This window comes from Mixophyes fleayi, unplaced genomic scaffold (genome assembly GCF_038048845.1).
Source record: "Mixophyes fleayi isolate aMixFle1 unplaced genomic scaffold, aMixFle1.hap1 Scaffold_360, whole genome shotgun sequence".
NCBI classification, from domain to species: Eukaryota; Metazoa; Chordata; class Amphibia; order Anura; family Limnodynastidae; genus Mixophyes; species Mixophyes fleayi.
In genome coordinates, this window is record NW_027447593.1 from 1 (window position 1) to 72089 (window position 72089).

The following is a 72089-nucleotide window of genomic DNA, read 5'->3' on the forward strand; positions in this document are numbered from 1 at the left end:
TTATATTGGCAAGTTAATCACATACCCTTTGAAGGGAAGCCTATCTGTCTGTACAGTATAAAGAAATTACCACCTGGGTTACGTAATGAAATTGTAAAAGGATATTCTGGTGATTATGAAATAAGAAAGCAAAAATGGTTACAGCTGCAACAGAGATTTGCACGATTGTTCTTTATTTTCTGATTATATTTCTTTGTATAGTATGCAAATATTTTTCAGCCAGAATAGAGGGAATTAAGAGGTTTTTGATTGGTGGTATTGAGGTATAATTCTCTGTAAAATACAGATAACTACTTTAAGAGTACATGCGGTAAAGCAACCCAACAGTACAGTATATTCAGAAATTGATCAATTCTGAATACTTGGCTGCACAGGCTAGCAGGGTTGTTGGGTTTATAAAACCCACAAAGGTACTAGAGTACAGAGAAGTAAAGAAATCTCTAAAAAAAACAACAACAAATATTTAAAAACAAATATTTGACAGAGCAGGTTTCTCACTAGAGGGCGCACTAGATCCAGAAAAGTGGAAAAGGTTTCAAAACACAATAAAGCATGGATAAGCAGAAAAGGACATGCAGATATGGTTAACATGTGGTATACAGTATCATTAGAGATGAGAAAAGAGGGGATGCACACATAGTTACAGGTCTATTAGACATGACACCACCTTAAGTGGACCTGACGGCTCCATCACAGCAACCAGACAATAGAGCAGATACACCACCACCACTTCACAGTCAGAGAATGTAGCACCAAGGATGTATCCGCAATTAGAAACTCATTCAGTGACCCCAGTGGACGCAGGTAACACTCCATCAATCACTTTTCTAACCCACATACCTTGCTGAACCAAATTCCTGTTACATCAATGTGGTTTACAGTTATAGATCTAGCAAATGCTTTCTTTTCTGTACCAATAACTAACGATTCACAGAGAATGCTGGCTTTTACGCATGAAGGGACACAATACTGCTGGACCAGATTACCACAGGGAGGGGCCACCAGCCCTTCAGAATTCTCTGAAGCAATGTCAACTGTCTTACAAGGTTGGTTACCGCAATATCCTGAAACTACCCGACTATTGCAGTATGTTGATGACATGTTGATAGCTGCTGATAGTGAACAACAGTGTAAAGAAGAAACTGTTTCTCTACTAACCTTTTTGGCCCAGCAGGACTGCAGAGTGTCCAAATCCAAGCTCCAAGCAGCACCGAAGAAGGTTAATTTTCTTAGGACACTGCACTTCATAGGGCACTAAACATCTGACGCCACAAAGAGTACAAGCGATACAACAGGTAAAAACACCTTTCAGCGGCCAGACTCACTAAGTACGAGGTAACATTAAGTGCTTCACATGTCACAGTCAAACGGTGCACAGTATTAAATCCAGCAACATTGTTACCCCTAATGTATGAATCTCAAGAGGGGGGGGACTTATGCTGTGTCTGGAGGGGCTTCTGATGAGTTTGGAGGGGGGGGGGGGGGGGGGTTATTTAATAGACATAATAAATATATATATATATATATATATATATATATATATAATTAGTATATGCACAATTTTCTTTTAATGAAGGTGGAGATTGTTACTGTAATTGCCAGCAATGTGCGCAGCGCAATGTGCAAATGCCACATCACCGACAATTGAATCTCCCCCATGTTACTTTTTGAATAAATTAAGAAGTGTTGATAGTTTATTTTTATCAATTAACAAAATGCAAAGTGAATAAACAGAAGAGAAATCTGATTTAAATATTTGGTGTGCCCACCACTTACCTTCAAAACAGCATCAATTCTTCTAGGTACACTTGCACAGTTTTGAAGGAACTCGGCAGGGAGGTTGTTCCAAACATCTTGGAGAACTAACCACAGATCTGTGGATGTAGGTTACTCAAATCCTTCTGTCTCTCTTTATGTAATCCCAGACAGACTCGATGCTGATGATATGGCCCCCACAGAGCCCTGATCTCACTTCCAGGACTCTGTTCATCTTTACAATGATGATAGTTCTTCATGACATTGGTTGTACAGTATGTTATACTTGTCCTGCTGCAGAATAAATTTGGAGCCAATCAGACACCTCCCTGATGGTATTGCATGATGGATAAGTTGACAATTCCACATATAGAAGAGCGCAGGTTAAAGTGAAAATTATCTTATTATAATTTAGAATTAAATTAATATCAATAAAATCACCTATATAAACATATACAATAAACCCACTAAATGTGACAAGTACATACATAAAAATACATATTTCCAACATGTATAAATTCATCCAGCTTCATCCTACACATAAAATATTCATATTGTGTTTGTTCAAACACTAAAAATCTAGATCTCAATTCTTGTGGATAAATATAAATGCCGTTCCAAACTTTTTATTTTGATTAATCCGAGTGTTGGCCTCCTTCATGTTGTCGGATCTCGCGGGTTTTGGATTCCATAGGTACCTCCCCCCTCACCCCCCCCCCCCCAGGAGATCCAGCGCCATTGATCACACAGAAACAGGGGTAGCAGTGTTCTTGTCACTCTCCAGTCTCCAGTGATATTGCTCAGTGACATTGCTCACACAGAAACAGGGGTAGCAGTGTTCTTGTCACTCTCCAGTCTCCAGTGACATTGATCACACAGAAACAGGGGTAGCAGTGTTCTTGTCACTCTCCAGTCTCCAGTGATATTGCTCAGTGACATTGCTCACACAGAAACAGTGGTAGCAGTGTTCTTGTCACTCTCCAGTCTCCAGTGACATTGATCACACAGAAACAGGGGTAGCAGTGTTCTTGTCACTCTCCAGTCTCCAGTGACATTGCTCAATACCATTGATCACACAGAAACAGGGGTAGCAGTGTTCTTGTCACTGTCCAGTGACATTGCTCAGTGCCATTGCTCACACAGAAACAGGAGGGGTAGCAGTCTTCTTGTCACTCTCCAGTCTCCAGTGACATTGCTCAGTGCCATTGCTCACACAGAAACAGGAGGGGTAGCAGTGTTCTTGTCACTTGACAAAAATTGACTGGAAATGTCTGGAAATTAATGTCATTGAGGTTAATAATAATGTAGGAACAAAAAAAAGAGCTAAATTATGTGATTTTAGATAAAAATAAATAGGGATTTTAGAAAAAAAATGGGGATCCAAAGCCAGAACACACAAGGGCGGTTTTAACAAAACACGAAGTTAATCCAGATCCAAATCCAAAACACGGGGGTCAGTGAACATCTCTATTTCTAGCTGCATACACAGCCATCATCACTGTCACTCAGCACTTACACCCGACCTGTAAGGTGTAGAATACATATATCCCCCTGACTGTACTGTACTTACACATGAACACCTCTGATCTGTCTTTAGAAGCACAAGGAGCCACAACTGTTAGATACACACAGCTGAAATACTGCTGCAAGTTGTGATATTATAGCAGCGCAAATGCACCTTCTACCATCTCTAAATGACCTCTATGGGCTAGATTTACTAAGCTGCGGGTTTGAAAAAGTGGGGATGTTGCCTATAGCAACCAATCAGATTCTAGCTTTCATTTTGTAGAAGGTACTAAATAAATAAAAGCTAGAATCTGATTGGTTGCTATAGGCAACATCCTCACTTTTTCAAACCCACAGCTTCGTAAATCTAGCCCTAAGTCTTTACTTTTGTATTTAGGAGCTCGTACAGAAGTGTAGAAGAACAACACTAATAAAAAGCTTGAATGAAACCTTGTACTTTATCCTTTTATAGTTTTATTTGATATGTCTCATAGCTTTCCGGCAGCACAGTGTACTATGTACCTAATGAGCTTTTCCAGAAAACGCCATTATATTGTACATTGTACATTATATTGCACTGAGTGTAACGCTTCTGCTGCTGCAGGTAACATCTAATTAGCATAAAGCAAAGGGAACAGTTCAGAAAAAGCGTCCAATCACTTACGATATATATTCTGCTCTATTGGCGCCAAATCACTTCTAATCAGCTTTACAAATATAATTACAAGAAATTAATTACTACTACGGGAGACAAGATAATAATAACAGAACATTATATTTCCCATTTTGCCTAATTTCCCCCAGGTAATGCTTACAGAATAAAAATAGATTTGATTAAATTTCCACTGATATCCATATATGTCCCACACAAAGACTAGTAAGATAGTTTAATTATACTAAGAAATGAAAAAAAATTATTTCTCATTTAAAATGGTTCATTGTCATCATCTAAACACCCCAGCGATGCAGCACAACAAACCCTGGACACAGCAGCACAATGGACCTGTTGGTCACACAGAATTTTCAAACTTAGATTGATTTCAGACATACAAGTATTTAAATATTTTTATAATCAATTTATTTTTCTTTACAGATCATAAAGAAATGAAAGCGTTTTGGAACCAGTTATAAGGAAATGATGGGTGAAGAGAGATATATAGATGGATTAGCCTTAATGTGAATACAGCCACGGTAAGTAAATGTAAGGAACTTTTCTGCAACAAGTTTTTAGTAGTTTAGTTTTTAAATGCAAAATTTGTTCAAAATTTTACGGACAATTCTGCACTATAAGATGTAATATTTTGATGACTACATATTCTATATCTACTTGTTAATGACTAGTGAATGAAAATATTGTTCGGAACGTAATATATTTATTTCTACAGATAACAGATGAAAATATGTCTTTATGACATAACACAGGTTCCATCACCGGAATCCTAAAATAGAACTGGCATATTTTGGAGTGATGCTATAGGGCCTTCCTTTACCAAAAAAGATGTAAGTGTTTATCATTTATAACTTATATGACTGAAATTTAATAAGAAATTCCATTTCTATAATAGTTTATTTTAATAACACTGTTCATTTATTTTGCAAGGTGTATGGAATACTTTACAGATATTGAATATTTTTATACTTTGAACTATTGACTATAAAAAATTAGTGTGTGTTATATTATATGTATATGTCCATATTTTTGTATACGGCATTATTTGTGTGCACAACATTAAGTTGAAGAAAACATATCCGTATTCAGTCGAAGTACATTCACTGTTAAGGACAAGGATATATATGTATATGTGTGTGTTTATGTTTACAAGCAAGAATGTGAGTTTTAACTAATTAATTAAATCAATTATGTATATACCTGTCCATAAGATATTTAATATGAAACAATGGCTGTTTTATTGTTTTTCATTAATATTGATGATAATAAATAGCTTAAAACACTTGTAATACATTTATAAACATTTCACAAAACTACAACATAAAAATATTATGGAATGATAAAGGATAAAGAACACGAAAACACACAACTATAATATTCAGTTTATTGATATTATAAGATATAAACATGAATGAATAAATAACCAAATAATACATTTTTGGATGCTTCACTTGATAATATGTATTTTGTTATTGAAAAAAACATTAAAGAGCCTGTGGTTTGGAATATTTTAAGGCTTTATTAAGCTATAACCTTTTTAATTGCAGAGTTTTATTGTCTGGCAAATAATCCTTGCCGGAATTTATTATGTCAACATTTTAACATTAACATTGTCTCCAAAATATTCCACGTCAATGTTTTCATTGCGTCAGAACTATGTCTGTTTACATTTAGCCCTTGTAGGCTCTATTGTGTCGGGATTTCTTCTGTCTGAGATTTCACGGCTGGAAATTCGTACCCAACCCCTTCCCGTTGGTCCACGCGGTCATACCCTCCCTAGGCTGCATTTCTCTCTTTCTCCAGCATTATATTAGTAACTTTATTGTATTTTTTTTTTATCACTAACATTCAGATTTCATGTACACCCAGCGTGGTCTCCTACAGATGGTTGGAGCTTCCTTTAGGTTCTCCTACGTCTTGATAGAGGTTATTGCTATGAAATACCGCTCATATATACTCATGTATTTCTTTTCTACCAGTAGATTAATAAAATAGATCAATCTTGACCTTCACCCTAAAGGTTGAAGTGAAAAATTTGAACTGGATTTTGGGCAATGAGTAATAATACTAGTTACTATGTTAAGGTTCTTTTACATTTAATGTATCTATTATCATTTTTATTGTATTTTTACAATTAATTTATACTACTTTCTTCACATTGTCATATGGAGTAATCTATGTTAGTATAATAAGTTATATTACATTTTTGTGCCTTGTACTTTATTATAGTTTAACAACCAACCTACAGGAATAGACTTTTTTCTTTTGGTTGTTAGATAGTGGTATTGTACTCTGAGGTGCGCCACCTATAGGTAATGATAAGCATCAGTCAATGTATAACACATATCGGTGTTAGTGGAGTATTAGTGCATAGTAATAATGTACAGTACTATATAGGTATTTACTCACTGTACTGCGCTAGGAACAGCACATGAAGTATATCCTTATACAGAGTGTTTCCTATCTCACAGTACTGGGCTATGTTATGTGTTATTCCAGAGAAGGAGAACACGTGGGATTATTTTTCAACAAGAAATAAAATAAACAATAAAAAGTTTTATACTCTCAGAAACTAAGTGATACTTCTGTTAGTAATAAATATTGAAGAAAATAGCTTATCTGATATGTCAACATTTTGGATAAAAACGTTTTAGAATCCAGCCCCTGTATCTTTGAGCCTGACTATTATTTGTTATATTAAAAAAAGAAAAAAAAACAACAGAAACCAGTGAAACCACATTTTTATTTAATTGTAAACAACTTTTCTAACCACACCACATAACAAACCGTGTCTCACCTAATGTGTCTACTATGATCTACAAACAGCTATGGACGGGACTCAGTCTCTTACAGTGATAAACATTGTGTGCACTTTATCTCATCCATAGTCAGTTTATAATAAAAAAAATGTAACATATATTTGGCTAAAGAAGTCAGAAACTATCAGTAAACATGACATCTTTCATTATACGATAATGAAATTACTATGTACGTTTGCTAGACGCTGCATTGTGTCAGCTTGGAAGTTGGAATAATATCTCCAGGTCCGGTCTGAGTGAGAAGCAACCACACACATGAATGGTCTCAGGATGCTTTACTGTTGGCATGACAGAAGACTGATGGTAGCGCTCACCTTTCCTTCTCCGGACAAGCGTTTTTCCAGATGCCCAAATAATCTAAAAGGGGATTCGTAAGAGAAAATGACTTTACCCCAGTCCTCAGCAGTCCAATCCCTGTCCTTTTTGCAGAATAGCAGTCTGTCCTTGACGTTTTTTCTGGAAAGAAGTGGCTTCTTTGTTGGCTCTCGACACCAGGCCATCCTCCGAAAGTCTTCACAACTATTAAACCTCTCAGCACAACTGTCATGTAAGTGTTAGGGCTCACGACCATCAAGATGAGCTTTTAGAACAGTTTAAAGTAGAGGTCTTCACCTTCAGCAGCTGTCTTTCCAGTAGAGCTTTATATGTGTCCCTTAGATAGGTGCCGGCATTGTGACTTTTCTTTATGAACTGCAGTTGGACTTGTTCCCATTCAGAGACACTACTTTCACACAGGTGTTCTTGGTTACCTGATTTGGACCTCCTCACCGATTCTCATTGGCTCTGGAGTATTATTTAAACTACCAAGGATTCCTGGCTCATTGCCTGTTCTTCGTGTTACTCAGCTTGCCTTGCTCCTGGTTACCATTACTTGTTCCTCTGTTTTGGCCTCCTGAGTCTATTGCTGCTGTTACCTACTGGGTGAACTTTTCTATATTCATCAGTGCACCTGGTACCTGTAGTTCTACGCTGTATGCTGAATCTACCATTGCTGTTACTGTTACCTGCTGGCTGGACTCCCGCTGATTACATCATTGCATCTGGTACCTGTAGTTCTACGCTGTATGCTGAATCTACCATTGCTGTTACCTGCTGGCTGGACTCCCGCTGATTACATCATTGCATCTGGTACCTGTAGTTCCACGCTGTATGCTGAATCTACCATTGTGGTTACCTGCTGGCTGGACTCCCGCTGATTACATCATTGCATCTGGTACCTGTAGTCCTATGTTGGTCCGCTGAACTTCGCTGCTGTCAAGTCTACGGATTGAAACATCTTTCGTGAGTTGATTGCTGCATACTCGGGTTGATTCTGTGCACCTGTTGCTGTATGTTAATGCTGGCTCCTGTTAAAGACTTTGCTGTGATTCCGCTCGCTGTACTGCTGCGGCTGCGCTCCATGGTGAGCTTGCCTTAAAGTTACTACAGTTGAACTTCTTCTTGTGTACTTAAAGATATTTCTTTATTGGATTATTGCTGGAAGATATTGGCCCTATGGGGCGGCACGCGGCTTGGATTCTTAGCTTTCCATTGCTTCTAAGTAACGGACTGTTTTGCTCTCTGCTCCATTTAATCAAGTGGGATTGATATCAGTATATTGTCCTGAGAATTATCATGATACCTGTAACCACCTGCTACGTGGAATATATTATCATTCTTTCGGGACATTTATTGACATCAGTAATCCACCTTCATCTGCCGTGTGTTACATCTCCGGATTCACGTGTCCTCTATTTGTCATTTTTATGTCTGGACTATTACTTGCTCCTCCCATACAGTTGCTAAGAGTTACTAGCAATTGAAATATATATTGTGAATTGATTTCTACCTGTATCCCATTGCCGTGTGTGCTTTACTTATGTTATATATATTCTTCCATTGCCATTATACCATCAGCCTATATATCTATTGTATCATCAAGCAATTTATTCTTTCATTTTATTATCATCTCCAGTGTCTTATTACTACTGTTATTCAATCTGTGTGTTGCCTCCATTATCCTCTGTCACTCCAGGAGTAAGATCTCTACAAGACAGAGGCAAAGGGATCGATAAAAAACTATTCAAATGGTGACACTATACTCACAGGTACTCAGATGCCCCCAGGTCTTAAGCTCAGAGTAGTAAAAGCTCATCAGTGATGACCGTAGCACAGATGGAACCGGAGGCACCAGCCCAGACTGGAACGGGTGATCAGTAGCAGGCCGAGGTCAGAGGTCTGTAGGGAAACAACAAAGTCCCGAAAACAAGCCAAAAGATCAGGGTCACAGGCAAATAGGCAAAGTCCAGAATACAAGCCAAAAGGTCAGGGTCACAGGCAAACAGGCAAAGTCCAGAATACAAGCCAAAAGGTCAGGGTCACAGGCAAACAGGCAAAGTCCAAGGTACTACAGGCAAAAGGTCACAACGAAAGATCAGGCAGGCAGGAATCCAACAGCAGGTCAGCAACAAAAGGACTGGAAACACTATAACCGGCAGGGAGGTCCAGTCCTCCCTACTTTAAATACCCAGAGCAGCCAATAAGAACAGGGTAGCCCAACCTGACCAATCAGCAACAGGAGGCTGATAATAAATAATTTCCTAATGCGCACGTGCCCGGCCAATCTCTCCGGCTGGACGCAGAGTTTTGACAGCTCCGCGTCCGACCGTGCCGGGCTGGAATCCATGAGTGACGTTCTGGTGGTCAAGGAGACAGCCGGGACGCAGAGGAGAGTGAGCCGCAGCGGCTACGGACACAGCCGCGGCTCATAAAATTAAGATGACTATCAGGCATGTACAAAATGAAAGCTTATATACTGATTAAGATACTTTTACTTAACCCCAATAACTGGTGGATATAGTGTTACATTACAGTGTAAATTTAGAAGAAAATGAAAATATGAACACTGGAAATGACATATTAATAACTTCAGCCGAATGAAGTAATTCATTACTCAAAATACACTTTTCTATGAGCTCATGTATTCATAAGCTGACTTAGTTGTTTATTTTATTTTTTTTTCAATATTTCACTAAAACACCACCCGTCATCATCAAGTTGTTGCTGATGGTTGGCATATCTACTGCATCATAATAGACTTAAAGTGTATCATGTGTCTAAAACGTACCTGTAAACCACAGAGGCATATAACACTGTATGCCGAGTTACACATATCACATTAAGATACATGCAGGTTAGCATAAACACATTGTGACATTTATTTCAGACATATTTTACGGCTACATTTTGCCCGCAAATTCATCCAACTTTACCTGGGGCCCAATGTTCATATATATTCTAGCAAAAACATGTAACTCCCTTTGAGTGTTTAGAAAATGATGATACATGATATCACTAGCTATAAAACATGTCAGTCATAATTACTGACATGTTCTGGCTCACGCTATAATGTAAGATGTACAATACAAGCTCTGAGGATGAGTGAATAAAGGAGTAAAATGACAAGTGCAGATTAAATAACAGTTGTCACAGCGCTACTGCGCTTACATGACCTATTTGCCTGCAGCTCCCGGCTTTCTATCTGCACATCCGCCCCTGCTGTACTGCGTAGAGGGTAATAGTGTGACAGTGGTGTCGGAGACTGCACGGAGGTACAGTGTCTTATAAGTGTCTACCCTGCTGAGATTTGATAAATACATGTACTACACAGATGTGTAGATGTGTAGTACATAGCCTCTCTAAGACAGTTTACCTGTATTCCACAATAGTGCCTGCTGCATTCATCTGTTTAAGCCTGAAGGTACATGTAACTGGATCACTTATAAATAACTTATAGTATAAATTTATTTAAAGGAAATAGCCCAGGGCACTTATTTATATCATTGGAATGTACTGATTTTACTATATCGTATGGCACTTTGTATGGAATGGCATGCATTTCTGAGGTATTCATTTCTGATGCAATAACCATTTGTTGAGGAAGTGTTTTGTGTATTTTGGTAGAGGAAATGTCTTGTTTGGAGATTTCCTCTAGCAATGTTACAAAACCCCAATTAGGCATATGTGAGGAGGGAGTCTGTTTTGCGGATAGCAGGAAATTCTAAACAAGTCTATTCAATGTGAGTGACCAACACTTGGATGCACGGCAGGGAACTGTTGCCTGTATCCTGGTTAAAGTGACAGGAAATCTCCGATCAATGGGATTCAGGGTATCGCAGAAAAGTGTAAATTTTGTTAAGTATAAATTGCATTTAAATCAATGTTTGGGTAAACATATTGCATCCTGTTACTAAAAATAACTTAGGGGGCTGGCTACCCTGTGAGGTTGTGTCCAAAACTATATAAAACAGCACTGGTTTGTACTGAATGCATCATTATTGTACCATCTATGCTTCTGGAAAGACTAGTACCACAAACTGGCGTGTGAACTGTCCTTCTTAGGCAGGGCCAGTGCTAGGGTCCTTGGCGCACTAGGCTCAATTTCAAAATACCCCCCCAGCACACTGCCCCCCCCCCCCGGGTCTCAATGCGCCCCCCCGGGTCTAAATGTTCCCCTCCCCTCTCTTTCCTTACCTTAAAGATGACTCCATAAAGATGCTCCTCGCTGCTGGGTCCCGTCCCTCACTGACACTGACGGGCCGTGATGATGATAATATCATGCCCGACAGTCAGTGAGGGGAGGGGGAGTAGAGGAGAGGAGTCGGAGGGACGTTCCACCCCATCAGCTGTTGGAGGGGAGGGTGGCGGTCACGATCCATGGCCCCTCGCCTCTCCCTGTGGATCTATCTGAAGCTGTGCGGCGGCCGCGGAAGGTATGCTCAGCGGTCGCCGCACCGTATTAAAGGACAACAGTATTAAAGTACAATACTTCTGTGGCGCCCACCAGAGCCCGTCGCCCTAGGCAACTGCCTAACCTTGCCTAATGGGAGTGCCGGGCCTGTTATTAGGACTACTGGAGCTGAATAAACATCACTTGCTTCAAAGATCTGCTTGACAACCTCTTCTATGCTGAAGTTCCTGTGACCTACAGATTAGACCCAACTCTAATCCGTTCCCGGGTGTTCTGAGGTTTGGACCCAGCTTTCCAGTACCACCACACTGCCCGCTACCCATCAGCTCTAGCCAGAGTGATAGGCCAGGGGGGAATCCATCCAGAGCAACCCTGATCCATAGCAAGTGGTCAGGGGTACCAGCCATGGTGTACCAGCAAGGGGGTATCCTAGCAGCGACAGTTACCCAGAAGGAACGTGGTTCTGCATGTGGGGCAGGAGTCCAGTGGTGGCAGCAGCTTTAGCCCCTCCTACTGTGGTTAGAGGGGGCAATTGGCATACAGGAATAGAACCGTAGCAAAGTAGGCCCAGCTGGTTCCCAGCAACAACAGACAGAGTGGCATAGGCGGTCCATCCTGTCACAGCATATATATCCTTTATCCTTTATCACAGTTACTTCAGTGTATCCTTTTATAATAAACCATCAACCTGGTTAAGTTATTAATGTGTAGCCTTTTAAAGATATATGCCTGTAGGCTCTGCCAGTAGCTTATGGGCCCAGCATCCCAAGTGTGAGGAACTTGTTGAATGGGATACACAACCTTTAAATCAGAGAAATAAAAATGTATATTCCAAGTGCAAACATGGGCTTTATGAAATTTAAAGGCTTAAAGAATTATTCCATGTGGAAATTTGTTATGGAGATGCAGTTAAAGCGTGAAAAATTGTTAAAGTGACCTAGGTGATGACCCAAACCCTGATGATGTGGATAGGGCCATTGGACCCATTGGCTTGCCTGTAGAAAATCACCTCTAATCTATCATAAAAGTGAAAACGCCAGCAAAAGACATGTGGGTTTGCACTGCATGGAGTGTAACGGGGTGAATGATTGGAAACAACACCACTTAGTGGAGAAAAAAAAGTGATGTTCAAGAAAAGGTAGTAATACTTGACATTCTCAAATGTGTCTGAGGCAGAGACTTTGAATCTCGACAAGCAACAGGAGACAAAAAGTTCTACAAGAAGCAATAAGGGCAAACCTCCAAGGAAATACTGTGATTAAAATGCAAACTTTGCATTCTCAGAGCCACAAAATTTCCAAGCAGCAACATCCAGTGATGGATGGGAATACTATAAACCAGCTGTAGATACAGAAATGACATCTTGAATAAGAACCAAACCTGGACTGTTGTCAATAGGCCAAGCCACCGTAAAACAATTAAAAACAAATGGATTTTCTGTAAATAGTTAAATAGAGATGGAATTGATTGCCTGTTTCAAGGCTTGCTTTGTAAGGGATTTACTCTGATGTCCAGAACTGATTACGGGGAAATCTTCTCACCTGTGGCAAGGTACAGTACACTTTGTTTAGTCATTGCTATGTCTACGTTGCATGATTTGTTGCTCCACCAGTTGACTCTGCTTTCCTAAATGGGGAATTAGTTGAGGAAATCTATATAACTCTCTGAGCATTATACTGAAAGCATGTTTCCGGAGGGAAACGTATATTTATTAAAGAAATCTCTGTATAGCTTGAAACAAACTGGCCAGAGTTGGTGCATCAAATTTTACACTATGTTGATTAACATGGACTTTGTACATTCAGAGACTATTCACTGTATATACCACAAAATGATACGTGGAAAGCTGTTCATCATTGTTGTATATGTGGATGAATTGTTGTTAGCAGGCCAGAAAAATCACATAGTGTAAAAAGTCTGTTGGTAAAAAAATTTAGATGGAAAGACTTGGGGCCTGATTCATTAAGGATCTTAAATGAAGACTTATCTTCTTTCAGTCTCCTGGACAAAACCATGTTACAATGCAAGGGGTGCAAATTAGTTTTCTGTTTTGCACACTAAGATCTGCTGGGAATAAGAATTTCACAGAATTTGAATGCTGGGGCTGTCGCCAACACTCTATGCTCCTAAAGTACAGGATGACAGATGCTAAACCAGTAAGTACCCCCATTGATTAAAATTCAAATTGACCAAAGATATGTCACCAACAAGTGAATCTGAAATAGAGGAGATGAAGGAAATCCCCTATCAGAATGTAATTGGAAGTTTGATGGATGCAAGTGTTGGAACTCATCCAGACATCACATATGTGGTGAGTCAAGTGAGTCAGTTTGTGCAAAATCCCAGAAAACAGCATTGGACTGCTGTTAAGAAAATCCTCAGATACCTAAAAGGTACAATTTTTTTAAAATAACTATTTTCTAAATCCAAGTCTTCAGAACTGGAGATTTCCTGCGATGCAGATTGGGTAGCAGACGAGGATGATCGTTGCTCATATACTGAAGCTAAATATATGATTTTCACTGAAGCAGCCAAAGAAGCCCTTTGGATTAAGGAGACATTGTGTGAACTACACCTTTTAAATGGAGTTGAGATTATTAACCTCAAGTGTGACAATAAAGGTACAATTGACTTGTCAGCAAGTACCAAGCATCACGACAGGTCTAAGCTTATTGCAATTAGACACCGCTTCATATGAGAACCTGTTGAGAAAAAGTCAGTTATCATGAGCTACATAGCAAGTGAAATGAATTCAGCTGATATGCTCACAAAAGGACTTACATCACAAGTATTGATCACAACATGCAAAATATGGTCTTATAAGTTATGGCAATTGATGTTTTTCTTTTGCTCACTTTATTTGGTGTGCTAACCCCATGTTTTTGCTTACAAGGCAACTACATGTATGTTTATAAATAAGGTTAATGCATCTTGTTTTTCTTGTAACCGGAGATGTTGCCAGTCTAGGGAACGGAAGTGGGTTACCGCTAGGTCCTGGTAGCACAGTGCTACGCTCTACCGACTTTCCATCTGAACCTCCTCCCCTACTGTACTGCGTAGTGGGTAATAGTGTGACACTAGTGTCTGACACTGCACGGAGGTGAAGTGTCTTACAAGTGTCTGCCCTGCTTAGACCTGATGGATACATGTACTACACGATGTATAGTACATAGCCTCTCTAAGACAGTTTACCTGTATTCCACAACAGCATACATCTGTTTAATCCTGAAGGTACATATATCCTGTATACTGGCAAATAAATTAATTTGTCATCAAAACAGGAAATTTTGTGTCTTATGTAAAATCACAAAGTAGTGTTCATTCTTTTTAGAGGAATATATTTGAACAGCAATCATTAGTCTTTCAAGAACACTCTTATTATTTATAAAACCCCCAAATGTCATTCACCGTGACAATAATCACACTTTTTCCCAACTAGCTCATTTATAGAGAGCATTTATATAATGTATCAGAACATATAATGTTTTTAACCGATGTTATGCAAAGTGTTTTAGGTATTTGCACAACCTGATTCTTTCCAAGTTATTCTCCTGCAACTATAGTAATATTATGTATTGTCTTCATAAAATATTGCCTCTTTATAACTACATTATAATAATAAAATAATTGATTTAGTAGGAAGTAGTTTAGGAGCCAGGAAGGTAATTATAACTAGTGTATAATAACACAACTGATTTAGTGAGAACATTGTGTCCTCTCTATGTATGTCAGTATATCTTCCTATATATAAGCCATATCCCAGTGTAGGAGCCAGGAAGGACAGTGACCACAGTCAGTTGTCGTTGTGCAGTCACACAGGTGAGGACAGGTGATGGGAGTGACAGCCAGAGAAGCTGTATAACTGCTGGAGATCATAGAGGGTCAGTGTTATAGGACATGAGGATTGTGTGTAATATATATGTGTAGTGGCTCTATAAGATGTTGTCTCATCCTTTCTCCCCATAGACATGTTCTCTCACAGATAATGCAGCATTAATGAGACACAATAACTTCCTTGTACATAGTGGTCACACATGTCAGACACCTCACCAGTACTCTCTGTGTATCTCATACATTGATCTCCCACATGTCTCATCCTGTACAGATCTGTTATACTCACAGTAATTCCTGTATCCGGCATGTTGGACTGGACAGAGCTGTCGCCAACTCACAGAAGTGAGGACCTTCCAGATTGTTATAAGACAGATCGAGTTTCCTCAGGGACCAGTTATTACTTATACCAGGTGCCAGCTGGGTGCAGGATCTGTCTGTCAACTTATTACCCCTCAAACTGTAAAAGAAAATCAGAATAAATAGATTGGGTTTGTTTGTTTGTCTCCACTTGTGACTATTAGAAAAAGAAAATGTTCTGCACAAGAATACATTGGCTTGGTTAGAGTACTATATTGGTGCATAATTAACAATTCCAATTCAATATATTTAGCTCCATAAATTACCTGATTTCGACTGATGAAATATTAGATAATGCTGCCCCACCCACTAGTGTGAGATATAAGGATGTTGGATATCACCAAGAAGACCGGTACCATATAACAGCATGAGTAAATGTCGAAACAATGAACTCATAATATTGCTGCGATGCAGATTGGGAAGTAGACGAGGATGATTGTCGCTCATATACTGAAGCTAAATATATGGCTTTCACTGAAGCAGCCAAAGGAGCCCTTTGGATTACGAAGACTTTGTGTGAACTACACCTTTTAAATTGAGTTGAGACTATTAACATCGAGTGTGACAATAAAGGTGCTTGGTACTTGTCAGCAAGTACCAAGCGTCACGGCAGGTCTAAGCTTATTGCAATTAGACACCGCTTCATATGAGAACCTGTTGAGAAAAAGTCAATCATCATGAGCTACATTGCAAGTGAAATTAATTCATAATATCGCTGGTGACGGACTGTGTTACTTAGTGTCGGTGGGATTACCTCATTAATATATAAGGAAAATTAACCATTTTGCCAGTAAAACTGCCATTTTAACTTGGAAGTTGGCTTTTTGTCCGTTGAGAAATGGTGTGCTCCTCCAAGTGTACAGTTGTGCTCCTCCAAGTGTACAGTTGTGCTCCTCCAAGTGTACAGTTGTGCTCCTCCAAGTGTACAGTTGTGCGCCAACTTTGGGTATATTTTATTATGGCTACATGTTTGATCAAACTTACTGTAATGTAATAATTGATGTCATAGGACATGTGGTATCATGTCACAGATCAGTGATGTAATAATGTCTGGAATTAGTTGTGATGTCATCAAAGACATAACTAATTGGGGGGCGTGGCTTGGAGGCCATCCTGGCGGGTCGCAGTATTCAGTTGCTCCGCACAGAGGGGATCAAAAACGACAGGTATTCGCGGTCTTCAGCCTCTAAAACACCCTATAAGCCCAGCATAACTCAGGGGATGCCCTCTCCTCCCAGTGGCTCGAAGTTTTGAGAATCGGCGGAGCTGTGATCAACACTGAATAGCACGCCCTGCCGCACATCCACTATCACTAGGACGCAGGTGACTTGCCTGTCCGGGGTCGTGCTGACTTCCTTGTGCAGCGGATCGGGTTGGCCCTTGTGCTCGGGGCTTCTTTCTTTCGCGGCCTCCGTCCCCGCGGCGAAACCGGAAGTCAGCGGCTCCGAACTTCCGGTGCTGGATGTCCGGATCTCGACCGCTGATTGTAACCAGCTGTCACAGCGTTCTTCACTGCCGGCAACTCAACAATTCTCCTGCCTGCTCGGTCCACGCCCCTGGAGTTGGCAAGCTCTTTATTTGAAGGAGGTGTTACTGAGCCGAGCTCCTGGTCGGCTACTGAAGAATCCTACACGGAGGGGACGGAGAGAGCTGAGTCCCTGCATTATCCGGAGCGCAGACTACCCGCTACAGGCTCCTATTACCTGCAGGCTCTGCTATACAAGCCTCCTTATCTTCTACAGCAGGTCAGTGTATGGGGTCCCAACACTCCACAGCCCTGGACATAAAGTTGGGGACATCAGGTGCAGCTAACCCCCTCACTCCTTCTACTCAGGGGCGAATCTAGCCCCCCAACATACAAGCTGATACGGGGTGTGCCTTTACCCCCTTAGCTGACCCCTTTTATTCAACCAGCTTTGCGCATATCGGGCCACACATACCCCTCAGTGCCTGCGGCTCTCCCTCCCTGATCCTGAGCCCATAGGGGAGTGGTACCTCCATCTAACCTCCTAACCCTGAGCCTTTTATAGACCCGCACCCATTGAAGTGACACTCCACCGTGGAGTTCTCCCAGCAATAACATCAACAGTCATTTCTATTCCTCTACATTCATCCGTATTGAGGGAGCAGCGTCATAGAGGATATACCTATTTGATTTAATTCTCATCTGATACTCCAATCCGATCTACCCATGTTCTAACCCCTCATGTCTCGTGGGAGCGGGCCTCTTTTTGAAGCATTACCCTGAAAGTAATCTCATTGCCTCTTCTGATTTCTGTTCCTCCTGGTGGTGGATTTGCGTGGACTGGCCATGTCGCATAAATCAAAGAAGAACCCTTCGACTCAAACGCCCAGTATGTTTTCTAGAGGTGGCAAGGCTGCTCCTCCACCCTCCTCTGCCTTGGCATCTTCGAGTTCGGACGATGACTCGCCACAGCCCTCCATGGCTGAGATAGCGAAACAAGTGAAGGCTACTATTCAGTCGGAATTTCGGGCATTAGTCTCAGAGCTACGTACGGAAATTGCTGCCCTAGGTACTCGTACCGATACCCTGGAAAAAGCAACTACGGAACTCTGCTCCTTTCAGACTCAAACTGACCAGGACATAGTTGCTATACGTGCCGACCTGGACTCTCTCAAAGACCAGTTTGAGGATCAAGAAAATCGTTCCCGTAGGAACAACATCAGACTCAAGAAAGTTCCTGAGTCGATTTCGGCAGAAGAACTACCCACATACCTGCAGGGTCTCTTTTCCACCTTGGCTCCAGAGCTTGCCCCCGCTGATTTTTGTTTGGACCGGGCCCTTCGACCCAAGCCTCAACCTTCTCAACCTTGTCATCATTCGTCTTCATTATTATTCCACTAAGGAGAAGATTCTTCTTGCTGCCTGAGACCAACGAGACTTTTCCTACTCCGGGACAAACCCTCTCTTTTTTCAGGACCTTTCTCCTATCACATTAAAGAAACGACGAGACCTAGCTGACATCACCCAACGCCTACGTTCAGCTGGCATCCGTTATCGCTGGGGGTTCCCCTTTCAACTTTCTTTTTCCCACGACAACCATGCATATTCAATCAAGACTCCGGAACAAGGTCGAGACTTATTACAATCTTTGAAATTCCCAGACCTGCCAAGTTCATCTGCCGCCTCGTCAGCTGCTACCCGCAAACGGCCTCCACAAGCTGATTGGTCCACTACATAAATAAGACTAATCGAACTGTTCATATCTCTAAAAAAAAAAAGTCTTTTATTATACTTGCTCTAATTTCACTGACGAGCGTATTTTGTTGTAGTGTTCACACCTGCCCGAGGCCTAGCCGTCTTGGGGGCAACTCAAAGCCTTAGTCCCGGCCCATATGTCTGAGGGCAATACCGGGGCCCTCTGCCCTTTCTCACTGGCTCTCCCCTACTGTGGCTAGGCACCTAACCAAATTTACCTAGGATGCTGTTTTATATGTTACACACACCGTTTTGTCCTAGCCGTTATGTGTTTATTTCTATTGCTCATCTTCCTAGGACTTGCACTGATATTTGATGTTGTGCTATTCCCGTCCATGTTATAGTTATAATATAGTTATTTAAGCTTATCATATTCCCTGTGGTTCCTCCCACGGGGTTTGCTGCCTCGGCGGACACTGGGCGGCGATGTTCTGCTTCTATGTAAAGGGGTCTTCCTTTGAGTCCACGAAGCTGCCGCTGGGTGTCTGTTGTCGCGGTTTGCCCCTCCCCTGGGCTCGCCACAGTTATAACAGAATGCTCAGTTAATTGATTTTCATTGATATGACTTTTTTTTTTTTTTTTTATTATCCCCTTGTTTGGTCTCACATGCGTGGTTTATTTGTAAAAAATTCATTATTACAGTCCCTCTTTGGGTATTCCCATTCCCTGATGTTTGACCCGTGATCCCGCTCCCGCGACCCCTCAAAGGTCGTCTCCTCCGTTCGCCCTTGGCTGTCCAGGCGTTGCCCCCCTTTTTCCAGTACCTATGTTGTACCTCTTATCTCGAACCTGGACTGGCTTCCCTCCGGGGAAGTTGGTCTCCCGCCTTCCCTTTTCTTTCTTCTTCCTGTCCTTAATCGCTAGCGCTGATGCTCCGTCCAGGTACTCGGACCCACCATGACTCTTAAAGTTATCTCCATTAATGCTAATGGCCTCAATTCTCCCACCAAACGCACCATGGCACTTCAACATTTTAAACGTCTCAAGGCTGACCTTGTTTTTCCTACAGGAAACACACTTTAAGATTCCCCACCCTCAAATGACATGTAAAACTTACCCACAGACTTATTATGCATCTTCCGATAGTAAACAAAGGGGCACTGCTATCCTCGTACATCACAACATCCCCTTCTCTCTGGAATCTCTTTACGCCGACCCACTGGGCAGATATCTAATCTTAGTTGGATCTCTAGGACATGCCAAACTCACTCTAGTCTCGCTATACGCTCCTAACGTGGGACAGGGTGCCTTCTTCTCCGCATTTTTTTGAACAACTCTCCACTGTTGCTCAAGGACAAATTATTATAGGTGGCGATTTCAATTCCACCCTGGATCCCGGGATGGATCGCTCCTCTGTCTCCTACTCCCATGCCTCTGCTCGCCGCGAATCTAAAACCTTGGTATCCCTCCTTAAATCTTTATGACTTCCATGACGCTTGGCGCCTTGCCCACCCCTCTGGTAGGCAATACACCCATTTTTCAGCCCCACATAACATCCACACTCGCATTGACCTCATTCTTATTGATCGCCTCACCACCCAACAACTTATTGATTCCGACATACTCCCGGTTAGCTGGTCCGACCACGCACTGGTTCTCCTCGAAATTACCCTCCCTCGCCCGCGCTCTTCTCCCCCAAAATGGCGACTGGACGATACTCTTCTTTTAAAGCCCGATCAGATTACCTCAATTTCCGACTCCATTAAGGAATTTATCTCTCTGAACTCTTCGCCAGATATTTCGCCCTCAATTCTCTGGGAAGCGCATAAAACTACCATACGCGGCACACTGATTGGACTCTCCGCCTCTCGCCGTAAAGCTGAACTCATCCGCATTGCGGAACTCGAATCAAAAATCGCAGCTCTTACATCATTACACGAACGGTTTCCGAAACGCAAGACTCGCCTCAAATTAATTAATCTTCGCTGACAGTTGCAGCAACTCCTTTCTAAAAAGGCAGCCAAAACTCTTGGTTTGCTCCATCAGAAGTTCTACGAGAAGGGAGATAGAGCGGACAGACTCCTAGCCCAGAAATTACGAGCTAAACGTACTCGTAACCGCATCGCCTCTATCAAAAATCACTCAGGAGACCCCACTTATGATCCGAAGTTAATAGCCGACACCTTTAGAGACTTTTATTCTTCCCTTTATAATCTCACACCTCAAATTCCAGATCCAATCTCTTTGCAATCTAAAATTAGTGACTTCTTGTCCTCTATTGCCCTGCCCACACTTACTTCTGCACAATCTGATTTTCTCAACGAGCCGTTCACATCTGATGAAATCGCCCAAACAATTAAGGAACTAAAAAATACTTCAGCTCCTGGCCCCGATGGCTTCACAGCCGTGTATTATAAAACCTTTACCAACTCCCTTATGCCCATGATCCTTGAACTTTTCAATTCCATGCTCCTTGGCTCTAAATTCGATCAGGCAACAACTCGGGCAGATATCGTGGTTATACCCAAACCTGACCGCGACCCCCAACTTTGCGGAAACTATAGACCCATATCTCTACTGAACGTAGATCTCAAATTGTTTGCAAAACTCCTTGCTAATCGACTGAATTCTGTTATCACCTCTCTGGTTCATCCTGACCAGGTCGGATTCATTCCGGGCCGTCAGGCATCGGACAACACCCGGCATTCAATTGACCTGACCTATGTCTCTAACTCACGCAACATCCCTACCCTGCTCATAGCCTTAGATGCTGAGAAGGCTTTTGACAGGGTTGGTTGGCCCTATATGCAACAGACTCTTGCGATCATGGGCATGAGAGGCCCCTTCCTTCGGGGCATTGCATCTCTCTACTTTAATCCGACTGCCTCTGTTTTGGTCAACGGCTTTCAGTCCTCTCCCTTTGAAATTCGAAATGGTACGCGACAGGGGTGCCCACTATCTCCACTTATCTTTGCATTAATGATTGAACCCCTGGCTCGCAAAATCCGTATCAACCCTGATATCTCTGGTGTCCAGGTGGGCTCCTCTGAACACAAAATATCTCTATACGCAGATGATATCCTTTTGACAGTTACAAACCCCCTTATATCACTTCCAAACCTACTTAGGGACATCTCTCTTTTTGGCACTCTTTCCAATTCTAAAATCAATGCCTCCAAATCAGAAATCCTCGACCTTAACATCCCCCCTACTCTGCTCACATCCCTCAAAACCAACTTCGACTTTAGATGGCAGCCCCACAAACTAAAATATCTCGGGGTTTACCTCACTCGCTCCTATGACCAGCTGTACGCTGCAAACTTCCCCTCTTTATTTTCAGCCATTAAAACTGACCTATTAAAGTGGGACAAGCTCATTATCTCCTGGACGGGAAGAATAAACTCCCTTAAAATGAACATTCTTCCTCAACTTTTATACTTGTTTCAGACCTTACCCCTCAAAGTCCCCGCTAACTCCTTTAAACTTCTTCAACAAATGGCTACTAAATTTATTTGGTCAGCTAGGAAACCCAGGATTCGTATGCAGATTCTCCACAAATCAATCCAGGAGGGAGGTCTGGGAGTTCCCCACTTTCTCAAATATTATCGTGCTACCCATCTCACCCAGTGTGTTCTCCTTCACTCTCCCCCGGGACAGAGAGTTTGGGTGGACATTGAAGCCGCTCTCACAGACACTTCCTCGCCCTCTTTGCTTCTTTGGCTTAAACCTCAACACAGGCCTCCTCCCTCACGTCTCCCCCCTCCACTAGCATTCTCACTTGCTTCCTGGTCTCACACAGTCTCCTCATATAACCTAGCTCCTAACTCATGGCGAATGACGCCTCTTTGGAATAATCCCATCTTTCCCCCTGGACTTCGTCCGATCCAATTTCTCTACTGGACGCAATGTGGCATCAACTTTCTCTCCGACATCATGCCGCTACAATTCTTTCCCTCTTTCGCTGATATCCAAGCGCGCTTTCGTATTCCCTCGTCCTGCCTCTTTCAATACCTACAACTTCAACATCTATATAACTCTATCCGCCGTACAGTCACTGATATACACCTTACCTCTCCTTTGGTCTCGTTTTGCCGTCTTCACTCTTCTTCTCAGGGCTTGATCTCCACATTCTACCGCCTTATGGTAAAACACAATTGCCCTTCCAAGGATTCTCACGAGCTTAAATGGGAGGAGGACATGGGGGAGACGCTCCCTCCCGGGGAGTGGATTAAGATTCGCCTGAACCTCTCAAAGACCTCTATTTGCGTTAAGATAAATGAAAACAGCCGCAAAATCTTCTACCGTTGGTATTTGGTGCCTCACCGTCTTCACATGATATATCCAAGCACCTCACCGCTATGTTGGCGCCAATGTGGTCGGGAGGGTACCCTGTCTCATGTATGGTGGCACTGTCCGAAACTACTTCCTTTCTGGAAGTCGGTCCATCAGTTAATCTCCAGTATCACTCAGATCTCTCTTCCTCCATCTCTTTCGTACTCCCTACTTCCGCGCTATATTCCCAAGATATCTAAATCAACGCAGAAACTTATTACACATATACTTAGTGCTGCTAGATGCCAAATTGCCCTCTTTTGGAAAAACCCGACTCCACCCTCCTTGCCCTCGGTTATCAACCGCATCTGGCATATCTTTCATATGGAGTATATGACTAGCATTCTCCGCCGTACTCCTATTCAATTTGATAAGGTCTGGAGTCCTTGGACTGAGTATCACGGAGCCTCCCCTCCTCTAGCATTTTAGGGCCTCTGAGCCCTAACTACTAATCTTTAGCCTTGTCATGGTTCTCCATCCTCTCCTCACTTCTCTACCCATCGCCCTCGCTAGCGATTTCCCCTGTCCTTCTTTCTCCATTTCCTTCCTTCTCTCTTTTCCCTTCCTTCAACTCTCCCTAAATTTTCTTTTGTTTTTTCATATCCGCAACAATACGCTACCTACATTACTTGGAAACCCTATTGCAATTTTGTTTTTCCTGTATTGTCTGTTTCCTTCTCTCGCTGTATTGTAAAACTCAATAAAATATCTTTTCAAAAAAAAAAAAAAAGACATAACTAATTATGTAATCTGATACGTACATTTTGGAATAATGTCATCAGAAAACCATTAAGAGTGGGGACAATGAACCACCCAGTTCCCTGTGTACTGTGTACAATAGAAAGTAGAAGTCCTGGAAGAGAATAGAACATTATGGAGGAAATAGACACTTACCCCATGCGATAGATCCTGCACTCAGGGTGACGTAATGCAGGTACTATGTAATGAATACATGAGTCACTCAGGTTACAGCCTGTGAGACTGGAAAACATATGAACAGGAGATTACATTGTGCTAGTGAAAGTAAAGAGACACATGACAGATATAGGGGACAATTTATTAAAGCCCCTCAGTCCTTAAAACTAACAAAAATGGTATTTAACATTAATGATATATCAGAGGTATCTCACGCATTTACTCCAAAAACGTTCGCAAATGCGATCCACATAGTTCGCCAGGACAGGTGTCACAGTATGACTTAATTAATAAGCAGCTCCAATTGTATTGATATTGATTGATATTGTTTAAAGATCTAAAATCTAAAAAGTATCTAAGTCTGTTGGATGCAGCAGCTTTATCCCATCAGCCGATGTGTTGTTCTTGGTGTTGGAAACAATGGGCCTCATTACGCTAATGAACACAACTGCAAGTAATTCATGTCTTAACGCAAATGACACAGCTGCCTACGACTCTTAGGGCGGCCGGACGTTGGTAATGTACAGTAAGAACGCGCCGACGCAGATGTGGCCGATTCAACCCTTGTGTTTCTCTAAAGTACCTGTTTTTTTAGTCCTATAATTTGCACCAGCTACAGTGCAAGTGTATGCGCTGACTAATAGTGATGACTGACACGGCATAGTCCTTATTTTAAAAACGACACGTATGCGTGCAGGGGCAAACATAGGATTTTTAAGCCCCCTCCCCCCAAGAAATATATAGCTGGTGCGCATGCAGCCGCAGCTCCATTTCTGTGATGCTGAATTCTACAGCAGCCGCGGCACTGTTAACAAATCGTCCGCAGACACTTCTTTGACAGCGCCGCGGCTGCTGTACACTACAGTGCTGCTCTGTAGGGTCAATGTATAGTGCCCGTTCGTTCGTAGAGAAGAGGGGTTTCTGGAGAACCAGAAACCCCCCCCTGCATGCGCCCCTGGCGTGCCGCTAGACAGCACAGAACATGTGTATACAAGGAACATACTGTAAAAACGGATTGTAAGTACAGTACACATTAAGAACATCCTAATTTATATAGTTATTGTAAAAAAAAGTGTTTAACACATATTTGGTACTAATGATTATATATTGAGTTATTTATTTTACCCAGCGTACTTATGATAACTAAACACAAGTTCTGTGCTTGTCTAAGCCACTGCCTGGGAATCACCCTTCATGAATATAGGGCATAATTTTAATGGGTAAAAAGCCTTTTTTTATTTATTATAAAAATACCAGATTACAGTTAATTATTGACATTATAACAGCTGTATGAAATGATATTCGACAGGTAACATTATACTGTGAGGGAGCTAACATATAGGCACGAAGAGGCCTATAAATCGTGGAAACGGGTATTTTAATCCGTGAGAGGCCTTATTCTTGCTTTGCTCTACATATATTAATGGGGACAGTTCCAGCAATAGCCCTGTCAGTATACACAGTTCTGGTAAACCTGCGATCCCTCTGTATTAATGTATAGGTGTAACATTGGCAGAGTGGTAGGAGAAGTCCTGTCCTTCTGAGACAATTACAAGATCGATGTAACGGGAATGTGCACCTATAAACGTATGTAGTGCCCTCAAACACTGTGTATTTTATGATAGCATGATTATAAAGGCAATCCGGTAACATTTACCATAACCCTTATAACAGCATTATTATAGGACAGTATATTAGGGGAACATATCCAGGAAATAGTCTACTTCATGATATTTCTTGAAATAAAGAACTTTTTTTTTTTTTAGAAATAAACCTAATTTAAAAACATGCTATGTACTGTAAGTTATAGGTTATTTCTATGGCTATTCATGTGTTTTTTTTTTAAAATAATTTAGCTCTTATTTTCCAGTTCCCTTGTGTAGTCACAAGCTGGGTCACACAGAGACTGTCCAGGTGATGGGGTGACTCTTACAGCTCCGGGTCACTATCACTGGGGGATAACACTCAGCTGCCTGCGATACTTATTAATAATGTGGGAAAAGGTAATTTTTTTATCACTGTAATAAGTACAATTAATAAATAGCCCCTACATCTATTCCTCATATTACTGTGTTATAATCCTAGCCCCTGTCTCTGCTGATATATATCGGCAATTAGAGCAGACATTGTAGCTTCTCCCCTCTCTCATAGTCACTGAGTCAGTAGACAAGAAATTGAGCAATTAATTGGACCTACCCTACATGACATTGCGCATGATAGGATGTTATTACTTATTTAATTCAGGAATCACCCCTGTGCAGATGCATCTGCTTTCAATACATCTTGTATCACATATTAACTTGTCTTTTCTTTAGTTTGATAGATACTTTCTGTATATTATAGTTAACTGAGTTGTGTATTTAAAATGATATAATAGCATAATTTGTGCAATTTGCTTTTAGATGGAAACATATTTGTACTGTAAAAAATAATTCTCAGTTAATAACAACAAGCACATTGCTTCCTTCACATTTATAACTCATAAAATCTTACTTGATTCACTTAAACGTGTGTAGAACTGGTGCCAATCTCTCCCAGCCCTCAGTCTGAATCTTACACTGTTGTACATCAAGTGTTTCTGTCTCTCTACAGAATTTGAAGACAAAAGCCAACACTGAGCAGTCCACAGGTGTTAGATTATGGAATTTGCTCAATATAAAACTTCTATGTGTTCCCAAACATTCTTCTACTAGAATCCTATTCTGGGACTTAAACAGGTAAACAAATATATTTCGCCATTTCCCTATATCAACATTTAGGTCCTCCTGGACATCAGCAAGAGATTTCTGTAGCCAATTGGTTACATCTTTAAAAGCTTTAATAGAAAAGTCTCCTAAATATTTGGAAATGGATCTGGTAGAACTGTCCAAAAAACCACAGAGAAAGCGTAGAAATATTTCACCTCGTCCATCTGTATAAGATTTAGCTTTATCAAGTGCTCTCCGCAACTTCTCAGGAGAATAGTCCAGATAATGGACCAGAGCAGCCAGAAACTCCTGGAGGGTGAGATGTAAGAAGGAGAAGGTCACATTAGGAGATTGATCAGATTCCATCAGAAAACTTGACCTGAGATGTGAGGAAGTGTCTACATTGAATGATTGCAGATTTCTTTCTTCAAATACAATGAGGTGATTCATTACCCCATGTTCTGCCATCCACCCAATAGATGTCATCAGTTCCCGGGCACCACGGATATCCTGGCTGTGATTGGACAGAATGTTGTTGACAAAAGTCACAAAGAGTTGTGTCCCTGTTTTGGGCAATGATGACATCAGCTGATCAGTGGTTGTTGGTTGGGCTTTGAAGCACATTGATAATACTGTACAGATGATCCAGCAGTACGATGGGATGTAACAGAAGGTGTATAATGTGTCATTCTCTCTCACATGATGAAACGCCTTCTCTGACAAGTCTTTATTTTGAAAAAACATTTCAAAGTATTTCTGTATTTCTTTGGGGGAGAATCCCATGATCTCTAAAACTTGTCGAAAACTATATATGCCAATTGATGCCAGTTTAGTTGGGCGACTGGTCACTAACACAGAACAACCTTTCAGAAGAGACTGTTTGAACAAACTAACCACAATCAACCTGGTGCTTTCTGTCCATTGTGTATTATGATACAACTGACTTGGTGTAAAATCTATTTGGTGATTACTTTCATCTAAACCATCAAATATAAAGAGCAGTTTTTCTGTATCCTGTAAGATGTTTTGAAGCTGACCCTGTAGATGTGGATATTGTTGAAGGATCATCCCCTCCAAGCTGACCTCATCCAGTCTGTTGAGTTCCCGGAATTTGAAGAATAAGACAAAAGCAAATCTCTGGTAGAGTTTTCCAGTCGCCCAGTCATAGACAAACTTCTGCATCAGTGTGTCCTTCCCTATTCCTGGTACCCCGCTCACCATCACTATATTTGGCACACAGTGTTTTTGGCAGGACCAGCGGAATAGCTTGTTAATGGATATATGGTCCAACATAAACCGTTCCCTTCTCATTATATCCTCATGCTTTCTCCCAGTCTCTATGAGCTCATGCTGAGATCGCTGTCTGAAATGCTCGGTGGAGACAACAATCATGTTCACATAACGCTCAGTAATGTAGAAACTTTGCTGTTCCTGGGTAGTTCTCGGGGGTCTGTGCTCCACTAGATTCTGAGTTCTCTCCAGAAGATGTTGCTTGTGCGTTTTCTGAATATCTAAAATGATACAAAGTGGAATATAAATAAAAGAAATAACATAATAATAAAGCTCCTAATTCATGAAGTATATTTCTTTCTTTATTCAAATTTCTCTATCACTTTGAAGGAACATAATTTCCATAATTATTTTAAAAGCTATTCATCATTAAATGGTTTTATTATAAACCAGTTTTATTATGAGACCCATTTTTAGGGTTGTGTAATGAACCTTCTTTCTTCTATCAGCTATAACACAAATGATCCTCTCATGTCCCTCTACCCAGTAATACTTCTATTGTGTTTTCAGGGTTGCTGACCACCTTTGTTTCTATAGAGTATCTTCCCTGTAACTATTCATCAATGTGTGTTTCTGTCTCGTCTATATAATAATGGAGCTGTCCACCTTCAGATTACTTTATTTGACCCCCCGACATCTTCTACTAAATGTATTGATACAGCTTAAAAGATCTTGTTAATGAAGCAGTAATGTTTTAGTAAATGACGCTGGAAGATGCGATGTAAAAGCCAAAAAATCAAAATCATTTGACAACGGACAACCCCTTAAATTAGATGGTAATAAAAGGTGATTTTTATAATGTAAAAAAAATCCCACTGTGTTTGTAAGCAAAGTAATGTAATTTAAATAAGCCTTTGGCTTCTGTCCCCCCCAGCCGGCTCCTCCTGATCTGATTAAATCGGGGGAGCCGACTTCCGCTTCACGTGACCTCCTCTGCACAGTACAGGAAGATCACACGGCATACCTGGAGCACTGTGCGCTCCCTCCTTTCACTGTGTGGCCTTTTTGAAGGCTGAAGGGCCAATCCTCCGGCCCTCCAGCTACTTATTGTAGCCTATCACTGTCTTAGATAATATGTGTTAGATGTGTTGTGTACCTACAATAGGTACAATGTAGGTGATGAAGAACTGTCAGTCATGGAACCTACTGAATGTGATACATTTCTGCATTTTCATTGGTTCTTTTCTTTTTCCAAAAATCAGCTAAAAAATGTATTATGGCCCAGTGTTCACAACATAACTGATAATTCATAAAAGATCAAACCATCATCCAAATATATCAGGGTTGGAGTATTTCACCATATTGAACATAAGATTTCTTTACCTTTGAGTCCTGGAGTCAGGTTGTGTCCATGTTCATCCAACAGTATCTTCTCCACCAGAGTGTCACCTAAATGCAAGAAACACCTCATATTACCATATATTGGTGTGTGTGTGTGTGTGTGTGTGTGTGTGTATGTATATGTGTGTATATATATATATATATATACACATACACAACAATTGTTTAACAATTTTAAAATTAATCTGACTGAGGTCTTCCATTTGATACATAATTTAGAAGCCACTCAGATCATCATAATGTTTGTAGCAGCACATAGTACTGATCTGTCACTTGTCCATCATGTGACTATTTTAGTGAAGACAGAGGTCAATGCAACAAAATAAGTAGGGATGTGCACCGGCCACTTTTGGTGTCTCGTGTCTCGTGTTTTGGATTAGGATTTGCTTGAGGTTTTGGGTTCGGATTTGTTTCGCAAAACACCTGATAAAAGGTTTTGGTTCAGATTTAAGGTTTTGGATTCGGATTTATTTTGAAAAAAACATAAAAAGTGTTAAAATCAAGTTTTTGGGTTTATTTTCACTCCTACGCTATTATTAACCTCAATAACATTCAATAACAATCATTTCCACTATTTCCCAGTCTATTCTGAACACCTCACACCTCACAATATTGTTTTTAGTCCAAAACGTTTCACCGAGGTAGCTTTCTGGACTGCATAGTGCAGTGGTCCCGGTACCCAATTTGGTACCGGGGCCACAATACCTCTGCCTTCAAATGGTCTGAATTCCACTGCACAGCTGCCTGCTCCTACATCCTCTGCAGCATATACAGGGTGTTGTTCGAGCGTGTCAATACCTCTTGTTTTTGACAATGACAGGTCATTTTTATTAATTTATGATTTGGCAGCAACAGTCAACTTTGTTTAATATCTGATACTCCTCTATCTGGACTGCATAGTGGAGTGGCCCCGGTACCCAATTTGGTACCGGGGCCACAATACCTCCTCCAACTTTCAAGTGTAGTGTTTATAATTTATAAAAACTACAGTAGTTATAGCACGTCAATAACTCTTGTTTTAGACGACCATGGTACAGAGCATTCATCAATGAGTTCCCATCAAGTATGTGAAAGACTGGCAGCGTCGAAGTGTTATTTGTTGACTTTGGTAACAAAAAAACTGTCCCTGTTGCAAATATTCGTGCAATGAAGAGTGACTTTTTCATTTAAAGGCTCAAGCTTTCAAGTGTAATTTTTATAAGTTATAAACACTACAGTAGTTCTAGCATGTCAATACCTCTTGTTTTTGATTATGACAGGGCATTTTACTTTTGGTTTAATTAGTTGAATTTGTTTTAATTTTGTTTTACTTTGTGCTCATGGCAAACGACTGTTGAATGGCCACATAATGCCAAAAAAAGAGTTGCAAGATGGAATTGTCCTTGGGCCCTCCCACCCACCCTTATGTTGTTGAAATAGGACATGCACATTTTAACAAACCAATCATTTCAGCGACAGGGCCTACCAAACAACTGTGGCTGAAATGATTGGTTTGTTTGGGCCCCCACACCAAAAAAGCTATTCATCTCTCCCTGTACAAACTAAACAGGCTCTACTGAGGCAAGATGTCGTCCTCATCCTCAACCTCTGATTCCTCTCCCCCTACAGTGTGTACTTCCTCCTCCTCATACATTATCAATTCGTCCCCGCTGGACTCCACAACCACAGGTCCCTCTGTACTATCTGGAGGGCAGTGCTGTACTTGATTGAGGAATTGATCATTCATTTTTATGAACATCATTTTTTCAACGTTCTGAGGAAGCAACCTCCTTCGCCTCTCACTGACCAGGTTCCCCGCTGCACTAAAAACTCTTTCCGAGTACACACTGGAGGGGGGACAACTCAGGTAAAATAGAGCCAGTTTGTACAGGGGCTTCCAAACTGCCTTTTTTTCCTGCCAGTAACAATATGGACTGTCTGACATGTCTATTTGGATGGTGTCAGCAAAATAATCCTCCACTATTTTTTCTATTGTGACAGCATCCAATGCAGCAACAGTAGACATGTCTGCAATGGTTGGCAGGTCCTTCAGTCCGGACCAGATGTTATCAGCATCCCCGCCAGCGGCTCTTTTAGGAAAACTGAGCTTTTTCCTCGCAGCTTTATCCTGCAAATTTTTGTTTTCCATTATATGTAGCACAAGAGAGCGTACCCCTAAGCCACACACACTCGGCAAAGCCTTTAAAAATTATATGCGGCACAGGAGAGTACCACTGGACTTATACTGCTGAATCAGTGAACTTTGTAATATTGCAGTACCACTGGACTTATACTGCTGAATCAGTGAACTTTGTAATATAGCAGTACCAATGGACTTATACTGCAGGATTGTTTTTGGATATTTTTTTTTAATTTTTTTTTAACTTGGGAATAATGGGGAAATAACAATGCCCTTAGAAGGACAGAGCACAGGACACAGCACAGCACAGCACGAGATATAGCAGGACAGAGGACCACCTAACACAACCTCCCTCTACCCTGATCAATGCCCGAGTGAAGATGGCGGCGGCTAGCGGGGAATTTATAGAATACGAGTATCGCGAGATCCGACACCGGGATTATGACTCAGAGCCTCGGTTTCAGTTTTGCAATTGGCGAGAATACCCGGATCTGTCTTGGATCCGGCTCGGATCGGCAACGTTCGGGTGGGCTCGGATTTCAGATATCCGAGCCCGCTCATCTCTAAAAATAAGTGTTAAAAAGCATTTTTGCTACACTCCCTGAATCTCCTGGAGGCTCCCGAATTAGGAGGAGACCTCCTGGACTCCAGAGAGAGCAGGCAATTCCAGGGTGAGCAGGGATATGAAACCAATCACTTCATCAAGTCCCACCTACCCCAGTAAGCACAGAAGTATTTACCAGGAAGAGGTGCGCTACAAGGAAATGGCTATCTTTATTCTTCACTGCAGATAGGAGTTGTCCTATAATAGGTACTGTACACTAAATTTCCATTGAGTCTTTCCACTGAATAACGGAGCATAGTTTTATACTATAAACTCTGTGGCAGAGGGGCCGCAATTGTTACCTAAATCACAGGCACAAATTTCACAAAAAAATACCATTGCAGGTATATGTACAGCTGCAACTATTGCAAGATATTGTAAGCTTGCGAGCAGGGCCTAGAACTACGGAATATGTTGGCGCTATATAAAGTCATGATGATGATGATGAGATACATGGAGGTAGCCACAGTAGCAAATATGCCTAGTTTACGGCAGGCATAGGTCATAAACACTTGCGTCCATGTTTATAACCATTTGTTTTGTTTGCAAAATACATATTGCTGTTAGGCATCAATAAAACATCAAAAACCTCTGAAATACAGGAGAAACAACTCCCCATCTCACATGCATAACAAAATAAATACCTTTGCACACGAGCATAATATATGCACATGCAAAGAAGAAAGCACCTATCATTCTCAGCATTGCAAACTGCCAATCACAAGCAGGTCCCTATTGCTAGTGACTGACTTTATCATCCATAATTTGTAACTGCCCATGACCACCCGCAAATAATACGGCTTGTACTCATTATGGACTTGACAATATGTATTTAATACTTTGCTATGTGTCACATGTTTGTAGTTTAAATGCCACTGGCTAGCACAGAACATGTGTATCTAAGTAATGTAGACCATAAAAACACATTGGGCCTGATTCATTAAGGAAAGTTAAGCAAAAGTAAGTAAGGCAAAACCATGTTGCATTGGAGGGGGAAGTAAATTTAAAACGTGAGGACAGATTTATAATTTGAGTAGGATATGTCCTAGATCAACTCTATATTTCAGTGTGCAAATAAGCTATCAAGTATTTGTGTGGTACATGAAAAAACAGCCAGTATTTATCTTATGTTCAAAATAATAAACTAATTTACACCCCTTGCATTTTGACATGGTTTGTCCAGGAGCAAAGTTACTCCTTTCTTGCTTTACTTTATATAAGGTGGGGACATTCATCCTACGGGCCTCATACACCACACCCTACTCTCTTCATGACTACTTCAACAAGGGGGAGATATTGATGAGATCCTCTACACTCCTCTACACCTGTGAGTATTAGATGTGTTTTATATCTGAGCTCCTTAGTGTATCAAAGCAGTAAGTGAAGAGAAATAAGGGCAGCACTGTGGCTAAGTTGTTAGCCCTTCTGCCTCACACCGCTGGGGTCATGAGTTCAATTCCCGACCATGGCCTTATCTGTGTGGAGTTTATATGTTCTCCTTGTGTTTGCGTGGGTTTCCTCCAGGTGCTCCGGTTTCCTCCCACATTCCAAAAATATACTGCTATCAAAATTGACCCTAGTCTCTCCAATGGGGCAGGGACTGATGTTAATGAGCTCTCTGTACAACAGTGGCGCTATATAAATAGATGATGATGATGATGATGATGAAGGGTGGTTGCAGAAAGGTAAAAGAACCTCAGAAAAATATTGTTGTTAATGTGTGTGTTTCTGCAGAAACTGTTATTTTTAAATAACGTTCATCTTGTGAACGCGCATTCCTAAGTTTTGTTGTGTGTGTGAGATTTGAGTGAAACAACTGATTTTAATAATGTAGCCAAATGTTAAAAGTTAAAGACATAGAGCCTGAGTCACTAAGGAGAGCATAAAAATTGAGTAACTTTGCACCTGGGCAAAACCATGTTGCATTGGAGGGTGAGGTAAATGTAAAATGTGGGGACAGATTTATTGTTGGAGTAGGGCATGTCTTAGAATAATTTTACATTTCAGTGTAAAAATAAAGCTATCAAGTATTAGTGTGCTACATGAAAAAGCAGGAAGTATTCTCCTTCTGTGCAAAATAATAAACTAATTGGCACCCCTTGCATTGTAACATGGTTTGTCCCGGAGAAGATTTACTCTTTTTTTTTTTTTAATAATCGGCAAAAAAGAGAGAAGGAAAGTGATAATATGGGGCACTTAAATGGATAAATAGACATATAAAATTATAATCTTTATTTAGGCTATTTAAAATGACAAACAATTCTACTGAAAAACCTTATTTTAATCTTTATTATTGGTAGAAAAACTACTATTAGCGAAATATTAAAATGTGCATAATGAAGGAATTCCAAAATAAATAAATCTGGTAAAATAGACAGTATTAACTGTCCAGCCACGTTACTGCTCTATAATTATATCATAAAAATTTATATCCTCTTTATTTTCTAAATATGAGCTTTAGATAAGTAGATTTAATAGATGTAAACCCTCTGATTATTTATATCCCTACTGGTTCCTTCAATTTCCTTTACTAGTCCTGATTATATCAATAATCTATTGAAAGGATAATGTTAATTGCCATGTCTGCAAAAGGAACAGAACCTGCTATTTCAATATAATGGTGTATAGAAACGGCGAAGGATAAACGGCAATACCTCCTATTGATGCCTAAGACGACTCTTATTAGACTCAGATTAATATTATACATATGTTTTATAGTCAAGGTAATTCGAAGAAGTAAAATAACATCTGACTCAAAGGCAGTGAACGCAGCGTCCACCGACACGCGTTTCGCTAAGAGCTTTAACTAGGCAGGGAGCTGCGAGCAAAAAGTTAGAACTACCGTGATAACGGTAATTACGCACACTATTACCATAATAACGGTAATAATGCGCAGGCTGCGTTACTTTTAACAGTAACGCGGCCAATTGAATTCCCCCCATAGATTACAAATTCAGCAAATATACAAATACAGTGAAGGGAAGGAGGACATTTGAAATATTGCACTTAGTAACACAAGTTCTATTTATTACACTATATATGTTTATTATATATACAGAACCTACCTCTGTGACTCATTTCATCCAGTACTGCCAGTAAATTAGGATGTGGGTGATCATACTTTACACCATAGAGACATTTCCAGAATCCTATCACAGCTTCCTGCTTCCAAAATATCTCGTACCAACATCTCAGCAAATACAGAGTCACCACGGTCTTCTCTCAGTGACAAATAGCACTAGAAGGAAAACAGGATCACAGATATCACTTTATAGACACTTTATGAAGAAACAAACTAGTTACTTAATCAATAATTGACACAACAACAAATTATAAGAGAACATTATATGTCATTGTTATTTAACCGATTTATTCCCACAGAGATTTAGCACCTTTCTGATTATACCAATGTTGTCATTTGCAGAAATTACAAAAGTGGAAGCTGCTCAAATCAATTTATAGGCCATAACAGGTGCTTGAAAGGGTGGGGTTATCCTGCATGGAGCATACACACAACATTTTTTCCCCCAGCACACTGCTATAGCCAGCAACAGATCTGCCATTTCTACTGTAGATAAAAATGCAAAAGTCTTTGTTGCACACATTTGCAAATGTATGTTTAAGCCATCCGCCACATTTGCAGAAATTACAGGTGTTTGTAATATATTTTTACAAGACATTTGTGATTTTGTATTCTCCTGTGAGGTACGTATCTGCAACAAGGCTCCATGTGACATGCCCTACGGACAAAATGTTTATTTTTTTCAACTTTTACCGCAGTTTATTACCCTACACCTAGAGGGGGTGCCTGCTCGTTTTTCTCAGCAGACCCCACTCTCTAGGGAATCCAGCCCTGCTCTGAACAGCCTGGGGCTGGTTAGTCATTATGGCAGGCGGACCCCTGCTACGTGTCCCCCTGCTATAGTGCCACCCACACCGGCTGGTTTGCCTCGTGCTGGATAAGTGAAAATCAGGGGGACCCCACGCAAAATTTTTCCCAGATTTTCATGTAACCAGCAGTAGACTGGCACCACTAGGGTTAATAGTGAATAGAGGGGGGACCCCACACTTTTTTTTTTTTTTTATCTATTTTTTACAATTTTGACAGCCACCGGACCTCCGGCTGTATAGAAAGACAATGTAACAATGATGTGTTTACAGAACTTGCTGCTAGCAAGCAGCGTGTTGTATCTGGCATGTTTTAAAGCAAACTCAGGAGAGTTTGCTAAATCGCAGCTTCATACATTTGATACTTGTATAGCCGGAGTGACAAACAGTCGGGAGTTTGATCTCTGGCGATTTTGTAAATAGCGATTTTGACAGAAACACAACTCTGCAATTTTACATGAAATCTCAGCTTCATACATCTGCGGGTTTCAACTCTCTCAAGAAAATTGCTTGATTTGTAAAATCGCACCTTGATACATTTACCCCCTGGTGTTAGACTCCGCTCCCTGCTAGGCCTGTGCTAATCCTAACTGAGAGAACTCTTGTGAACGTAACAGTTCTTCACTGACATTTTATATCAAAGGTACTTTCCTCACCTAACAAATGGGAGTGCAAATTTTGTAAATTCTGGAATGCTAGAGCACATAGTTTTTACAGTATAGACTATATTTATTTATTTAGTTTTTGTATTCATCTGCGTTGAAGTATCCTTTACACAAACTTAAATTGCAGTATTGAGATTATCGCTTTACTTTCACAAAATTGGTTTGGAGCTACAATCTGAAAGCGCTCTAAATAGTAACATTTAATGTTAATGTTTAATGTATAGAAGAGTTCCCATACCTCCTAGCTTGAGATTAGTACATGATTTTAGCTCAATGAGAGAACGGTGAGTGTTCATTGACTCCAGAATGTAGATAAGATCATCTTTATAATATTCATATATCATCCTCAGTGCTGAATCTTCATATTGATGTAGAAGCTGATAGAACTTCTCTGTGTCCTCTAAATAGAGATGGGGAAGACAATACTTCATCATTACTAAGATATAATGGTCATACAGACATGTCACCTGCACAGAGCCATAAATAGTAAGACTTTAGTAGCCCTCTATACTATTATGCTATACATGCATACATGCATGCATACATGCATGCATGCATACATGCATGCATGCATGCATACATGCATGCATACATGCATGCATGCATACATACATACATACATACATACATACATACATACATACATACAGGGCGAGTCCAGGATTCATTAATTATATTGTACTAACAGCGCTGTCATGAACATAGAGAACTTAGTTATTTATAAGAGTTAACCCATCACATAATTATGGGGAATAAGGGATTAATCATAACTACAGTGTAAATATGATATATCAAATAAATCCATTGATAAGTTCAGCTACTAAAGTGTAAAATGTGAAGACAAAGTCTGTTGAATGCGTATTTGCACATTCCAGTGTGAGAAGATAGGAGTGTTATCTGTGGCAGCTTCTCCTGCTGTGAGATATAGCCTAGCCTGGAATGGAGTTGTGACACCTGAATAGACTTTTAGGAACCACACAGCATGTTGTCTGGCTCAAAGAGGCCATGTGCCGATGTAGGTTATATGTGATATAGACAAAAGAATTCAGTTTAAAATATGCCACTTAAAATCAATAAAAGTAGTGATCAACCACATAGCATGATGAAGGGCAGCTCATATGTCAAGTTAAGAATTCTGCCCCACAGAGAAGTAAAGGAACTGAGTGTGTGAGTGTGAGCTCTGTGAATACACTTTATTAGGGCATGCTTCGTATCAAAAGATGGACAGATTCATAGGGGATTTATTAATGATAAAATTGGATCTGTGTGACACTCTACAGAAAAGTCAGGTCATATAGTAGAATTGGGTAGTAAATCAAGCAACATGCAAATGGTGATTCAAAAAAGTGTCACAGGCCACAACCTCCTGTGGCTATAAAGAGGTGGGGAAGTGTCTTTAAAAGGCTGAGACCAGGTACAGCAAATTGTCAGACTTTTTGGGAAATCAATTCACATTGATAAGCTGTCCATCTTGAAAGCTAATTTCCCTTGACCAGAAAAAGCAATTCACGTAAGTGCTACTCTGAGTGTAACCCGATTTATTTTAAACTGTTTTGCTTGTTATGTCAATCTATTAATTGTTGTTCATTATTTTTTTATATCTGTATGCCCTGTACATTTGTATATTAAATCTCTAATTTAATATGTTGCGTCCTTGAAACGCTAACGAATCCATTAGCCTGTTAAGAAGAATATAGCTCGACCAAGTTAACACTTTGAATGTCAGTGTGTGATTTGTTGATACATTTGATTAACAAGCTTAGTGTGTGTTTACATTTACATTTGTTAACAGTCTGGAGGTGTGAAACGTTAACCCTTTGCTTGCTGGTGTGGGCCTCGCTAGTCTATGAGCAGCTAGAAGCCTTGTGTGTCAGTGTGGGACAGTGTATTGGGGTCCTATTGCCTGTATTCAATAGGTGGTGGCAAACCTGAACTGTGTGGGGGTGTGAGCGATGTTTGAGGCGATTCAGAAGGTCTACAACCTGTTAGTTATTTGTTATTTGCTTAGTATGTTCGTGACAACCACAAATGTACTATAACTCATAGCAAACAGTTGTGCGATGATCCATCAATCTAGTGCAAGTTTGGTTAATGAACAGTAAGTAAATATCTGGATATTATGTATAACAGCACATCTGTCATATATGTAACATGTGAATCAGTAAGTCACACAGTTCAGGCAATGGCCATGCAGACATTAGTGGATATAAAAATATTTATATTATCATCAGTTACTGTTCAATCTGATGAGAACATGATGCTAAAACTGTGAGACAACCAGACACATAGTAACAGTTGGGTCATTATGTGACACAGATCCTAGAGATGGGGATGGTATAACGGGTACTGTGTGCAGGGAATAACATCCCCGAGGTAGGAGTAAGTGATCTCGTCATGTATTCAGTTCCTCTTTTCTTGATTTGTGGTTTTCATTTTTCTGACCTGGGAAGTATCCTAAATACAGTATCCTGTCTATTCCACCTTGTTCCTCACTATCACATCATACAGTATCCTGTCTATTCCACCGTGTTCCTCACTATCACATCATACAGTATCATGTCTATTCCACCATGTTCCTCACTATCACATCATACAGTATCCTGTCTATTCCACCTTGTTCCTCACTATCACATCATACAGTATCCTGTCTATTCCACCTTGTTCCTCACTATCACATCATACAGTATCCTGTCTATTCCACCCTGTACTTCACTATCACATCATACAGTATCCTGTCTATTCCACCCTGTTCCTCACTATCACATCATACAGTATCCTGTCTATTCCACCTTGTTCCTCACTTTCACATCATACAGTATCCTGTCTATTCCACCCTTTACTTCACTATCACATCATACAGTATCCTGTCTATTCCACCCTTTACTTCACTATCACATCATACAGTATCCTCTCTATTCCACCCTGTTCCTCACTATCACATCATACAGTATCCTGTCTATTCCACCTTGTTCCTCACTATCACATCATACAGTATCCTGTCTATTCCACCCTTTACTTCACTATCACATCATACAGTATCCTGTCTATTCCACCCTTTACTTCACTATCACATCATACAGTATCCTCTCTATTCCACCCTGTTCCTCACTATCACATCATACAGTATCCTGTCTATTCCACCTTGTTCCTCACTATCACATCATACAGTATCATGTCTATTCCACCATGTTCCTCAATATCACATCATACAGTATCCTGTCTATTCCACCCTGTACTTCACTATCACATCATACAGTATCCTGTCTATTCCACCATGTTCCTCACTATCACATCATACAGTATCCTGTCTATTCCACCTTGTTCCTCACTATCACATCATACAGTATCCTGTCTATTCCACCTTGTACTTCACTATCACATCATACAGTATCCTGTCTATTCCACCCTGTTCCTCACTATCACATCATACAGTATCCTGTCTATTCCACCATGTTCCTCACTATCACATCATACAGTATCCTGTCTATTCCACCCTGTTCCTCACTATCACATCATACAGTATCCTGTCTATTCCACCCTGTTCCTCACTATCACATCATACAGTATCCTGTCTATTCCACCCTTTACTTCACTATCACATCATACAGTATCCTGTCTATTCCACCATGTTCCTCACTATCACATCATACAGTATCCTGTCTATTCCACCCTGTTCCTCACTATCACATCATACAGTATCCTGTCTATTCCACCCTGTTCCTCACTATCACATCATACAGTATCCTGTCTATTCCACCCTGTTCCTCACTATCACATCATACAGTATCCTGTCTATTCCACCCTGTTCCTCACTATCACATCATACAGTATCCTGTCTATTCCACCATGTTCCTCACTATCACATCATACAGTATCCTGTCTATTCCACCATGTTCCTCACTATCACATCATACAGTATCCTGTCTATTCCACCCTGTACTTCACTATCACATCATACAGTATCCTGTCTATTCCACCATGTTCCTCACTATCACATCATACAGTATCCTGTCTATTCCACCTTGTTCCTCACTATCACATCATACAGTATCATGTCTATTCCACCATGTTCCTCACTATCACATCATACAGTATCCTGTCTATTCCACCCTGTTTCTCACTATCACATCATACAGTATCCTGTCTATTCCACCTTGTACTTCACGATCGGGCTAAAAATTGGTTAAATGTGGTTCTTTGGAGGGGTATTGTGAAAATTGGTGAAATTTAGTCCTTTGGGGGGGTATTGTGAAAATTAGTGAAATTTGGTCCTTTGGAAGGTATTGTGAAAATTGGTGAAATTTAGTCCTTTGGGGGGGATAGTGAAAATTGGTCCTTTAGGAGGGGGTATTGTGAAAATTGGTAAAATTTGGTCCTTTGGGGGTGTATTGTTAAATTGAAAAAAATTGGTCCTTTGGGGGTATTGCAAAAAATTGGTGAAATTTGGTCCTTTGGGGGGTATTGTGAAAATTGGTGAAATTTGGTCCTTTGGGGGGGGGGTATTGTAAAATTTGGTGAAATTTGGTCCTTTGGGGGGTATTAGGAAAATTGGTGAAATGTGGTCCTTCATGATTCATGGTTCAATTCATGATTTGTGATTCATGATTCAATTCATGATTCATGATTCGATTCATGATTCATAATTCAATTTATGATTCATGATTCAATTCATGATTCAATTCATGATTCATGATTCAATTCATGATTCAATTCATGATTCAATTCATGATTAATGATTCATGATTCAATTCATGATTCAATTCATGATTCAATTCATGATTAATGATTCATGATTCAATTCATGATTAATGATTCATGATTCAATTCATTAATCATGATTCGATTCATGATTCAATTCATGATTCAATTCATTATTCATGATTCGATTCATGATTCAATATTCATGATTCAATTCATGATTCAATTCATGATTCAATTCATGATTCGATTCATGATTCGATTCATGATTATATTCATGATTAATGATTCATGATTCAATTCATGACTCATGATTCGATTCATGATTCAATTCATGATTCATGATTCAAATAATGATTCATGATTCAATTCATGATTCATGATTCAATTCATGATTCATGATTCAATTCATGATTGAATTCATGATTCAAATTATGATTCATGATTCGATTTATGATTCATGATTGAATTCATGATTCAATTCATGATTCATGATAAATGATTCAATTCATGATTCATAATTCATGTTATGATTCATGATTCAATTCATGATTCAATTCATGATTCAAATCATGATTCATGATTCGATTCGATTCATGATTTGATTTATGATTCATGATTTGATTTATGATTCATGATTCATGTTTTGATTTATGATTCATGATTCATGATTTGATTTATGATTCATGATTCGTTTCATGAATCAATACATAATTCATGATTCGATTCATGATTCGATTCATGATTCGATTCATGATTCGGTTCATGATTCGATTCATGATTCGATACATAATTCATGATTCATGATTCAATTCATGATTCATGATTCAATTCATGATTCGGTTCATGATTCGGTTCATGATTCGGTTCATGATTCGGTTCATGATTCGGTTCATGATTCGATTCATGATTCGATTCATGATTCGATACATAATTCATGATTCGATTCATGATTCGATTCTTGATTCATGATTCAATTTATGATTAAATTCATGATTTGTGATTCATGATTCTATTTATGATTTATGATTCAATTCATGATTCGATTCATGATTCGATTCATGATTCATGATTCATCATTCATGATTCTATTCATGATTCATGATTCAATTCATGATTCATGATTCAATTCATGATTCGATTCATGATTCGATTCATGATTCATGATTCGATTCATGATTCAATTCATGATTCAATTCATGATTTATGATTCATGATTCAATTCATCATTCATTATTCTATTCATGATTCATGATTCAATTCATGATTCAATTCATGATTCAATTCATGATTCAATTCATGATTCAATTCATGATTCATGATTCGATTCAAGATTCATGATTCAATTCATGATTTATGATTCATGATTCGACTCATGATTCATGATTTAATTCATGATTCATGATTCAATTCATGGTTCATGATTCGAGATATGATTCGATTCATGATTCAATTCATGATTCAATTCATGATTCAATTCATGATTTGATTCATGGTTCATGATTTGAATCATGATTCAATTCATGATTTGTGATTCATGATTCATTTCATGATTCAATTCATGATTCATGATTCGATTAATGATTCATGATTCAATTTATGACTCATGATTCATGATTCGACTAATGATTCATGATTCAATTTATGATTCATGATTCATGATTCGACTAATGATTCATGATTCAATTCATGATTCATGATTAATGATTCGACTAATGATTCATGATTCGATTCATGGTTAATGATTCAATTCATTATTCATGATTCATGATTTAATTCATGATTCATGATTCAATTTATGATTCATGTATTGATTCATAATTTATGATTCAATTCATGATTCATGATTTAATGATTTATGATTCAATTCATGATTCATGATTCAAATCATGATTCAATTCATTATTCATGATTCAATTTATTATTCATGATTCGATTCGTGATTCAAGATTCAATTCATGATTCATGATTCAATTCATGATTCATGATTTAATTCATGATTCAATTCATGATTCATGATTCAATTCATGATTCATGATTCAATTCATGATTCATGATGCGATTCATGATTCAATTCATGATTCATGATTCATGATTTAATTTATGATTCATGATTCAATTCATGATTCGATTAATGATTCATGATTCATGATTTAATTCATGATTCAATTCATGATTCATGATTCGATTAATGATTCATGATTAAATTCATGATTCATGATTCAATTCATGATTCAATTCATGATTCATGATTCAATTCATGATTCGTGATTCAATTCATGATTCATGATTCAATTCATGATTCATGATTCAATTCATGATTCATGATTCGACTCATGATTCATGATTCGATTCATGAATCATGATTCATGATTCAACTCATGATTCATGATTCGATTAATGAATCATGATTCGATTCATAATTCAATTCATGATTCAATTCATTATTCATGATTCAATTCATTATTCATGATTCAATTCATGATTCATGATTTAAGTTTCGATTCATGATTCAGTTCATGATTCAGTTCATGATTCATGATTCAATTCATGATTCGATTATTGATTCATGATTCGATTAATGATTCAATTCATGATTCATGATTCACATCATGATTCAAGATTCATGATTCAATTCATGATTTATGATTCATGATTCAATTCATGATTCATGATTCGATTCATGTTTCATGATTCAATTCATGATTCAATTCAGAATTCATGATTCAATTCATGATTCAATTCATGATTCGTGAGTCATGATTCAATTCATGATTCGTGAGTCATGATTCAATTTATGATTCATGAGTCATGATTCGATTAATGATTCATGATGCAATTCATGATTCAGTTCATGGTTCCTGATTCATGATTCAATTTATTATTCATGATTCATTTAATAATTCATGATTCAATTCATGATTCAATTTATGATTCATGATTCAATTAATGATTCATGATTCGATTCACAATTCATGATTCATGATTCAATTCATGATTCATGATTCAATTCATGATTCATGATTCAATTCATGATTCATGATTCAATTCATGATTCATGATTCAATTCATGATTCAATTCATGATTCAATTCATGATTCATGATTTAATTTATGATTCATGTATTGATTCATAATTTATGATTCAATTCATGATTCATGATTTAATGATTTATGATTCAATTCATGATTCATGATTCAAATCATGATTCAATTCATTATTCATGATTCAATTTATTATTCATGATTCGATTCGTGATTCAAGATTCAATTCATGATTCATGATTCAATTCATGATTCATGATTTAATTCATGATTCAATTCATGATTCATGATTCAATTCATGATTCATGATTCAATTCATGATTCATGATGCGATTCATGATTCAATTCATGATTCATGATTCATGATTTAATTTATGATTCATGATTCAATTCATGATTCGATTAATGATTCATGATTCATGATTTAATTCATGATTCAATTCATGATTCATGATTCGATTAATGATTCATGATTCAATTTATGATTCATAATTCATGATTTGACTAATGATTCATGATTAGATTCATGATTCAATTCATGATTCATGATTCATGATTCAATTCATGATTCATGATTCAATTCATGATTCATGATTCAATTCATGATTCATGATTCAATTCATGATTCATGATTCAATTCATTATTCATGATTCAATTCATTATTCATGATTCAATTCATGATTCATGATTTAATTCATGATTCATGATTCAATTCATGATTCATGATTTAATTCATGATTCATGATTTAAGTTTCAATTCATGATTCAGTTCATGATTCAATTCATGATTCAATTCATGATTCAGTTCATGATTCAATTCATGATTCGATTATTGATTCATGATTCGATTCATGATTCAATTCATGATTCATGATTCACATCATGATTCAAGATTCGATTCATGATTCAATTCATGATTCAATTCATGATTCAATTCAGAATTCATGATTCAATTCATGATTCAATTCATGATTCGTGAGTCATGATTCAATTCATGATTCGTGAGTCATGATTCAATTCATGATTCGTGAGTCATGATTCAATTCATGATTCATGATTCAATTCATGATTCATGATTCAATTCATGATTCATGATTCAATTCATGATTCATGATTCGACTCATGATTCATGATTCGATTCATGAATCATGATTCATGATTCAACTCATGATTCATGATTCGATTAATGAATCATGATTCGATTCATAAATCATGATTCGATTCATAATTCAATTCATGATTCAATTCATTATTCATGATTCAATTCATGATTCATGATTCAATTCATGATTTATGATTTAAGTTTCGATTCATGATTCAGTTCATGATTCAGTTCATGATTCATGATTCAATTCATGATTCGATTATTGATTCATGATTCGATTAATGATTCAATTCATGATTCATGATTCACATCATGATTCAAGATTCATGATTCAATTCATGATTTATGATTCATGATTCAATTCATGATTCATGATTCGATTCATGTTTCATGATTCAATTCATGATTCAATTCAGAATTCATGATTCAATTCATGATTCAATTCATGATTCGTGAGTCATGATTCAATTCATGATTCGTGAGTCATGATTCAATTTATGATTCATGAGTCATGATTCGATTAATGATTCATGATGCAATTCATGATTCAGTTCATGGTTCCTGATTCATGATTCAATTTATTATTCATGATTCATTTAATAATTCATGATTCAATTCATGATTCAATTTATGATTCATGATTCAATTAATGATTCATGATTCGATTCACAATTCATGATTCATGATTCAATTCATGATTCATGATTCAATTCATGATTCATGATTCAATTCATGATTCATGATTCAATTCATGATTCAATTCATGATTCAATTCATGATTCATGATTTAATTTATGATTCATGTATTGATTCATAATTTATGATTCAATTCATGATTCATGATTTAATGATTTATGATTCAATTCATGATTCATGATTCAAATCATGATTCAATTCGTGATTCAAGATTCAATTCATGATTCATGATTCAATTCATGATTCATGATTTAATTCATGATTCAATTCATGATTTAATTCATGATTCAATTCATGATTCAATTCATGATTCATGATGCGATTCATGATTCAATTCATGATTCATGATTCAATTCATGATTCATGATGCGATTCATGATTCAATTCATGATTCATGATTCATGATTTAATTTATGATTCATGATTCAATTCATGATTCGATTAATGATTCATGATTCATGATTTAATTCATGATTCAATTTATGATTCATAATTCATGATTTGACTAATGATTCATGATTAGATTCATGATTCAATTCATGATTCATGATTCATGATTCAATTCATGATTCATGATTCAATTCATGATTCATGATTCAATTCATGATTCATGATTCAATTCATGATTCATGATTCAATTCATGATTCATGATTCAATTCATGATTCATGATTCAATTCATGATTCATGATTCGATTCATGAATCATGATTCGATTCATGAATCATGATTCATGATTCAACTCATGATTCATGATTCGATTCATAATTCAATTCATGATTCAATTCATTATTCATGATTCAATTCATTATTCATGATTCAATTCATGATTCATGATTTAATTCATGATTCATGATTTAAGTTTCGATTCATGATTCAGTTCATGATTCAATTCATGATTCAATTCATGATTCGATTATTGATTCATGATTCGATTCATGATTCAATTCATGATTCATGATTCACATCATGATTCAAGATTCGATTCATGTTTCATGATTCAATTCATGATTCAATTCAGAATTCATGATTCAATTCATGATTCAATTCATGATTCGTGAGTCATGATTCAATTCATGATTCGTGAGTCATGATTCAATTCATGATTCGTGAGTCATGATTCAATTTATGATTCATGAGTCATGATTCGATTAATGATTCATGATTCGATTAATGATTCAATTCATGATTCATGATGCAATTCATGATTCAGTTCATGGTTCCTGATTCATGATTCAATTTATTATTCATGATTCATTTCATAATTCATGATTCAATTCATGATTCAATTTATGATTCATGATTCAATTAATGATTCATGATTCGATTCATGATTCAATTCATGATTCATGATTCAATTCATGATTCATGATTCAATTCATGATTCATGATTCAATTCATGATTCATGATTCAATTCATGATTCAATTCATGATTCAATTCATGATTCAATTCATGATTCAATTCATGATTCATGATTCAATTTATGATTCATGATTCATGATTCAATTCATGATTCATGATTCGATTCATGATTCATAATTCAATTCATGATTCAATTCATTATTCATGATTCGATTCATGATTCAAGATTCATGATTCAATTCAAGATTCATGATTCAATTCATGATTTATGATTCATGATTTAATTCATGATTCATAATTTATGTTTCGATTCATGATTCAGTTCATGATTCAATTCATGATTCATGATTCGATTCTTGATTCATGATTCGATTCATGATTCAATTCATGATTCAATTCAGAATTCATGATTCAATTCATGATTCAATTCATGATTCGTGAGTCATGATTCAATTCATGATTCGTGAGTCATGATTCAATTCATGATTCGTGAGTCATGATTCAATTCATGATTCAATTCATGATTCAAGATTCATGATTCAATTCATGATTTATGATTCATGATTCGACAAATGATTCATGATTCGATTCATGATTCATGATTCAATTCATGATTCAATTCATGATTCAATTCATGATTCGTGAGTCATGATTCAATTCATGATTCAATTCAGAATTCATGATTCAATTCATGATTCAATTCATGATTCGTGAGTCATGATTCAATTCATGATTCAATTCATGATTCGTGAGTCATGATTCAATTCATGATTCATGAGTCATGATTCAATTCATGATTCATGATTCAATTCATGATTTATGATTTAATTCATGATTCATGATTCGACTCATGATTCATGATTTAATTCATGATTCATGATTCATGATATGATTCATTATTCAATTCATGATTCAATTAATGATTCATGATTCAATTAATGATTCATGATTCATGATTAGATTCACAATTCATGATTCATGATTCAATTCATGATTCATGATTCATGATTCAATTCATGATTCTTGATTCGATTCATGATTCATAATATGATTCATGATTCGAATCATGATTCATGATTCAATTCATGATTCAATTCATGATTCATGATTTAATTCATGATTCATTTCATAATTCATGATTCAATTAAGGATTCATGATTCATGATTCAATTAAGGATTCATGATTCATGATTCAATTCATGATTCATAATTCAATTCATGATTCAATTCATTATTCATGATTCAATTCATGATTCATGATTCAATTAAGGATTCATGATTCAATTCATGATTCATGATTCGATTAATGAATCATGATTCGATTCATGATTCATAATTTAATTCATGATTTAATTCATGATTCGATTCAAGATTCATGATTCAATTCATGATTCAATTCATAATTCATGATTCATGATTCAATTCATGATTCATGATTTAATTAAGGATTCATGATTTAATTAAGGATTCATGATTCATGATTCAATTCATGATTCAATTCATGATTCGATTAATGAATCATGATTCGATTCATGATTCATAACTCAATTCATGATTCAATTCATTATTCATGATTCAATTAAGGATTCATGATTTAATTAAGGATTCATGATTCAATTCATGATTCGATTAATGAATCATGATTCGATTCATGATTCATAACTCAATTCATGATTTAATTCATTATTCATGATTCGATTCATTATTCAAGATTCATGATTCAATTCATGATTCAATTCATGATTTATGATTCATGATTCAACTCATGATTCATGATTCGATTCATGATTCATGATTCAATTCATGATTCATGGTTCATGATTCGATCCATGATTCAATTCATGATTCAATTCATGATTCATGATTCAATTCATGATTTGTGATTCATGATTCACTTCATGATTAATGATTCAATTCATGATTCATGATTCAATTCATGATTTGTGATTCCTGATTCATGATTCAATTCATGATTCAATTCATGATTTGTGATTCCTGATTCATGATTCAATTTATGATTCATGATTCAATTAATGATTCGATTTATGATTCAATTCATGATTTGTGATTCCTGATTCATGATTCAATTCATGATTCAATTCATCATTTATTATTCTATTCATGATTCAATTCATGATTCATGGTTCATGATTCAATTCATGATTCATGATTCGATTCATGATTCGATTCATGATACATGATTCAATTCATGATTTCTGATTCATGATTCGATTCATGATTCATGATTCATGATTTATGATTCAATTCATGATTCATGATTCAATTCATGCTTCATGATTCAAATCATGATTCAATTCATTATTCATGATTCAATTCATGATTTATGATTCATGATTCGAATCATATTTCATGCTTCAATTCATGATTCATGATTCATTTATAATTCATGATTCATAATTCAATTCATGATTCATGATTCATGATTCAATTCATGATTCATTATTCATGATTTGATTCATGATTCATGATTAAATTCATGATTCATGATTCGATTCATGATTAATGATTCAAATCATGATTCGATTCATGATTCAATTCATGATTCAATTCATGATTCATGATTCAATTAATGATTCAATTCATGATTCATGATTCGATTCATGATTCGATTCATTATTCAATTCATGATTCATGATTTGATTCATGATTCAATTCATGATTCATGATTCAATTCATGATTCATGATTCAATTCATGATTCATGATTCGATTCATGATTCGATTCATGATTCAATTCATGATTCATGATTCAATTCATGATTCATGATTCGATTAATGATTCATGATTCATGATTCATGATTCGACTCATGATTCATTAGTAAATTCATGATTCATAATTCAATTCATGATTCAATTCATGATTCATGATTCATGATTCAATTCATGATTTGTGATTCATGATTCAATTCATGATTCATTTCATGATTCATGATTCATAATGATTCATGATTCGAATCATGATTCACGATTCATTTCATGATTCATGATTCAATTCATGATTCGATTCATGATTCAATTCATGATTCGATTCATGATTCAATTCATGATTCATGATTCAATTCATGATTCGATTCATGATTCAATTCATGATTCATGATTCAATTCATGATTCGATTCATGATTCAATTCATGATTCATGATTCAATTCATGATTCGATTCATGATTCAATTCATGATTCATGATTCAATTCATGATTCATGATTCAATTTATGATTCAATTCATGATTAATGATTCATGATTCAATTCATGATTCATGATTCATGATTTATGATTCAATTCATGATTCATGATTCAATTCATGATTCATGATTCATTTATAATTCATGATTCATAATTCAATTCATGATTCATGATTCAATTCATGATTCATTATTCATGATTTGATTCATGATTCATGATTAAATTCATGATTCATGATTCGATTCATGATTAATGATTCAAATCATGATTCATGATTCGATTCATGATTAATGATTCAAATCATGATTCAATTCATGATTCGATTAATGATTCAAATCATGATTCATGATTCGATTCATTATTCAATTCATGATTCATGATTTGATTCATGATTCAATTCATGATTCAATACATGATTCATGATTCGATTCATGATTCGATTCAATTCATGATTCATGATTCAATTCATGATTCATGATTCATGATTTAATTCATGATTCATGATTCGACTCATGATTCATTAGTAAATTCATGATTCATAATTCAATTCATGATTCAATTCATGATTCATGATTCATGATTCAATTCATGATTTGTGATTCATGATTCAATTCATGATTCATGATTCAATTCATGATTCATGATTCAATTCATGATTCATGATTCAATTCATGATTCATAATGATTCATGATTCGAATCATGATTCACGATTCATTTCATGATTCATGATTCAATTCATGATTCGATTCATGATTTAATTCATGATTCATGATTCATTTCATGATTCATGATTCAATTCATGATTCATGATTCAATTCAGAATTCATGATTCAATTCATGATTCAATTCATGATTCATGATTCAATTCATGATTCAATTCATGATTCTTGATTCAATTAATGATTCATGATTCATGATTCGATTCATGATTTATGATTCAATTTATGATTCAATTCATGATTCATGATACATGATTCAATTCATTATTCATGATTCAATTCATGATTCATGATTTAATTCATGATTCATGATTCAATTCATGGTTCATGATTCATGATTCAATTTATGATTCATGATTCATTTCATAATTCATGATTCAATTCATGATTCAATTCATGATTCATGATTCAATTAATGATTCATGATTCAATTAATGATTCATGATTCGATTCATGATTCAATTTATGATTCATGATTCATTATTCAATTCATGATTTGTGATTTATGATTCGATTCATGATTCGAGTCATGATTCGAATCATTATTCATGATTCAATTCATGATTCAACTCATGATTCTTGAATTGATTCATGATTCAATTCATGATTCTTGATTCAATGCTTGATTCATGATTCAATTCATGATTCAATTCATGATTTGTGATTCATGATTCGATTCATGATTCGATTCATGATTTATGATTCATGATTTATGATTCATGATTCAATTCATGATTCATGATTTAATTCATGATTCATGATTCGATTCTTGATTCATGATTCGATTCATGATTCAATTCATGATTTGTGATTCATGATTCAATTCATGATTCTTGATTCGATTCATGATTCATAATGATTCATGATTCGAATCATGATTCAATTCATGATTCAATTCATGATTCATGATTCAATTCATGATTCATGATTCGATTCTTGATTCATGATTCAATTTATGATTTGTGATTCATGATTCAATTCATGATTTGTGATTCATGATTCGATTAATGATTCAATTCATCATTCATTATTCTATTCACGATTCATGATTTAATTCACGATTCATGATTCAATTCATGATTCAATTCATGATTCATGATTCAATTCACGAATAATTATTCATTCATGGTTCATGATTCGAATTATGATTCAATTCATGATTCAATTCATGATTCAATTCATGATTTAATTGATGGTTCATGATTCAATTCATGATTCAATTCATGATTCAATTCATGATTCATGATTCAATTCATGATTTGTGATTCATGATTCAATTCATGATTCATGATTCAATTCATGATTCATGATTCATGATTCAATTCATGATTTATGATTTAATTCATGATTCATGATTCAATTCATGATTCATGATTCAATTCATGATTCATGATTCAATTCATGATTCAATTCATGATTCATGATTCAATTCATGATTCATGCTTCAATTCATGATTCATGATTCAATTCATTATTCATGATTTAATTCATGATTCATGATTCATTTCATGATTAATGATTCATTTCATAATTCATGATTAATGATTCATGATTCGATTCATGATTCAAATCATGATTCATGATTCGATTAATGATTCATGATTCATGATTCAATTCATGATTCATGATTCGATTAATGAATTATGATTCGATCCATGATTCATAATTGTATTCATGATTCAATTCATTATTCATGATTCAATTCATGATTCATGATTCAATTAAGGATTCATGATTCATGATTCATGATTCAATTCATGATTCATGATTTGATTCATGATTCAATTCATGATTTATGATTCATGATTCGACTCATGATTCATGATTCGATTCATGATTCAATTCAGAATTCATGATTCAATTCATGATTCGTGAGTCATGATTCAATTCATGATTCATGAGTCATGATTCAATTCATGTATCATGATTCAATTCATGATTCGATTAATGATTCATGGTTCAATTCATGATTCATGATTTAATTCATGATTCATTTCATAATTCATGATTTAATTAAGGATTCATGATTTAATTAAGGATTCATGATTCATGATTCGATTAATGAATCATGATTCGATTCATGATTCATAACTCAATTCATGATTCAATTCATTATTCATGATTCAATTCATGATTCAATTAAGGATTCATGATTCATGATTTAATTCATGATTCATGATTCGATTAATGAATCATGATTCGATTCATGATTCATAATTTAATTCATGATTTAATTCATGATTCATGATTCGAATCATGATTCAAGATTCATGATTCAATTCATGATTCAATTCATGATTCATGGTTCATGATTCATGGTTCATGATTCAATTCATGATTCAATTCATGATTAAATTCATGATTCATGATTCAATTTATGATTCATGATTCATGATTCAATTCATGATTCATGATTCGATTCATGATTCATAATTCAATTCATATTTCAATTCATTATTCATGATTCGATTCAAGATTCATGATTCAATTCATGATTCAAGATTCATGATTCAATTCATGATTCAATTCAGAATTCATGATTCAATTCATGATTCAATTCATGATTCGTGAGTCATGATTCAATTCATGATTCGTGAGTCATGATTCAATTCATGATTCAATTCATGATTCGTGAGTCATGATTCAATTCATGATTCATGATTGAATTCATGATTCATGATTTGATTCATGATTCGACTCATGATTCATGATTTAATTCATGATTCTTGATATGATTCATTATTCAATTCATGATTCAATTAATGATTCATGATTCAATTAATGATTCATGATTCATGATTCGATTCACAATTCATGATTCATGATTCAATTCATGATTCATGATTCATGATTCATGATTCAATTCATGATTCTTGATTCGATTCATGATTCATAATATGATTCATGATTCGAATCATGATTCATGATTCAATTCATGATTCATTTCATAATTCATGATTCAATTCATGATTCATGATTCAATTAAGGATTCATGATTCATGATTCAATTCATGATTCAATTCATTATTCATGATTCAATTCATGATTCATGATTCAATTAAGGATTCATGATTCAATTCATGATTCATGATTCGATTAATGAATCATGATTCGATTCATGATTCATAATTTAATTCATGATTTAATTCATGATTCGATTCATGATTCAAGATTCATGATTCAATTCATGATTCAATTCATAATTCATGATTCATGATTCAATTCATGATTCATGATTTAATTAAGGATTCATGATTTAATTAAGGATTCATGATTCATGATTCAATTCATGATTCATGATTCAATTCATGATTCATGATTCGATTAATGAATCATGATTCGATTCATGATTCATAACTCAATTCATGATTCAATTCATTATTCATGATTCAATTAAGGATTCATGATTCAGTTCATGATTCAATTCATGATTTATGATTCATGATTCAACTCATGATTCATGATTCGATTCATGATTCATGATTCAATTCATGATTCATGGTTCATGATTCGATCCATGATTCAATTCATGATTCAATTCATGATTCATGATTCAATTCATGATTTGTGATTCATGATTCACTTCATGATTAATGATTCAATTCATGATTCATGATTCGATTAATGAATCATGATTCAATTTATGATTCAATTTATGATTCAATTCATGATTTGTGATTCCTGATTCATGATTCAATTTATGATTCATGATTCAATTAATGATTCGATTTATGATTCAATTCATGATTTGTGATTCCTGATTCATGATTCATTTCATGATTCATGATTCAATTCATCATTTATTATTCTATTCATGATTCAATTCATGATTCATGGTTCATGATTCAATTCATGATTCATGATTCGATTCATGATTCGATTCATGATTCATGATTCAATTCATGATTTCTGATTCATGATTCGATTCATGATTCATGATTCATGATTTATGATTCAATTCATGATTCATGATTCAATTCATGCTTCATGATTCAAATCATGATTCAATTCATTATTCATGATTCGATTCGTGATTCAAGATTCATGATTCAATTCATGATTTATGATTCATGATTCGAATCATATTTCATGCTTCAATTCATGATTCATGATTCATGATTCAATTAATGATTCATGATTCATGATTCAATTCATGATTCATGATTCATTTATAATTCATGATTCATGATTCAATTCATGATTCATTATTCATGATTTGATTCACGATTCATGATTAAATTCATGATTCATGATTCGATTCATGATTAATGATTCAAATCATGATTCAATTCATGATTCGATTCATAATTCAATTCATGATTCATGATTCGATTAATGATTCAATTCATGATTCATGATTCGATTCATGATTCAATTCATGATTCATTATTCAATTCATGATTCATTATTTGATTCATGATTCAATTCATGATTCGATTCATGATTCGATTCATGATTCAATTCATGATTCATGATTCAATTCATGATTCATGATTCGATTATTGATTCATGATTCATGATTTAATTCATGATTCATGATTCATGATTCGACTCATGATTCATGATTCAATTCATGATTCATGATTCATAATGATTCATGATTCGAATCATGATTCACGATTCATTTCATGATTCATGATTCATGATTCATGATTCGACTCATGATTCATGATTCAATTCATGATTCATGATTCATAATGATTCATGATTCGAATCATGATTCACGATTCATTTCATGATTCATGATTCGATTCATGATTCATAATGATTCATGATTCGAATCATGATTCACGATTCATTTCATGATTCATGATTCAATTCATGATTCGATTCATGATTCAATTCATGATTTATTTCATGATTCATGATTCAATTTATGATTCAATTCATGATTCATGATTCAATTCATGATTCATGATTCAATTCATGATTCATGATTCAATTCATGATTCATGATTCAATTCATGATTCAATTCATGATTCATGATTCATGATTCGACTCATGATTAATGATTCAAGTCATGATTCATGATTCATGATTCGATTCATGTTTCATGATTCAATTCAGAATTCATGATTCAATTCATGATTCAATTCATGATTCATGATTCAATTCATGATTCAATTCATGATTCTTGATTCAATTAATGATTCATTATTCATGATTCAATTCATGATTCATGATTTAATTCATGATTCATGATTCAATTCATGGTTCATGATTCTTGATTCAATTAATGATTCTTGATTCATGATTCGATTCATGATTCAATTCATGATTTGTGATTCATGATTCAATTCATGATTCTTGATTCGATTCATGATTCATAATATGATTCATGATTCGAATCATGATTCAATTCATGATTCAATTCATGATTCATGATTCAATTCATGATTCATGATTCAATTAATGATTCATGATTCAATTAATGATTCATGATTCGATTCATGATTCATGATTTGATTCATGATTCATGATTCAATTTATGATTCATGATTCATTATTCAATTCATGATTTGTGATTCATCGATTCATGATTCGATTCATGATTCATAATATGATTCATGATTCGAATCATTATTCATGATTCAATTCATGATTCAACTCATGATTCTTGAATTGATTCATGATTCAATTCATGATTCTTGATTCGATGCTTGATTCATGATTCAATTCATGATTCAATTCATGATTTGTGATTCATGATTCTATTCATGATTCATGATTTAATTCATGATTCATGATTCGATTCTTGATTCATGATTCGATTCATGATTCAATTCATGATTTGTGATTCATGATTCAATTCATGATTCTTGATTCGATTCATGATTCATAATATGATTCATGATTCGAATCATGATTCAATTCATGATTCAATTCATGATTCATGATTCAATTCATGATTCATGATGCGATTCTTGATTCAATTCATGATTTGTGATTCATGATTCAATTCATGATTTGTGATTCATGATTCAATTCATGATTCAATTCATCATTCATTATTCTATTCACGATTCATGATTTAATTCACGATTCATGATTCAATTCATGATTCAATTCATGATTCATGATTCAATTCACGAATAATTATTCATTCATGGTTCATGATTCGAATTATGATTCAATTCATGATTCAATTCATGATTCAATTCATGATTTAATTCATGGTTCATGATTCAATTCATGATTCAATTCATGATTCAATTCATGATTCATGATTCAATTCATGATTTGTGATTCATGATTCAATTCATGATTCATGATTCAATTCATGATTCATGATTCATGATTCAATTCATGATTCATGATTCAATTCATGATTCATGATTCAATTCATGATTCATGATTCAATTCATGATTCATGATTCAATTCATGATTCATGATTCAATTCATGATTCATGATTCAATTCATGATTCATGATTCAATTCATGATTCATGATTCAATTCATGATTCATGATTCATTTCATGATTAATGATTCATTTCATAATTCATGATTAATGATTCATGATTCGATTCATGATTCAAATCATGATTCATGATTCGATTCATGCTTCATGATTGTATTCATGATTCAATTCATTATTCATGATTCAATTCATGATTCATGATTCAATTCATTATTCATGATTCAATTCATGATTCATGATTCATGATTCAATTCATGATTCATGATTTGATTCATGATTCAATTCATGATTCAATTCATGATTTATGATTCATGATTCGACTCATGATTCATGATTCAATTCATGATTCATGATTCGATTCATGATTCAATTCAGAATTCATGATTCAATTCATGATTCGTGAGTCATGATTCAATTCATGATTCATGAGTCATGATTCAATTCATGTATCATGATTCAATTCATGATTCGATTAATGATTCATGATTCAATTCATGATTCATGATTTAATTCATGATTCATGATTCGATTAATGAATCATGATTCGATTCATGATTCATAACTCAATTCATGATTCAATTCATTATTCATGATTCAATTCATGATTCAATTAAGGATTCATGATTCATGATTTAATTCATGATTCATGATTCGATTAATGAATCATGATTCGATTCATGAGTCATAATTTAATTCATGATTTAATTCATGATTCATGATTCGAATCATGATTCAAGATTCATGATTCAATTCATGATTCAATTCATGATTTATGATTCATGATTCGACTCATGATTCATGATTCGATTCATGATTCAATTCATGATTCATGGTTCATGATTCATGGTTCATGATTCAATTCATGATTCAATTCATGATTCATGATTCAATTTATGATTCATGATTCATGATTCAATTCATGATTCATGATTCGATTCATGATTCATAATTCAATTCATGATTCAATTCATTATTCATGATTCGATTCATGATTCAAGATTAATGATTCAATTCATGATTCAAGATTCATGATTCAATTCATGATTTATGATTCATGATTTAATTCATGATTCATAATTTATGTTTCAAATCATGATTCAGTTCATGATTCAGTTCATGATTCAGTTCATGATTCAATTCATGATTCAATTCATGATTCGATTCATGATTTATGATTCATGATTCACTTCATGATTCGATTCATGATTCATGATTCAATTCATGATTCAATTCAGAATTCATGATTCAATTCATGATTCAATTCATGATTCAATTCATGATTCGTGAGTCATGATTCAATTCATGATTCGTGAGTCATGATTCAATTCATGATTCAATTCATGATTCGTGAGTCATGATTCAATTCATGATTCAATTCATGATTCGTGAGTCATGATTCAATTCATGATTCATGAGTCATTATTCAATTCATGATTCATGATTCGACTCATGATTCATGATTTAATTCATGATTCATGATTCATGATATGATTCATTATTCAATTCATGATTCACTTAATGATTCATGATTCAATTAATGATTCATGATTCATGATTCGATTCACAATTCATGATTCATGATTCAATTCATGATTCATGATTCATGATTCATGATTCAATTCATGATTCTTGATTCGATTCATGATTCATAATATGATTCATGATTCGAATCATGATTCATGATTCAATTCATGATTCTTGATTCGATTCATGATTCATAATATGATTCATGATTCGAATCATGATTCATGATTCAATTCATGATTCATTTCATAATTCATGATTCAATTCATGATTCATGATTCAATTAAGGATTCATGATTCATGATTCAATTCATGATTCAATTCATTATTCATGATTCAATTCATTATTCATGATTCAATTCATGATTCATGATTCAATTAAGGATTCATGATTCAATTAATGAATCATGATTCGATTCATGATTCATAATTTAATTCATGATTTAATTCATGATTCGATTCATGATTCAAGATTCATGATTCAATTCATGATTCAATTCATAATTCATGATTCATGATTCATGATTCAATTCATGATTCATGATTTAATTAAGGATTCATGATTTAATTAAGGATTTATGATTCATGATTCAATTCATGATTCATGATTCAATTCATGATTCATGATTCAATTCATGATTCAATTCATGATTTATGATTCATGATTCGATTCATGATTCATGATTCAATTCATGATTCATGGTTCATGATTCGATCCATGATTCAATTCATGATTCAATTCATGATTCAATTCATGATTCATGATTCAATTCATGATTTGTGATTCATGATTCACTTCATGATTAATGATTCAATTCATGATTCATGATTCGATTAATGATTCATGATTCAATTCATGATTTGTGATTCCTGATTCATGATTCAATTTATGATTCATGATTCAATTATTGATTCGATTCATGATTCGATTCATGATTCAATTCATCATTTATTATTCTATTCATGATTCAATTCATGATTCATGGTTCATGATTCAATTCATGATTCATGATTCGATTCATGATTCATGATTCATGATTCAATTCATGATTCATGATTCAATTCATGATTTCTGATTCATGATTCGATTCATGATTCATGATTTATGATTCAATTCATGATTCAATTCATGCTTCATGATTCAAATCATGATTCAATTCATTATTCATGATTCGATTCGTGATTCAAGATTCATGATTCAATTCATGATTTATGATTCATGATTCGAATCATATTTCATGCTTCAATTCATGATTCATGATTCAATTAATGATTCATGATTCATGATTCAATTCATGATTCATGATTCATTTATAATTCATGATTCATATTTCAATTCGTGATTCATGATTCAATTCATGATTCATGATTAATGATTCAAATCATGATTCAATTCATGATTCGATTCATGATTCAATTCATGATTCATGATTCGATTAATGATTCAATTCATGATTCATGATTTGATTCATGATTCAATTCATGATTCATGATTCAATTCATGATTCAATTCATGATTCATGATTCAATTCATGATTCATGATTCAATTCATGATTCATGATTCATGATTTAATTCATGATTCATGATTCGACTCATGATTCATTAGTAAATTCATGATTCATAATTCAATTCATGATTCAATTCATGGTTCATGATTCATGATTCGACTCATGATTCATGATTCAATTCATGATTCATGATTCAATTCATGATTCAATTCATGATTCATGATTCAATTCATGATTCATGATTCAATTCATGATTCATGATTCAATTCATGATTTGTGATTCATGATTCGATTCATGATTCATGATTCGATTCATGATTCATAATGATTCATGATTCGAATCATGATTCACGATTCGATTCATGATTCATAATGATTCATGATTCGAATCATGATTCACGATTCATTTCATGATTCATGATTCAATTCATGATTCATGATTCATTTCATGATTCATGATTCATTTCATGATTCATGATTCAATTTATGATTCAATTCATGATTCATGATTCAATTCATGATTCGATTCATGATTCATGATTTAATTCATGATTCATGATTCATGATTTAATTCATGATTCATGATTCATGATTCGACTCATGATTCATGATTCAAGTCATGATTCATGATTCATGATTCGATTCATGTTTCATGATTCGATTCATGTTTCATGATTCAATTCAGGATTCATGATTCAAGTCATGATTCATGATTCATGATTCGATTCATGTTTCATGATTCAATTCAGAATTCATGATTCAATTCATGATTCAATTCATGATTCATGATTCAATTCATGATTCATGATTCAATTCATGATTCTTGATTCAATTCATGATTCATGATTCGATTAATGATTCATGATTCATGATTTAATTCATGATTCATGATTCGACTCATGATTCATTAGTAAATTCATGATTCATGATTCAATTCATGATTCAATTCATGGTTCATGATTCATGATTCATGATTCAATTTATGATTCATGATTCATTTCATAATTCATGATTCATGATTCAATTCATGATTCAATTCATGATTCAATTCATAATTCATGATTCAATTAATGATTCATGATTCGATTCATGATTCATGATTCAATTCATGATTCATGATTTAATTCATGATTCATGATTCGACTCATGATTCATTAGTAAATTCATGATTCATGATTCAATTCATGATTCAATTTATGATTCATGATTCATGATTCATGATTCAATTTATGATTCATGATTCATTTCATAATTCATGATTCATGATTCAATTCATGATTCAATTCATGATTCATGATTCAATTCATGATTCATGATTCATGATTTAATTCATGATTCAATTCATGGTTCATGATTCAATTCATGATTCAATTCATGATTCATGATTCAATTCATGATTCATGATTCAATTCATGATTCAATTCATGATTCATGATTCAATTCATGATTCATGATTCAATTAATGATTCATGATTCATGATTCGATTCATGATTTATGATTCAATTTATGATTCATGATTCATGATTCAATTTATGATTCATGATTCATGATTCAATTTATGATTCATGATTCATGATTCATGATTCAATTTATGATTCATGATTCATTTCATAATTCATGATTCATGATTCAATTCATGATTCAATTCATGATTCATGATTCAATTCATGATTCATGATTCATGATTCAATTCATGATTCGTGATTCATGATTCAATTCATGGTTCATGATTCAATTCATGATTCAATTCATGATTCATGATTCGATTCATGATTCAATTAATGAGTCATGATTCATGATTCAATTTATGATTCATGATTCATGATTCAATTCATGATTCATGATTCATGATACATGATTCAATTCATTATTCATGATTCAATTCATGATTCATGATTCGACTCATGATTCATTAGTAAATTCATGATTCATGATTTAATTCATGATTCATGATTCAATTCATGGTTCATAATTCATGATTCAATTTATGATTCATGATTCGATTCATGATTCAATTTATGATTCATGATTCGATTCATGATTCAATTTATGATTCATGATTCATTATTCAATTCATGATTTGTGATTCATGATTCGATTCATGATTCGATTCATGATTCATAATATGATTCATGATTCGAATCATGATTCAATTCATGATTCATGATTCAATATATGATTCATGATTCGATTCTTGATTCATGATTCAATTTATGATTTGTGATTCATGATTCAATTCATGATTCTTGATTCGATGCTTGATTCATGATTCAATACATGATTCAATTCATGATTTGTGATTCATGATTCTATTCATGATTTATGATTCAATTCATGATTAGATTAATGATTCATGATTGAATTCATGATTCATGATTCAATTCATGATTCATGATTCGATTCATGATTCATGATTCGATTCATGATTTATGATTCATGATTCAATTCATGATTCATGATTTAATTCATGATTCATGATTTAATTCATGATTCATGATTCGATTCTTGATTCATGATTCGATTCATGATTCAATTCATGATTTGTGATTCATGATTCAATTCATGATTCTTGATTCGATTCATGATTCATAATATGATTCATGATTTGAATCATGATTCAATTCATGATTCAATTCATGATTCATGATTCAATTTATGATTCATGATTCGATTTATGATTCATGATTCAATTTATGATTCATGATTCATGATTCAATTCATGATTCATGATTCAATTCATGATTCATGATTCAATTCATGATTCATGATTCAATTCATGATTCATGATTCAATTCATGATTCATGATTCAATTCATGATTTAATTCATGATTCAATTCATGATTTAATTCATGATTCATTATTCAATTCATGATTCATGATTCAATTCATGATTCAATTAAGGATTCATGATTCATGATTCAATTCATGATTCATGATTCGATTAATGAATCATGATTCGATTCATGATTCATAATTCAATTCATGATTCAATTCATTATTCATGATTCGATTCATGATTCATGATTCAAGATTCATGATTCAATTCATGATTCATGATTCGATTCAATTCATGATTCATGATTCATGATTCAATTCATGATTCATGATTTAATTCATGATTCATTTCAGAATTCATGATTCATGATTCAATTCATGATTCATGATTCAATTCATGATTCATGATTCAATTCATGATTCATGATTCAATTCATGATTCATGATTCAATTCATGATTCAATTCATGGTTCGATTCATGATTCAATTCATGATTTGTGATTCATGATTCAATTCATGATTCATGATTCGATTCATGATTCGATTAATGATTCAAGATTCATGATTCAATTCATGATTCATGATTCATGATTCAATTCATGATTCATGATTCGATTAATGAATCATGATTCGATCCATGATTCATAATTGTATTCATGATTCAATTCACTATTCATGATTCAATTCATGATTCGTGATTCAATTCATGATTCATGATTTGATTCATGATTCGATTCTTGATTCATGATTCGATTCATGATTCAATTCATGATTCAATTCATGATTTATGATTCATGATTCGATTCATGATTCAATTCAGAATTCATGATTCAATTCATGATTCTTGAGTCATGATTCAATTCATGTATCATGATTCAATTCATGATTCGATTAATGATTCATGATTCAATTCATGATTCATGATTAAATTCATGATTCATGATTCGACTCATGATTCATTAGTAAATTCATGATTCATGATTCATGATTCAATTCATGATTCATGATTCAATTCATGATTCATGATTTAATTCATGATTCATGATTCATTTCATAATTCATGATTCATGATTCAATTCATGATTCATGATTCGATTCATGATTCAATTTATGATTCATGATTCATGATTTGATTCATGATTCATGATTCAATTTATGATTCATGATTCAATTTATGATTCATGATTCAATTCATGGTTCATGATTCATGATTCATGATTCAATTTATGATTCATGATTCAATTTATGATTCATGATTCATTTCATAATTCATGATTCATGATTCATGAATTAATTCATGATTCATTCATAATTCATGATTCGATTCATGATTCGAATCATGATTCATGATTCATTTCATGATTCAATTCATGATTCATGATTCGATTCTTGATTCATGATTCAATTTATGATTTAATTTATGATTCAATTCATGATTTGTGATTCAATTCATGATTTGTGATTCAATTCATGATTCATGATTCGATTAATGATTCATGATTCAATTCATGATTCATGATTCGATTCATGATTCAATTCATGATTCATGATTTAATTCATGATTCATGATTCATTTCATAATTCATGATTCATGATTCAATTCATGATTCATGATTCAATTCATGATTCATGATTCAATTCATGATTCAATTAACGATTCATGATTCATGTTTAAATTCATGATTCATGATTCAATTCATGATTTGTGATTCATGATTCAATTCATGATTCATGATTCATGATTCATGATTCATGATTCGATTCATGATTCATGATTCGATTCATGCTTCATGATTCGTTTAATGATTCATGATTCAATTCATGATTCATGATTCGATTAATGAATCATGATTCGATTCATGATTCAATTCATGATTCATGATTCAATTCATGATTCATGATTCAATTAAGGATTCATGATTCATGATTCAATTCATGATTCATGATTCGATTAATGAATCATGATTCGATTCATGATTCATAATTCAATTCATGATTCAATTCATTATTCATGATTCGATTCATTATTCATGATTCGATTCATGATTCAATTCATGATTCATGATTCGATTCAATTCATGATTCATGATTCGATTCATGATTCAATTCATGATTCATGATTTAATTCATGATTCATGATTCATTTCATAATTCATGATTCATGATTCAATTCATGATTCATGATTCAATTCATGATTCAATTAACGATTCATGATTCATGTTTAAATTCATGATTCATGATTCAATTCATGATTTGTGATTCATGATTCAATTCATGATTCATGATTCATGATTCATGATTCATGATTCGATTCATGATTCATGATTCGATTCATGCTTCATGATTCGTTTAATGATTCATGATTCAATTCATGATTCATGATTCGATTAATGAATCATGATTCGATCCATGATTCATAATTGTATTCATGATTGAATTCATTATTCATGATTCAATTCATGATTCATGATTCAATTAAGGATTCATGATTCATGACTCATGATTCAATTCATGATTCATGATTTGATTCATGATTCGATTCTTGATTCATGATTCGATTCATGATTCAATTCATGATTCAATTCATGATTCAATTCATGATTTATGATTCATGATTCGGTTCATGATTCAATTCAGAATTCATGATTCAATTCATGATTCGTGAGTCATGATTCAATTCATGATTCGTGAGTCATGATTCAATTCATGTATCATGATTCAATTCATGATTCGATTAATGATTCATGATTCAATTCATGATTCATGATTAAATTCATGATTCATGATTCGACTCATGATTCATTAGTAAATTCATGATTCATGATTCAATTCATGATTCATTTCATGATTCATGATTCAATTCATGATTCATGATTTAATTCATGATTCAGGATTCATTTCATAATTCATGATTCATGATTCAATTCATGATTCATGATTCAATTTATGATTCATGATTCAATTCATGATTCAATTAACGATTCATGATTCATGATTCGATTCATGATTCATGATTCAATTTATGATTCATGATTCAATTCATGATTCATGATTCATGATTAGACTCATGATTCATTAGTAAATTCATGATTCATGATTTAATTCATGATTCATGATTTAATTCATGATTCATGATTCAATTTATGATTCATGATTCAATTCATGGTTCATGATTCATGATTCAATTTATGATTCATGATTCAATTTATGATTCATGATTCATTTCATAATTCATGATTCATGATTCAATTCATGATTCAATTCATGATTCAATTCATGATTCATGATTCAATTCATGATTCAATTAATGATTCATGATTCAATTCATGATTCAATTAATGATTCATGATTCAATTAATGATTCATGATTCGATTCATTATTCAATTCATGATTCGTGATTCATGATTCAATTCATGATTTATGATTCGATTCATGAATCATAATATGATTCATGATTCGAATCATTATTCATGATTCAATTCATGATTCTTGATTCGATGCTTGATTCATGATTCAATTTATGATTCAATTCATGATTTGTGATTCATGATTCTATTTTTGATTTATGATTCAATTCATGATTAGATTAATAATTCAATATTCAATTCATGATTCATTATTCATGATTCAATTCATGATTCATGATTCAATTTATGATTCATGATTCGATTCATGATTCAAATCATGATTCATGATTCAATTTATGATTCATGATTCGATTCATGATTCAATTCATGATTTATGATTCATGATTCAATTCATGATTCATGATTCGATTAATGATTCATGATTTGATTCATGATTTAATTCCTGATTCATGATTCATGATTCAATTCATGATTTGTGATTCATGATTCTTGATTCGATTCATGATTCATAATATGATTCATGATTCGAATCATGATTCATGATTCAATTCATGATTCAATTCATGATTCATGATTCGATTCTTGATTCATGATTCAATTTATGATTTAATTTATGATTCAATTCATTATTTGTGATTCAATTCATGATTCATGATTCGATTAATGATTCATGATTCAATTCATGATTCATGATTCGATTCATGATTCGATTCATGATTCAATTCATGATTCAATTCATGATTCATGATTCGATTCATGATTCAATTTATGATTCATGATTCGATTCATGATTCATGATTCATGATTTAATTCATGATTCAATTCATTATTCAATTCATGATTCATGATTCGATTAATGATTCAATTTATGATTCATGATTCATGATTCAATTCATGATTCATGGTTCATGATTCGAATTATGATTCGATTCATGATTCGATTCATGATTCATGATTCAATTCATGATTTAATTCATGATTCATGGTTCATGATTTGAATCATGATTCATGATTCAATTTATGATTCATGATTCATGATTCGACTAATGATTCATGATTTAATTCATGATTCATGATTTAATTCATGATTTATGATTTAATTCATGATTCATTTCATAATTCATGATTCATTTCATAATTCATGATTCATTATTCATGATTCAATTCATGATTCATGATTCAATTCATGATTCATGATTCAAATCATGATTCATGATTCATGATTCAATTCATGATTCATGATTCATGATTCAAATCATGATTCAATTCATTATTCATGATTCGATTCGTGATTCATGATTTAATTCATGATTCAATTCATGATTCATGATTCAATTCATGATTCAATTCATGATTCGATTCATGATTCATGATTCAATTCATGATTCATGATTCGATTAATGATTCAATTTATGATTCATGATTCATGATTCGACTAATGATTCATGATTCAATTCATGATTCATGATTCGATTCATGATTCAATTCATGATTCATGATTCAATTCATGATTCATGATTCAATTCATGATTCATGATTCATTTCATAATTCATGATTCATTTCATAATTCATGATTCATGATTCATGATTCAATTCGTGATTCATGATTCAATTAATGATTCATGATTCATGATTCATGATTCAATTCATGATTCATGATTCGATTAATGAATCATGATTTGATTCATGATTCATAATTCAATTCATGATTCAATTCATTATTCATGATTCAATTCATGATTCAATTAAGGATTCATGATTCATGATTCAATTCATGATTCAAGATTCATGATTCCATTCATGATTTATGATTCATGATTTGACTCATGATTCATGATTCAATTCGTGATTCATGATTCAATTCATGATTCATGATTCAATTAAGGATTCATGATTCAATTCATGATTCATGATTTGATTAATGAATCATGATTCGATTCATTATTCATGATTCAATTCATGATTCAATTAAGGATTCATGATTGATGATTCAATTAAGGATTCAAGATTCAGAATTCAATTCATGGTTTATAATTCATGATTCGACTTATGATTCATGATTCAATTCATGATTCATGATTCAATTCATGATTCATGGTTCATGATTCGATTCATGATTCAATTCATGATTCAATTCATGATTCATGATTCAATTCATGATTTGTGATTCATGATTCAATTCATGATTCGATTAATGATTCATGATTCGATTAATAATTCATGATTCAATTTATGATTCATGATTTATGATTCAATTCATGATTCGATTAATGAATCATGATTCGATTCATGATTCATAATTCAATTCATGATTCAATTCATTATTCATGATTCAATTCATGATTCATGATTCAATTAAGGATTCATGATTCATGATTCAATTCATGATTCATGATTCGATTAATGAATCATGATTCGATTCATGATTCAATTCATTATTCATGATTCAATTCATGATTCATGATTCAATTAAGGATTCATGATTCATGATTCAATTAAGGATTCATGATTCATAATTCAATTCATGATTCAATTGATTATTCATGATTCAATTCATGATTTATGATTCAATTCATGATTTATGATTCGTGATTCAATTCATGATTCATGATTTGATTCATGATTCAATTCCTGATTCATGATTCATGATTCGATTCATGTTTCATGATTCAATTCATGATTCAATTCAGAATTCATGATTCAATTCATGATTCAATTCATGATTCGTGAGTCATGATTCAATTCATGATTCGTGAGTCATGATTCAATTCATGATTCATGATTCAATTCATGGTTCATGATTCAATTAAGGATTCATGATTCATAATTTAATTCATGATTCAATTCATTATTCATGATTCAATTCAAGATTCATGATTCAATTCATGATTCAATTCTTGATTCATGATTCGATTCATGATTCAATTCATTATTCATGATTCAATTCATGATTCATGATTCAATTAAGGATTCATGATTCAATTCATGATTCATGATTCGATTAATGAATCATGATTCGATTCATGATTCATAATTTAATTCATGATTCAATTCATTATTCATGATTCAATTCAAGATTCATGATTCAATTCATGATCCATGATTCATGATTCAATTCATGATTTATGATTCATGATTCGATTCATGATTCAATTCATGATTAATGGTTCATGATTCGATTCATTATTCATGATTCGATTCATGATTCAATTCATGATTAATGGTTCATGATTCAATTCATTATTCATGATTCATGATTTAATTCATGATACATGATTCATGATTCAATTCATTATTCATGATTCATGATTTAATTCATGATTCATGATTTAATTCATGATTCATGATTTAATTCATGATTCATGATTCATTTCATAATTCATGATTCATGATTCAATTAAGGATTCATGATTCATGATTCAATTCATGATTCATGATTCGATTAATGAATTATGATTCGATTCATGATTCATAATTCAATTCCTGATTCAATTCATGATTCATGATTCAATTCATGATTCATGATTCAATTCATGATTCATGATTCATGATTTATGATTCAATTCATGATTCATGATTCAAATCATGATTTAATTCATTATTCAAGATTCGATTCGTGATTCAAGATTCAATTCATGATTCATGATTCAATTCATGATTCCTGATTCAATTCATGATTTAATTCATGATTCATGATTCAATTCGTGATTCGATTCATGATTCATGATTCATGATTCATGATTCATGATTCATGATTCGATTCATGATTCATGATTTATGATTGAATTCATGATTCATGATTCAAATCATGATTCAATTATTCATGATTCGATTCGTAATTCATGATTCAATTCATGATTCATGATTCAATTCATGATTCATTCATAATTCATAATTCATGATTCGATTCATTATTCGATTCATGATTCATGATTTAATTCATGATTCATGATTTAATTCATGATTCAATGCATGATTCATGATTCGATGCATGATTTATGATTCGATTCATGATTCAATTTATGATTCATGATTCGACTAATGATTCATGATTCAATTCATGATTCATGATTTAATTCATGATTCATTTCATAATTCATGATTCATTTCATGATTCATGATTCAATTCATGATTCATGATTCATGATTCGATTCATGATTCATAATTCAATTCATGATTCAATTCATTATTCATGATTCAATTCATGATTCATGATTCAATTAAGGATTCATGATTCCTGATTCAATTCATTATTCATGATTCGATTCATGATTCAAGATTTATGATTCAGTTCATGATTCAAGATTCATGATTCAATTAATGATTTATGATTCATGATTCGACTCATGATTCATGATTCAATTCATGATTTATGATTCATGATTCGATTCATGATTCAATTCATGATTCATGATTTAATTCATGATTCATAATATATGTATCTATTCATGATTCAGTTCATGATTCAATTCATGATTCATGATTCATTTCATGATTCATGATTTGATTCTTGATTCATGATTCAATTCATGATTCAATTCATGATTTATGATTCATGATTCGATTCATGATTCAATTTATGATTCATGATTCATGATTCATGATTCAATTCATCATTCATGATTCATGATTCATGATTCAATTCCTCATTCATTATTCTATTCATGATTCATGATTCAATTCATGATTCATGATTCAATTCATGATTCAAGATTCAATTCATGATTCAAGATTCATGATTTAATTCATGATTTATGACTCATGATTCAATTCATAATTCATGGTTCATGATTCGATTCATGATTCGATTCATGATTAATGATTCAATTCATGATTCAATTCATGATTCAATTCATTATTCATGATTCAATTCATGATTCATCATTCAATTAATGAATCATGATTCGATTCATGATTCAATTCATGATTTCTGATTTATGATTCATGATTCATGATTCAATTCATGATTCATGATTTCTGATTTC

General features: G+C 34.5%; 1 pseudogene; it reads right to left on the reverse strand.

The window, feature by feature from the left end:
* Positions 1-15595: 15595 nt before the first annotated feature.
* LOC142132578 (NACHT, LRR and PYD domains-containing protein 12-like) lies at positions 15596-35356 on the reverse strand (annotated as a pseudogene).
* Between the last annotated feature and the right edge of the window lie 36733 nt (positions 35357-72089).